Below are 70,117 nucleotides of genomic sequence, written 5' to 3'. Positions count from 1 at the left end.
AACGGTGTAACACTTACCAGATATTCTATAGTTTCACTGTGTTTGCATCTCACTATGACTTCATAGTCATAGGACTTAAAGTTCTTACATAATGTAAAAATGTATCCAGAGATATTTTCCCCATTTGAAGAAATACTTTGATAAAGATATTTTTTTTTACTTCTCTTCCATGAGATGTGGATGGGTAGGCGTTGTATGTATTTATTCATTTTTTGGTCATAATTATAGTTTTTAAAATTGGAAAATGTTTTTACGTGAAGAAAAGTGCTCTGAGAATAAAGTTGGATTTGATTTAAAAACCTGTTGTGTCCCATTGGCTTTATTGAGACAATTATATGACTTTTGCTTCATCTTTAAATTTTCAATGTTTCAATGTTTTACACAGTCATAATGCAGAGAGGAGGTTTTCATTAGGGACAATTTGTAATATATATATTTTTTAACAAATCCCCATGCAGCATTGTACTCCCTAATCTTGCATGTCCACAGCCATGATGAAGTAAATAGATGACTGTAGTCATTTCGATCAATGTTGGGGGGCTTGTTCACTTCTATATAAAGTTGTCCACCTCCCAACCAAACCAGTTTTAGGTTGGAGTATCTTTTAGACTATGTTGGTCTTATTTTTTAAAGCTGTGCAGCAGCAAACATCATAAATGAGACATAGTTTGTCCACTTTGTCTTACTGTTATGACCCTTTTTAATGGATGAAGGTATGAATAAAAAATAACTTTCAATCTTCTATTAAGTATTTTTTTCCTTTTACATTAACAGGGTCCATTTTCGTAAAAAAACACAGGTGCTAAAATTTGCAGCTGTCACTTCTTGTGCATTTATCCTGGCATTTCTAATTCCTTTAAAAATGTTGCTATTGCAATAAGAATCAATATTTGGATTTTTTTTATCTTGTGATCATTTACACGTGTTTTCTAAGAACTCTCTTCTCTAAAACCTTTGTTCCAGTTGTTTGTTTCCTCGTGGATTGTATTTTGATCAGTAACAGGCCAACATACCAAACTTTAAGGATGCACCCTAGTCTGAGATTACAAATATACTGTGGCTTTTCTATTTTTCTTTAAAATATTTCAGTTTTTGTATCTTTTACTTTTGTATGTCCCATAATAAACCTGTTTGTAAAAATAATTACCCCCCACTAGTTTAATTTAACACCTAAAAATCCACAAAGACTCTATATGGCTATCTGATTTTTTTTCAGAATTTCCGTTTTTTTTGTCCAATAACCATTAAAATTATTATTATAGTAATAACAAACTACTAATAATCAATTTAATTGTCAGCTATATATTTTTAAAAGTGTCAATCATATTGAAAAGTTGCCAAAAAACAGGTGTGATGACGATGATCTCAGAAAATAAGGTTTTAGTTTCATCTTCCTATGACACATAAAGACTCCCTGTCAAAACCCTGTGCATATTTATTGTTATTCATCTGATGATAAGATGAGCTTTTTTCTGAACTTTGAGTTTTTGCATCATTTCTAAATTGAATTTCATACAAATGATGCAGTCATGCTCACTTCTTAGATTACTGAGGAATCGGTCCACTTTTGTTCGGTACGACGTTTCTGCTAGGAATGGATCAATGAAAAAGTTTAGTCCAAAACATATTTAAAGTTTATATCTCTTATTGTATAATTATCTTGAGATTACCCAAAAAGAAATGCAGGAATGAACTTTCTATTAAACTGCTTTGAAACAAAACTCACCGTTTAGCACCTCCTATGTATGAGAGTCAGAATTCATACATCAAAAGAGAAGAATCTTTATTATGAAAAAATGATTATGCCTTTCAGTAGATAAAACAGGTTTTATTTAATAAGTATCATAAAAAAAACAGCAATATTGTTGCTAAAAATCGGATTGAATAATGTTTATACAATGGAAAAGCAAAACCAAATTTGATTGTAAATTTACAAGCACTTTTTTTCTTCAAAAGAACATCACACAACTCCCCCCAGATTTGAGTTTCCTAAAAGATACTATTCTTTGCCAAAGGGAGTGACGGGTAACCTGAGAGCATCTTTGGGGGAATTGTATCATGATGACTTCCCAAAGATTAAAACATGACACTCTTTTTTTCTGTTTTAAAAACCCGTCCTCAAAGGCTCACCTTTGACAAAACAACATGAAGCAGCAGCATCAAAAAGAGAAGATACTGTAAGAAAATCACATTGTTGTAGCTTGATCCCCGTGGGTTTGAATTGCAATAATAACAAAAACAAATATCATAATCGGCGTGTACTGTTTTTAAAAAAAAGTTGGGAAATTACAACTGAAATATTTTTAACAAATATGATCAGAGTCATTAAACTGATAGTGTGAGTGTGCTTTTTTTTCAAAATATGAATTTGGTGAAAAATAATTAGAAAAAAAAACGTATAAGTCCTTTTTCTTTTTTTCCTTTTGTTTCAAGAACTGAAAACTTTTCTTAATAAAGGTTAGTGGGAACTGAGTCTTAACGAGAAACTCTTTACCCCCACCTGGTGGTGACAACTGGGAAACATGGACGCACTTTAATATTAACTTAATTTATTTATTAGTTTATAGGTACTGGAATTAGACAAAACTTTTTGAAATCAACAACAAAAATACAACATAAACATAAATGAGGATAAAATGTTAAAAATTCAATATGCATATCAAGGTGCAATGGGAACAAAAATGATGTGTAAAAACTTAATGTAAATATAACAGAACAGTAGTAAACTAATTAACTGTTAAACTGATTTAGTTTTTTGTGGGATATGTACAGTACAGGATGTGGACGCACATTCTTATTCAATGAGTTTCTTTATTTTTGTGACTCTTTACATTGTAGATTCTCACTGAAGGCTGTGTAAGGGCTATTTGACCAATGTGATGGAGTTCTGTGGCAGATGATCCGGCCTCCACAGTCACCTGGACCTGAACCCAATTCAGATGTTTTGGGGCGAGGTGAACCGCAGAGTTAAGACAAAGGCGACAACAGGGCTAAACACCTCTGGGAACTAATTCATTCATGTTTGGTTCAGTGAGAATCTACAAAAAATAAAATAAAATAAGATGAAATAAAATAAAATAAAATAAAGGTAAAAAATAAAATAAAATAAAGGTAAAAAAGAAAAGAAAATAAATGCATTGAATGAGAAGGTATTTCCAAACTTTTGGCCATGTCGGGTTATTATTATTATTATTATTATTATTTTTTCATTTTCCTTTTGTTATTATTATTATTTTAACTACTAATTTTTTACTATTATTTAATCAATCATGCAAAGTGCTTTGTGGTGCTCTTAAGCAGGAATTTCTATAAAAATTAAGTTGAATTCAAACAAACAAACGAATGAATGAATGATGTAATTTGAGTCGGTCAGATTTAAAAAGTGATGCAGCAAACTAAAGTAAAGGGCGTAAGTGGTCACAAGTTAAGTCAGCTGACAGTCTGAATATAATGAAGGAACAGGCAAATTTTAAGAGGTGTCAAAAAAAATTGGTTGCATTCGCTGATATCAGACTTAAAAAAACAGGATCTCAGGAAATCAATTTTGTTTAGAACAACCTCAAAATAGATTTCAGCAGAAAAAAATAAATTAATTACTTCCTCCTCGTTCATTAGATACATAACACCATGGAGGTTAATATTCTTTGTAATGCATTGAAATGTAATTAACAATCAGAATACTACGTTTGTTAATTTAATTTAATTTTAATTTTAATATATGCATTTATATCTATTACTATTTTAATGGCTTGTCTTATAAGTGCATTTTCATATATCCTTTTAGATATTTTAATTGCCTAATTCTGGCTCATTGTGGGGATGCTTTCAATGTTCACTGTCTCTGATAAATAAACAATACATTCAATTAAATACATTTAATCTGTACTTTTTAGGAAAAAATATCAAAACTAAATTGTAAAAACAAGAAGACCACATTTTATTCAGGCAAGTTAAACAAAACAGAAATAGTGCAGGAAGTGTTGTCCTGTGTGGTTGGACGATTACACGTCTACTTTCTCTAATCCGAGCAAGCAGGGCGGATGAGACTACGCACTGACAGACGGCCTCACTAAACACTTGTGAGTGGGTTTTATACTGTAACTCTGCAAACTGGGCTAATCAGGAGAGGAGAGCACGGAAAGAGGACTCAAGAAAGTGAGCGGACAAAGATGTTTCGATCATGAATCCACATCAAATGGACTAACTATAACCAGCTACTGAAGATTGCTCAGATTAACTGAGATTGTCTGGATGTAGAAGGAGTATCTGCACAGAAATCAGATGGATCTGTGGGACAGCCTTCTAGGAGACTTAACAGGATCCTTGGACATTTTTGGATCAGCTTGGATGGAGGCACTGGGTCAGCGCAGCGTTGTGGAAGACTGGACAGTTTGTCTGAATCTTGTAGAGAATCTGTGTTTGGATTTTTTTGGACACACAGACTTTTTGCTGGAGCATGAAGCAGTGTGCTTCCATGTGCTTGGTCCACTTTGTGCTGATGACCCATATTTATGGTTGCTCCTTCAAACATAATAAGAAATCCTATTTTCTTAATACTTTCCAAGCATTTCTTTTTACAGCATTTTACGGACTATTGTTTTTGGAATGAATCCTCATACAGCCGACGTGTGCGGTGTGGTCTCATGGATTTATAAATCAGTGACTCAGTATCTTGTGATTTTTCTGATTTTTCTGAATTACTTTACATTCCTTTTTTCCGTTTCTCTTTATGAAAACTTTTTAGATTTGAGCTCGTTCCATCACATCAATTGTTCCTTAGCCCTACTGCAGCTAAACGTCTGAAATTGTTGTAGCTGTTCCATTTCTCTCAAATAACTCAGCATGATATTCAACACAACGGCCTCCTTTGTTTTCTTCATAGAACTATAGTCTTTATTTTTTGTTTTCTTCTTTTTTTCATCTTTGCTTAAGAAAACAGTGGGAAATAGTACAAAAGTTTAAGTGTTTTGATTTATTCACTTATCCATCATCCTGTCACTTGATGCTCGCATTGGTAAAAACTGGATAAAAAATGGTTGCTTGACATTAAACTCTCTCTTTTATTTTAAATAAATATACATATATATGTCCCTGTTGTTTTTGGTGTTCAAAGACTGAGGTCATCCTAATCTTTATCAGAACCAGGGTCATACTTGTGAGCTTGAAGGCATGTGCTCCTCCTCCAGATTGTGGCACAAGGTCATCGATTAGATGTGCTATTTATTATATTTTGATTAAACTGCAAAAAATACTTATAGTTTTTTCCACCCAATTTCTTAGAACGATCATCTTTTCAGGTTTTATCTAATAAGTTTTGCCAAATAAAGACAGTACTGTGATCATTATCCTGTTTGTGTTTGTAATTTCTTTAGGCCTTTTTATCTTCATTTTGCTTACCGCATTAAATTAGACATTTTTTCATTAAACTAGTGTAAAATTTCTGTTTCTGTGACATGTTAGTACAAAAAAACGATTTAAAAGCACATTTCTGCCTTAAATGTACATGTTTGTTATTATTATTATTATTATTATTATTATTATTATTATTATTATTATTATTATTATTATTACTGTACATTGCTATACAAGTATACAGAATTGATTATTCTTCGGAAATGACGTCATATTAAAAATAAACTGTTCTTTAGTCCTTGGGATATGATAGGCTGGCTGATCTGAAGCTTTTTTTCTAGGCCATCTCTGACAGGAAGCGCGTCCGCGTGAGTGAGCGGCGGGGGCGCGCAGTCCTCCAGCAGTCAGAGCAGCAGAGGTGGAGCGCCTCCTCAGCCGCTACGCTGCCATTTCAGGTCTGTCAAGATTCAACTTTCGTAAATATTCTGAAAAGTAAGACAGTTCTTCTCCTTAAATGTGTGTTGTTTGGTCAGTAGGCCTAATATTAGTACATTATTATAGTTTTACATATCGAGCCAGACAGGGGGCGTTTGGTTTGCTAATGTTGGCTAAAGCTAACGGCAGCTAAAGAGCTTTGTTGCTAGCGATGCGATGCTCGGCCTGCTTTGCTGAGATTTTGATTTCTAGAGTGTTACAATTTTATCAAATACTTTCGCTGTTCGCTTGGTATTAAAAAAAATAATATGTACTTAATATAATACAGCTCTAGCTTAATGTATTCAAGTTTTCATTTGAATTGCGTTCACGCCTAATAATAAACTATTGATGTTAAGTACAAAAAAAAAGGGCAAAAAACATAATTAGTCGTAAACATTGCATTTTACTTTGGCTTGTATCTTTTTTTATTTATATTTTTTATTACATCCGGTTAGCTTTTCCTGTTCAGCCCTTGCTTGACAATCTTCCTTCATTTTCCTTCACAGCACACTTACTATGGCTTTCTTTCTTTTTTTTTTTATTTATTTATTTATTTATTTATTTTGCATTAATTTAATGTCTTTTGTGCTTAAGTAGAGTTTGCTAGGATTGTAGTCTCTGTGGTGAAATATGTTCAAAGTTTCCAAGTTTTTGCTTTGTATAAATCAACTGTCACTGACATTTAGAAAGAACCACAAACGTGGAAGTTATGTTTTCACAAACAGCACGTGTTCTCTCACTGTCGGGTGATTTATCAAATTCACTATTTCTGTTTCGTACTTGTAAATTAGTTTATGTCCAGAATTCCTCAAAGTCACCACCTGGAAATGACTTTTACTCTTGCGTTCTCTGTAGTATTTTCCATCAGTGCTTCCTGTATGTTAACACACTTAAAACTGCCTCACTTTGATTTTGTACATTTGAATTTACTCTACTTTATACATCACCACTTTTTAGAAAATTTGCTGTGATAGTTCTTATAGTTTAAGACTGAGTATTAAATTGTTGGTCAAATCTAATGTTTTTATTTATTTATTTTTTTCCTTCAGTTTGTAGATGGCGATGGGTGGACTAGGGAATGGACGACGTGGAGGGAGATCTCCTCCTCTGATGATCGCTGCTCTAATTGCTTGTATCTTGGTTCTGGGTTTTAACTACTGGGTATCCAGTTCACGGAACTTGGAGCTCCAGGTAGGCTGGTATGCATTTGTGTGTTGTTGTGTCATGTATCCAATTACCAGGAAATATTTCCGTATTGTTGTAAAATTTGAATAGTTTTGGGGTTTCAGTAGTAACAGCTTCTTACTCAAAGTGATGAATTTAAAGTTCAAATTCTCTGTGTATGCATTCAAACTTTAGCTAATGAGTTGGATAAGGATTTTCAGCAGTTTTTCTTTCGTGCATCCCTGTTTTGTGAAGAAGTTGCTGAAAAAAATAATCACAGTTTTGTATTTTGTAATAAACTCCTCCCTTCACAGTTCTATATATAAAAAAGGAAAAGCCTGGTAAAACTAGTTAAACAAGCTTGTAGATGCCAAGCCTATACTATGTGGAAAGGGTTATAGAATTTCAGAGGATCGGCTTTCCACGAACCGAAATTTGTTTACGCCCCAGAAACAAGTACAAAAAAAACCAACAACGACCTGAATAAAGATTATGTGTAGCTCATTTTAGTAATTTAAAAAAGAATAAGTCTGTAAATAAGTAAAATTATGTTATTTTCTATAGTCACGAAGATGAGTTGCTTGAAATTATGTCAGGTAGCTACAAAATGTAGAATGGGATGCCAGCAATACACTTTCAAAAAGATTTTTGAGTAACAAAACAGGGAATTTTACAGCAATATTTACAAAGTTCACACAGGAAATATTAATTTATGACATTTGGTTTGAAAGGGTATACATTTAATATTCATCCATATATAGGTTTTATTGCCAGACTCAAACAGAAGGTTCTTGCTTATAAATATGTCCAATTTCACATTAAAAGTTCTTGGATAGCTGATGTATCTGGCTGGCAATTTTTTATTTTTTTTTTCAAAAATGTTTGCACTTTGATTTTTTTTTTTCCATGTCTTCCTGTTATTAAATGCTACTTTGCTCATTAAGGAATGGTGTAAATGTTGCAGGTAACTCAAGATAATCTTATCTTGTCTTTCCACAGAACAAGGTGTATGAGTTGGAGGGTCATGTGCGGCGTGGAGCAGCTGAGCGAGGAGCTGCAGAGATCAAGCAGAATGAGTTCCAGGGGGAGATCCAGAGACAGAAGGACCAGATTGTTCAAATCGAAAACTTTTACAAGAAAAAGCTGGAAGATGTTCAGTCCACCTGCAGCCAAGAGAAGGTGAACACCAGCATCGTTTTGAGATGAAACTATTTAAGAATTCTTGGAAAATATTTAGAATCCAAAACTAGAATCCTGAACAGTAAAACGTTTGAACCGCTGTAATGTTGCTCTGTTATGTCTTGTAGGCCACAATGCAGCAGAATATTTCCCTCGGTACCAAAACGATAGATGAGCTCAAAGGTAACTTTAAAACGTTTTTTGTTTGTTTCATTCTTCTATTCCACTCAGTTTTTTTCTCACACTTTGTGCTTTTTTTCTGTCCTACAGTTCAACTGAATCAGATAAATGACGACTTGGGGAAGCTCCAGAAGGAGTTGCAGAGCTGCAAAGACAATGTTGAAACGCTCAACAACAAACTCACATTTGACATGTAAGTGGAAGATTTCTTCATAGAAAATGTTTCCCTTTCCATTTATTTTATTTTTAGTTCTTATGATTCAGTCTGACGACATTCATACACTCGACAAACCATAAAATTGCAGCCGGATAGATATTTTTACTATGTTTTATTTTTTAAACATAACTTTATTAACACCGTTAATCTAAAAAACAAACAATAAACTGTTTCATGTTTAAAAATTTGGGTTCATTTTCTCCAGAAAAACTGCTCAATTGTTTTTCTTGGGTGCTAGTAATTGCTTACCCTTTTACATGTCAGTCCAGGTTAACACAGGTGTATCCGTTCATGTGTGCAGGGCTCACTGTCAGTCCCAGGTCCTTTCGCAGAAGGAGCTGTGTGACGACCGAGTGGCCAAAGCGACGCTTGAAATCCAGAAGAAAAAGGAGAAGCTCGTCTCACCTCAAGCAGTCATTTCATTGGTGAGTTGGTTTACACAAGTGACAATACAACAAAGGTTAAGACTGTATCCACTCAGGATTGGAAATTTATCTTCCCTTTGTCCTTTTAAGGCCACATTATAATGTTGGCACCAAAAACATGTAAGAAACCTTGTCTAAAAGATTAGGTTTAGATATGGTGCATTTCTCAGAACAACATAAAAATAGCAGTTTTACAAAATGTTTCATGCCATTAAACTGCAATAACCAGTCTTTGTTTATACATTTGTCACATCTAAACTCTGGGTTTCAGTATAGATTTCCACAGATTTTCTTGTTTGTTTTACCTGCTTTAACTATCTATCTTTAACTTCGGAGGACATAATGTTTTATTTTTCTTCCAATGCAGGATAACAAAGATAAAGGAGCAGTGCCAGAAAACTCAACTATTGCATCTGTGCCAGAAGCTGGAAGCCACCAACCAAGCATCTCTCAGCCTAAACTCAATGCAACTTCGGAGCTGCAAACCAATGATATTATTACGGACAGAGGTATACAAAGACAAATACTTTCAATTTAAGTAACTTTTCTGTATCTTTTGCTAGACTCACTCCATGAGGTTCAGTGAAAACTTTGACATTCCACATTTTTTCCCTCTTCTTTTTTAGGCTCTGATATCTCACTAAACCAACAGCAGGCCACAAACGTCCTGAAAACAGCTTCACAGTCTCTTCCGTCTGCTGCTGCAGTCAAGGAAGTAGTTCTGTCAGAAAATGAAGACATCACAAAGGACAAGCCTGAGCCAGCCGAGGACATACCTGTTAAAAACAGCCTGTCTGACAATAACAAAATCGAGGTTATGAACGTTCATGAAGAGGAATCCCAGATAGAAGGTATAACACTTCTGAGATGTACTTGGATTTCACTTGCTGTACAGTTCCAACAAAACGTTGATTTTTGCTTTTTAGAAGTCGACCCCATGCTGGAGAGCGTCCTGATAAGTCAGGAGAAGACAGATGATCATCCTGTTGATCAGAAGCCTGAGGAGCCGGATGAGTACGATGCAGAGGAGCAAGAAGTGGATGGAGTGGATATGGAGAAGGAAAACCAGAGTATGCTGACTGAAAACATTGGTATCTTTTTATTTTACTATGTTATGTTAAAGCAAAGAGAAAGAACCTGACTGCAGCTTTAATCCCCAATGCCATGTACACATCAGGCACACATCAATAACACGCCTAATGTAGGTTTTTGTATATACTTTTAGCATAAATTGTTCACACAGGTCTGTCGCTACCACATACTAGCTTATGTACTCAAAGCTGGAAGAGGCTTGGTACAATTTCATTAGTCTCCGCGCTTTTTCTTCCAAAGCTTTATTTTAAAATGTGCATAGCAAGGTGTGAATGCTAGAATTTTGAAACATTGTACTACAGTTGGAAGCCTCTCAGATGAAAAGGATTTTTTTGTTGAAAAATGGTTATCTGAAACGTTAACATTTGTCTAATGCTTGTGACCCACTTTGCACTGTGTGTTAGACAAGGATATGGACGAAGATCCGGCCGACTACAACGGAGACGATGAAAATGAGGGAGAGTTTGAAGCAGACAAACAAGCTGCACTTGCACAAATCTGAGGTATGCACCGAAACACGTCGGGAAGTTTGATTGTTTTGTCTGCCGCTTTTTGCTTTCTTAGTCTTCCATTTACCTTTGCTGACACCTATTCATTGTGACATTCAGGTCATTTTTCAGGAAGACTTAAATGTGACCAGGACTAATTTTAACCCATCATAGACCCTCCTCATAGCTCTGAAAAATTAAACATTCCCATGGAAAAAAAGTCATGGATATTATGTCTAAAGAGCATAAAAAAAACTCCATGATAAGAAGAATAGAATGTATTTTTCACACTAAGAGGTTAACCAGATTATAAGGCGCAATATCAGTAAATAGAGAAAAAACAAAAGGTTTTCATTGATAAAGCTAAGTTTAGGAGATATTACACAAAACACTCATAAAATGTGATATGAATACACTACCCAGAATGCCCAGAGTGGCCAAAAGGCAGATAGAGGTTTGTTAGAGGGCTTGATGAGAAGTTCTCTGTATTTTGTAACCAGCTGTGTTTTTTAATGTGCTTTTATTGGCAATAAGCAGCCTTTGCAGAGAGGACAACACAACAAATTAGTCAAACTTTATTCATCATAGCTACAATAATACAAGCAAACATTTTTTTCACTTCATTATGTTGGAATGGTACTCTGTCAGGCTTGTGACTACGGTACCCATAATGCTCTGTATAACTACAAAGCTAGACAGCTTGATGAACTGTCGGAGACATTCAAATAGATTTAGACAGACTTCTGATCACCTTGTATCACAGAAAATGAATTTAGAACTCAACATATTCATACATAGGCGGAAACAGGCCTTTTCTAAGATGGACTCTTCATTCTTGAAAATCTTTTGGAAAAATTTGAGACCCACTCCAATGAAAATCCTATTTTTGGTGTTCTTAACATTTTCTTGTGACATTTTTCTGATGATGGAGGACATTTATTAACAAAATTAAGCTAAAAATTGCATTTCGGAGTATTTATTTATTCATTCAAGTCATTATGAATCTTTAGCAAACAGAAAATGCTGTTTGAAAAAGACTTTAGCATTGATGTTGGTGCTTGTCAGCAGGCCTCATTTCCCATCATCCACTGGTTTATTCAATCTCCCGCTAGCTCACACTCCCCCAACCTAACATTACCAGTGCAAAAAAAAACATGGAAAACAATATTGGAGCTGTCAAGCTGCGCAGTTTTGATCCAGATGCCCGCTCGCACAAGGAATATGAAGACTTTCATGGATGTACTGTATTGGTTTACATTAATGGAGTGGAGCAAGGAGCTTGTGGCTGCCAATTGTAGCTTCTACGTCATAACTGTAGGCTTTTTCAAACAGCATTTTTCGTCTCCTCTTGATTTACAGCGATTTAAATAAAAAAATACTCAAAAGTTTTCTTTAAATATATCCCCCATCATAGAGAAATGTCACAAGAACATGCTGAAAACACCAAAAAACACAACTTTCATTGGACTTTAAATCTACTAAAGTCAGACATTGGTTGAAAAAGAAAAACAATTCCATCAGCAGGTAAAGTCTCTTTCACTGTTGGACATTCCGTATTAACGCAATACTTTTTTTTAAATTCGCAGAGCTGGAGCTGAAAAATGCTTCATATCACAGCAGAAAAAGAACAAACGGAAGACCACAACCTTACAGGACGATGCAGCAGCAAAGAACCTGGGAGTCAAACTGTCTGGTTGAATGAACTCCTGTTGGTGAAATACAATTTTCATTGCTCTCTGGAATGTCTTATCTATCAACGGGTTATTTTCTCACCAAGTATCTTTAGTATGAGCTGCATAAAGATGACTGAAGACATCTGAAAACGTGATACGATTTGGCTTGAGGAATACATCGCTCAGCATGCCTGAAAACCTGAAGATTTTTTGTTGACATTTGTTATGTTTACTTGATAACAGCTGCACTTTACGTTATGTGCAGACCCTCGTAGAGTTACAGGGTGTGAAATTCTGTCCCGATTCCAAAGATTTAAGGTATTCAGCCGACACAAGTCTACCAGCAGAGGGCACTGCAGTGCCGGTCGTTTCCAAAACTCATCAACATCCTCGAGGGTCAAGTTTTCCCCTTGGGTTGGAAATGTATCACCTGCCCAAGCTAATGAGAGAATGTATTCCAATTTGATTCGTTGAATATAATCCTTTCAGTGTTAGTTTATTTGTCACAAATGTCAATAACATTTCCCCAGTGGGTGTACTCGTCTGGCTTTAAGCAATAACATCAAGCTTTTAAATGTGTCTATTCTAGTCAATTTTCAGGGTATTATGACTCCCCTTATCTGTTTTTCACACCACAAAGTTGCAGAAACATTTGCAGGTTTTCTGTAGACAGGGATCATGTTTTGAATGTATTTAACGGAACTGCTGAGAACACACATCTCAAACACTTCCATGTTCCTGTATGCCTTAGCAGTTCGGTCTTTGTTTGTGTTTAGCTGTTGTTAAATAATTAAAAAGTCAACGTTAGCGGTTTGATGTTGTCTCTCATCTACTTTAAAGTTCAAATATGAGGCTGAGATGATGACAGAGGTTTCAGAGATGGGATGAGCAATATTTTCACAAACTAGAACACAATATTGGGCATTCCATCATGCTTAAAGCCAGTAAGCTGTACAGTAGCTTCGCACTGTAGTAATCAAAGCTGCATTCATCACAGATTATTTTGTAAGTGAAAAAAAGCAGTCTTTTTTACAAAAAGAAAACACGTGCTTCTCTTGCCTTTTTAGGCACTTTGCTTTAACAACTCACAAATGCATTAACCACATGATTTCCATAATACTTCAAATTGATAATCTTTTACTTTCCCTAGAATAATCATTTGCATATCTAAAGGTTTACTCAGCAGTTGGTTCAGGCTGTAACTCATCGCAGGAGTACGCCTTTGTCTTAAATATCTGTTTTTTTTTTTTTAATATTGTTGCCGTTTTTCATTCTGATTAGCAGGAAGTCAACTCGTTTTTTTTATTTATAGTGTAATTTAAAATAATTTAAAATCCAGAATGCTGTTGAAGGAATAATTATAGTTCATGAGAATTATTGTTTGTCAGAACTGCAGGACTGATGAAGGGTGAATCGACTGTCAGCATTATTTTTGATCTGAGCAACGTTGTTCGTCTGCCTCTTTTTTATTGATTTTTACAGTGATGGTTTAATAAAATGTATCTTCATTTTGTTCTTGTCTTTCACAGTAAAGTCTTTGTGTCTGACTATAAAAAGCCAATTTTTAAAACAGAATTTTTGTGTTTGAAAAAACTTTAATGGTTGTTAATTTGTTACAAATGCTGTCTTTATTCTAAACTGTACTATTAAAGAATTCATTGCCTTTGTTGACAATGGATAATAAAACTTGTTTTTATTCGTACTGGATTTAGTGTGGTATTTACGGTGGGACAGTACATGTGACGGCCTGTCTAAAGTTTGCTAGAGAGCATTTGGATGATCCAGAAGAGGATTAGGAGAATGTTCTATGGTTAGAGGAAACCAAAGTGGAAATTTTTGGTAAGAAAAAATGTTTCATCCAAAGAACATTATACCTACTGTAAGCATGGAGGTGGAAACATCATGTTTTGAGGCTGTTTTTCCCCAAGGGGGCCAGGATGACTGATCTGTGTAAAGGAAAGAATGAACGTATGGTCAGATTTTGAGTGAAAACCTCCCTCCATCAGCAAGGGAATTGACGATGAAACATGGCTGGGTCTTTCAGCATGACAATGATCACAAACACACTGCCCGGGTAATGAAGGAGTGGCTTCAGAAGTATTTCAAGGTCCAAGAGTGGCACATAGTCTCCAGATCTCAATCCCATGGAATTCTCTGGAGAGAGTTGAAAGTCTGTGTTGCCCAGCAACAGCCCCATAACATCACTGCTCTAGAGGAGATCTGCATGGAGGAATGGACCAAAATACCAGCAACAGTTTGTGAAAACCTTGTGAAGAAAATGTATTACTGCCGTCATTGTCAACTAAGTTGAACCTTTTGTACTTAGTCTTTCGCCATAATTTACAAATGAATTCTTTAAAAACGGACAACAGGATTTTCTAGTTCTTATTAATCTCATTTTGTCTGTCCTAACTGATGTATACCAGATGAAAATGATGAAGATTCCAGGCCTCTCTCATCTTGTAAAGTGGAGAACTTGCATAGTTGGTGGCTGATTAAAAACTTTATTGCCTCACTATATGTAATAATTGTAGTAATTACAACAGGTAGCATTATTAAATAAAACTTGTATTTTTTATTTCTAATTTTTACACGAATTTTTTCTCAATTTTTTTTAAACATGCTCTTTTTCATAAGTTTGCTTTGTTATCAGATAAACTTTGAAAATTACTCACGGTTTTTATTATAGTATACAAATAAATTAAGTAAAAAAAAAAACAAAACACAAAATCCAGTGAAAACACTATTTCATAATGCTTTACAAATGTATTCAAAGATTTCACTTTAATAGTTTGTGCACTACTCACACATTTTAACAAGCAGATCATAACAAAAAAATTATTTGGCTTTCAAGCACCCTCTCACAATGGACGTCCTTTGACCTTCAGTTGACCTCTAAAAAAGCCAGCAGCAACAGTTTTATGGGTTCTTGCTGCAAGAAAACAAAAATAAGACAAATAAGACATCATAGTGAGTCTAGAGGGAAAAGTGTGAGCTCATTCACAGCTGTCTTGTGTGTGAGACTACTATGCTATAATAAAAAAGTCTTACAGAAACCATAAAGACAGCACCTTCTTAATATCTTTAATGCAAATGTTTTAACATTTAGTCAAATGAGGAACGACTCCCAACGAGTAACAATAACTCCCCACTAAAAATTTGCAAATTTATCTCTGAATTTGATAATTTATCGAAACTATTGTCTGAGTATTCAAAACGTTAGGCTTATCTTGAAAAAAATAAAAAAATAAAAAAAGAAAAGGAAAAAGAGCACCTTCAGTTGAACGAAGAGGGCTTTAAAATAAACTGTGATTTATACATAACAGCTATAAAATTAGGTATAGGGTAATTTAAAAAAAATGAACTTTAGGATATAAATGGAAGACTTTTTATGATGATTTTTTTTCTTTGTTTATCTTGGACACAATTTAAGTTATTTTTGTCCAACTACATTTGTAGCTAACATAAATACATTCTGACGGTCAACAACACAAATAAAAAAAGTTCAATTTGTTGTGTGGTAAGATGTCTTTTTAACAACAAGACCAGTAATAAAAAACATTTTAAAAGATGCAGGTTGTCACAGTCTTTTTTTTATTTTTTAAATACCAACTCTGCTACATTTATGTCCTGACTTGTTCTTTCTATTTTAAGTGATTCTCATTTTTTAAAATGTTATTATCTCAATCTTGCTGCTTATTTCCCCCATGAAATGCAAATGTAGCCTCAAAGCTCAGCCAATGAAATAAATCCTCCTAACTCTGATGATCACTATAAAAAGGTGAGGCATCATGAGTTTAGGAGACCCACATTGGAGGGAGCCACCATGACGCCTTACTTTGTTCTCGTTCTGCTGCTCTCAGGTGGGTGTTTGTTCTGATCCACCTGCAATATGCAGGTATGTTTAACAGGTGTGCTGTTTTAACTTTGTTTTTTGTCAATTAGCATCGGTTGTGGTATCAGGAAGCATCGAAAAGAGGATTGTTGGGAGTAAATCTTGTGATAAGGACAGGCAGTACCACGTCCAGATAAATGTTGTTGCGGGGGGGAAGACATGTGGAGGGGCTCTGCTGAACACCCGCTGGCTCATCACTGCTTCTCACTGTGCAGAACAGTAAGACACACAATTTAGAGCTTTATACTTCTAAATAATAAGAAGTTTCTTAATGCTTGGCATTTTAATCATTTTATTTATTCCTATTTCTCTAGGAAAGTCAAAGTGCAGCTTGGGTTAAACAACGATGTGTCATTCTTTACAAAAGCCAAATCTTTCTTTAAAGGAAACTCCAAAAAACACGAGCAGGAAATCAACACCAACCAACAGTTTACCTTCAAAGATGAAAGCGGTAATTCTCATGACATTATGCTGATAAAACTGAACGAGGACATGTCAGCCAAACTTCCAGCCATCGGCCTTCCTCCGCTGGGCTGTAAAAGGCCAGAGCTGAAAAGCAAAGTTGAGATTGGAGGCATGGGATCCAAGAAAGCAGGTGGGACTGCAACACAACAGTAACAATAAGTTGTTTTTACTCTATGTTTCTGAATTATTCTAATTTACAGGTGCAAAGCCTGAAAGTAGTGTGAGGTGTGCAAGCACAGAGATCTCTGAATGTGGAGAGAATGATAAACCTGCCAGTAAATACCACAGTGATGAGTCCACCACAATGTGTGCTTTCAAGCCTGGAGTGGAGGCCTGTTATGTAAGTAATCCGTTCACTTGCATCAGTATCTTCATGTTTCTCCATGTAAATGACCACATCTCTGATGCTTGTCGTCCAGGGAGATTCAGGCTCAGCTGTGGAGTTTGACGGAGTGTTACACGGAATCATCGTGAGCGACCCTACGGATAAATGTGCCAACACCATCGTGATGTTGGATATCTGCCACTACAGACAGTGGATTGAAGACACCATGAAAAAATAGTCAACCTAAGAAATCCCTGATAATCATTACAATCAGCCAAACTGGAAAATTTGATGATTTCAGAATCCAGCAAACCAGTTTAAACCTGCTTTTGGCATAATTATTCAATTCCTCACTGAATAAAAAGATTTGGTTCATCAGAGTTGATGTTTTTTCTTGTTATGGGGTGAATCTGTCTACATTTGCATAACTGTATATTGAAAAAGGAATGTTTTGACTTCCACATGGCAGAAAAGGCCCACACGCAGGGCTGGAGCTACAGGGGACATGGGGGGACATCTTCCCTGCAGGGGAAAAAAAAAAAAAACTCTGCTCACTTTTTGAGTCAATGTTATTGACAAAACATAAGAAATCACAAAACCAAGCTACTTTAACCGTTTGGAAATGATTTACATTTGAAGGTGTCCTGCCAGCATAAAAAACTATGTCTAAAATAAACTTCAACTTACTTTAATAGTTTTTGATTTAGATTTCATTGGATGACAGAAAGAATATGGTTTTATTTATAGTTTCTGGACAAAAGCAATCTTTTAAATTAATAAATGAGACAAAATCAGACGGTTCCAGCATGGAGTTGAGGACCAGCTGTGGGAGGCGGAGTTATCTGTTTATGAGTTTTTGTATAAAGCTTTTCATATTGGGCTACATGAAGGTTTTGAATACTTTCATGGTATTTTTCACTTTTACATTTTGTTATGAACACATTGATGAAAGCATTGTTACATTGACCCACATGGAGCTGCAGTTAGGTGGGTGCTTCAAGGAACCTAATCAGTACTTTTCAAGTGAAAAACAAGGACATCGATTCCCTTGCAGGACCATGGACACTCACCACTTAAAATGTGCGTTTGGTAAAGATGACCACATAAGAAGTAAAGGCTTTTGGGAGTTCTTCCTCCCTGGTTTGAAGCCAAATGAAGCCCGCCTTCATCCATCTATCCATCATATTTTTGGCCTGTATGGGGATGGAACCCACGACCTTGGCGTTATTAGCACCACGCTCTGACAAGCTGAACTAACCGGCCGTTGAGCCCGCCTTCAATGAGTCTTATTTTATAAACCTTTGTCTTTGCATGTCCCGAGACCGGGAGTACTCAGTTCGAGTCTGATCCAACTTTTTATTAAAAGAACTACATTTTAATTGAGTTTCCTGGTCACTTTCTTCCTCATCAGCAAACATGCAAATGTTAGCAGGGGCTTCCTCACACCAACAGTGCTCTCTAAAATTTGCGAAAACTTAGTTTCCTGTGCACTGCAAAAGTCCCGCCCACACAAGGTGAGCTGTTCACCCTGAATACAGAGGGAGGAGTCAGACACACCCACACCTGTGAGCAGATTCCAGCCAAGCAGATCACCTGAAATCTAGCTGGATCAAACTGTACTCTAAAAGTCCTTTTTCTTTTATTCTTTACCACTAACAGGATTAGGGAAAAAATAAGAAAAAATAATCAAAAAAAATTTAAATGGACCCAGAAGGCAATTTCTAACTTTTGGGGCTTCCTGGAACCTCAAGCCAAACAGGCAGACAGGAATCTAAACATTCTGTATGACATCAGAAATGTAACAGCATGAAGGCGTCTCTGCTGTGATGTCCCACTGTGTGTTCAACTGAACAGAAACTGTTAATATGCAGTATGTGGCACAAAGAAAAGTATGAATTTCACTTTTATTTCCCATAAAAAAAGGTGAATTGGTTTGTTGAAAACAGTTGTTCTTGTCATTTTTTTAATACACTTAAAACTTTCATTCTGTTATAAAATGGTTGGGGTTTCCATAACAAATTTAAGCATTTTCTTCGTGATGGGATGTTTTGTTTTTGAACGATTTTATGTAAAGTGTGTGAATACAGTACAGAAAAATGACCAAATAAATTTAGTGCCGCATTAGTGAGGTTGTGTTGATTAAAATTATACCAGATAAACAAGCAAATTGAAAATGCAGAGGTAAATTCAATATTTTTTTTTAAAGTCTGAATTTAATTAGCATCAGGATTTCCATCCACATATTTAAAAGGTTAATGTTAGATTAAGGCGTGGCAGACATAATAAAACAGGAAATAATTTAACATAAAACAGAAACGTTTAGCTAACTGAAGGTGTCCCTTCTCATTTGTATTTTTTGTAACATGTGTGGAACACAAAATAGGTTAATTAGGCTCTATTGCAAGAAGTATCATCCTTTTTTGTTTTCTTTTACTGTTTTGTCTTTTTAAGCAACAAAAGAAGTAATAAATGCACTGTATATATGCGCTTGCTTTAACTGGTGTTCAGAATTTTCTATATTCGTATCTTTTCAATGGGAATTTCTTTGAGTACTATCATAAATATACAGTTTAAAGGACCATAAATGAAGTAAGTAGCAGCAAAGTTTGGTTTGATTATTTGTCATCGAAAACATAGTTATTTTTCTAGACCTCTAAAAGTATTTCTTAATTTCTCGTACAATATGATTAGAAAATAAATGAATCAATCAAATGAATGGGCAGGTTTGTTCAAATTTTTGACAGTGTTTTTATTAGATTGTAATGTTGCTATCGAAGATAGATAATTTAATTTCTGATAAACAGGTTGTATGGCATTGTTTTTTGAACACACATAATAATAAAAATAAAAAAGATTAAAAAAAAAACAAGCAAAAACATTGAAAATTCCGTCTCCATCACCATGTTGCCATTCTCAAAACACATTGCACAGTTTTAAATCATAGATTAACGACAAAATGGCAAAATGTAGATTTTTTTGTACATTTGCCACATTTTAAAGGCTGGATAGTAATAATAATAACTGGATAAAACTGGAATCTCTCACAAGTATGATAACTGTTCATTCAAAAACAGTCATTTAATTCAGCTACTCTGCTGACTAACGGCTCTCCACTTCCTTATTCAGATAATTTCCATGATTCTACATCAGCGTGCCAACATCAACTCAAAGACAGTATGTTTTCTCAACACTCATGCTTGTTTTAGTGGCCATTTTGGATCATCTAATGCATAATCAAGATGATTAGAAAGAAACGACAGATGTCATTTTTTACTCCATGCAGATGTAGAGAAATAGCTCAACCTGCTGACCAAAAACAGGAAGTGAAGCAGCAGTTTTTCCACTTTCCACCCACATGTAACACCTGAGACTTAAAGGTTCATGAAACATTTGTTTTGTAAAAGAAAAGGACGCTTAAAAAAATCTTGAAAGAGAATAATAAATCTTGTTCTTAACTTTGTTCTTTATCCATTATTCTTATTATTGTTTATATTTATGTTATTTATTGCAAACTGCTTTTCTTCTTCAGAATCTGCTGGAATTATATGTTGATCATGTTAATGGTTGAAAAGTTACAGTAAATCAAAGGACAGGAATACAGGAGCTCCAGTGTTAAAGGGTTAAAGCATCATAATTTAGATTTTTTTTTAATGAAATACATTTTGTAAATTTTCTACTCAGTGTCCTTAGAACTATTTACTGTTCTGCTCCTGTGAGTCAAGATATGATACTTGTAGAAAATAGAATAATAGGTAAATAAATTAGACTGACAGGAAAGATGAGAGAATTAAATGAGCAAGCTGCCCTTTCTGACACCTGAAGATATGAACTTACGCACCTTTTTTATTTGTTTACTGCTTTTTTCTCTAATTTATCTGTATACCAGTATATTGAGAATGTAATTAATATCTCAAAAGTAGAGTTGACCTCATATAGGTCGTTGAGGGAGACCAGCTGGAGTTTAAAGCTAGATGTGTCAATAAAATAAATGCATGTAGATCCCTTTAACACTATTGCCAGGTTATTTTCATGATTTTCAATATGTTGCATTTTTTTTGAGTGTCATGGATCCCTGGGTGAAGTCTTACATGTCCCAGGAATGGATGGACTAAAGACCAAGTCTCCATTATTATTTATTTTTTAGGATTTTTTTTCTACTCAAATTCCAAATTTTTCAATAATTTTCATTTTTTTTTTTTTTTTAGAATGAAGCTATGTTTTTATTTTCCATTTTGTCACATAAACCACAGTTGAAAATAAAAGAAAACTACTCTAATTTATCAAGTATTGTCACATTTTGGTCTATTTTTTATGAAAAATGCTTTTTCTTGGGTATATTGTATTGGGTAAAAATTACCTGGCAAAAGTGATGTAATAACTTTTGATGGCAAAAGTGTTTTACGGTTAAACACCATTTGTTCATGCATCAGAAGCTCCTGCATTTACTATGTTATGTCAGTAGGTGGGATAATAGTACTTTTGAAGAATGACCAAATAGGTTATAACCCCATATGGAAAATGTTAATTTATAATTCTGTGTTCTCATCTAAATGAGGTAAATCGAAGGTAAATGAGGTAAATTCTTTAGAAATGTCAATAAACTTGTGTTAAAAAGTGCATTTAACAGGATGTTCTATAATCACTGTCATGTATATATAATATATATTTCTATATGTGTATATTGTTTATGCATTTTTTAATAAATACTTGCAGAATTCTTGTACATTTGTTTTTACATATTTTATATAATTTTACATAATCTTTTTACACTGTAACGGTTGGTCGAATTATTTTTCTTATTAGTATATTATATTTTAACCTGTAATTTCTGTCACAATATTGTTTCAATATGCCAGCTGACTGTCGAGTACTGGTATGAAAGTCATCTGTGTCTAGTTTAAAAATTGAGCTAAAGTTGCCCAAATAAGAAACTTGAAAATGTTGTTTACCCTCAAACCATGGTGGTTTCAGGGATGTTCACACACATTTGCTATTATAGTCCAATAAAAAGACCTAACGTTACGTTTCACAATTGTTTTCTTTCAAATAACTGACTTTAACTTAACTTTTTATGGTAGCTACTTACAATTTTACTATCATAGCCATTTGTTTATCATCTTCGTCCATTCATCAACGTCCATCCTCCCTCTGGCGATTTGGTTATTAACGTTTCTTTGAAACTGTATGAAGCATATTCTTGATCCAAAAGAATATTTTGATGTTTTACTTTTAAGTTCCACAAAACAACTTTTAAAAATCTTCCATTAAACCTTAAGCTGTATTTATTTTAAGACTTTTTCCATAGAAATAAGTCATTTATTGGAGTCAGAGTCTAAAAAAATGAACATGAGTGACAGTGAAACAAAAAGGGAGTCCTTAAATAACACGTTATTTTATCTGGGTTTTGACAGAAGGGCAGCCTTGTACCTCTGAAATGAAGGATGTGAGGAACACTTCTCCTGAACTGGTGGGAAAAAACAGCAATTATATTAAAGCAGACATGCCTTAAAAGGAGCAAACACTAAGAAAGCAGAGAAGATGAATGGGGTTGGTGCAGGTCATCATCACCATCTAAAAACAACTGAAAAAAGAGAAAAAGTCCAATTCAACCAAAAAAAAAGATGAAAAGAAAGACTTTTTTGGAAAAAAATGTTTACAGATTTTACAAACTTTCAAGCTGATTTTCTAAAACATCCTGTTTTAAAGTTCATGCGAACAAAAAATGTGCAGTTAAATGAGAAGAAGCGTACGCATGATTATATTTGGTTAATAAATAGACTTCACATGGGAGTGTAGATCAAAAAATTTGATCTATTTTTGACTATCATCTTTTCTCTTCTTTTGTACCTTACCAGGTGTAAAGTCTTTTGCTGTCCAACCATTAAAAAAACATTCAAAAATATAATCCAGTTGGATTCTTTATACTTTTAAAGCTGTACTTTTATTTAAATGTCGAGTTTTTTTTCCTTAAAAAGATTAATTTAATTTTCCATTATAAAAGTAGTTATAGAAAAGTCACTGCAATCTTCTATAACTTGACTGTTTAAACCAATTTTCCTTGAAATAAGTGACTTTCTCTCCTAAAGAACGGATCCGATGTGGCATAAACTGTAATCTCAATCCTGCAGCCCTCCTCCTCCCCCATGCCAGCAGTAGGTGTGACTGCAATAAAATGTACATCCACCTAAAAGACCAAAATCCCTCCTCGAGTTTCTCACAAAGCATCCATCCTTCAACAAGAGTGCAGAGGAGATCCACATCCGGAGAAGTTATCATGAAGCTTTGCCTGGTCCTTGTTCTGTTGCTTGCTGGTAAGTGTTTGTTTTAATTCAACTACTAAGTCCAAAGTGTGCAGTTTGGAAACACATTTTTAGTCCTTTTATTCAGCATCTGCTACTTCTCTTCTTTGGAACAGATGCTGTTTCTGGAAGCATCGAAAAGAGGATTGTTGGAAGCCAACCTTGTAAGAAGGACAGGCAGTACCACGTCCAGATAAAGAGTGTTCAAGGGGACAAAGTATGTGGAGGGGCTCTGCTGAACACCCGCTGGATCCTCACTGCTTCACACTGTGCAGAACAGTAAGACGGCTGAAGACAGTGGTCGTCTTAATCCAAATGCACAAAAAAGAGAGTAACCTCTTCCATTATTCTTTCTTTCTTAGGCTCGTCGAAGTGGAGCTTGGAAAACAACTGCCCTGGTACAAAATAAACAAGTTGTCAAGTATTCTCAAGCAAAAAATCCCCAAAGAACAGCAATTTACTTTCACTGAAGACAATCCGCATGATATTATGCTCATGAAATTAAATAAAGATGCACCCGCTCAGTTTCCAACTATTAGCTACCCCAAACTGGAATGTGAGAGACCTCAAATGAAACAGGTCGTTTACATTGGAGGCATGGGATCCAAGAAAGCAGGTGGGACTGCAACACAAATGCAGAAATAGGTTTGTTGTTCCATCATTTTTCTGAATGAGTGTAATTCACAGGTGGAAAGCCTGAAAGTAGTGTGAAGTGTGCGAGCACAGAGATCTCTGAATGTGGTGAGAATGATAAACCTGCCAGTAAATACCAAAGTGATGAGTCCACCACAATGTGTGCTTTTAAACCTGGAGTGGAGGCCTGTTATGTAAGTAAACCGTTCACATGCATCAGTATCTTCATGTTTCTCCATGTAAATGACCACATCTCTGATGCTTGTCGTCCAGGGAGATTCAGGCTCAGCTGTGGAGTTTGACGGACTGTTACACGGAATCATCGTGAGCGACACTCGGGATAATTGTGCCAACACCATCGTGATGCTGGATATCTGCCACTACAAACAGTGGATTGAAGACACCATGAAAAAAGAGTCAACCTGATGATCATTATAATTGGACAAATTTGATCATTTTGTGAATTCAGAATCCTGTTGGGCTGTAAACGGCATTAGGGACAATTAAAAAGAGGGAAAAATCTGCTAAAAACTATTCAAGTAAAAAATAAAAATATAAACCCATTTTATTCTGAAATTTAAGTGACCATAAAGGTCCATGAAACAACTGTCTCTTGTTCATTTGTTGTTGTTTTTTTACTCAGAAATGTCAATAGAAATGTAAAGTATTCCAGGTCAGCGGCTCTGTGGAGGAGTGTCTGACCTGAGACTGGAAGATTGAGGGTTCAAATCCTGACAGAGCCAATGCATTTTACATCAAAGCAATGTGGAGGGGTTCATTCCTATAGAATCTACTGGATTTTTAAAGCAGCATCACAAAACCTTTTAAAATTCTAACTTTTTTTCTTTTTTTGTCAGAGGGAGCTCAAAAGAAAGCTTTGTCATTATCGCTTTATTTTTGCTTCATCTCACGACAGAGGAAGTTTGCAATTATCACTTTTTCGATAACAAAAACTTCACTGTCACTTTTGGAGCAGAAAATTTGTGATTTAGGTGACTAAAATTAGAGTTGGAAGTTGGGAAGCACATTTTATTGACCTTTAAAAACAAAAAATTGTACAAATCAGTACATATGCAAGTATTTGTAGTCAAAAATGTTCAGATTTTGTTAGAAAATGTTAATGTTTTTAAGCAAATGTATAAACAGGGGGTTTAAAAACATGCACAATTGTGACTTTTGCCAGTTAAAGAATTCAAAGTGTTGCACTGACAGATCAAAATGTATCTAAAATGTTACATGTGGGCTTTTGGTCATCAAAACAAGGACTTCTTTTGACAAAAAGGACACACTGTGGATCCCCGATCAACAGCACTGCAAATTAAAAATAAAAAAAGCCAGAAACAAAGACAATGACAGATTCAGAAAGAGTTTCAACATGTTTGCCTTTTTCTCCCTGAATCCGTTTTGCTTAATATTAATCTATGTAGTAAAACTATTCCCTTCTTTTTAAAGCATTGACAAAAATGACGTCTCAATACTTCAGAATATAATTTGGCTTGAAAAATGGATCATTTCAGCACGCCTGAAAATGAGAAGATTTACACGCTGTGTTGACATTTGTTATGTTCACTGGATAACAGCTGAGAGTTAAGGTATGTGCAGACCCTTGTCGGGTTACAAGGTGTGAAATTCTATGACGGGCCCTTGAGAAACCAACCATTCTGTTGACACGAGTCTGCCAGCAGAGAACACTGCAGCACTGGCTATCCTCCACACATTTAGCTGTCTTCAAAGAAGGAGGACACTGAGGTGACCAATTAAAAATATCCCTAAAATTAATACTTTATGCTCTTGATAGCATATAAGTGCATTGATTCAAAGCCAAATTTGTCAGTTTTACCTAAAAATGAACAACAATCACATAATAATCTCTAAATGTAAAGATCAAACGTAATATCATCATAAATTCATCATAAAAATAAAAAAATACAGTTAAGGTTAAATCGTTTTTGTATAATACCCCTATTTTTTCTCACCTTGTAGTTTGCTTATATGGTTGTGTAGAGTTCCACTTGTAATGTGGATTGGTCACAAAATCTTAAACATAAAAATGGAAAAAAAAGGTTAAACTAAACAGAACAGGTGAGCAAATCAAGATGAAAAACACATTCCAATTCGTACAGATTGAAATACCACTTTGTGCACAAAAACGGGTTGTCCTGTTACATTTAGGAGAAACTGCTTTAGTCTATTTTAATACGGAAAATTACAGTTAAATGCAGCGATGGGGTAATAGTATCTGCTTTTCGTGCACAATGTTGACAAATATACTGGTACAGTAAAACTACTTTTCAACAAACAAAGACTTGTCTGAATGTGCACACAGCTGCACATAAACAAGAACAAATAAGTTCATATAAAAATATTATATAACCATATTTTCTACGTCTAGGAACTATGAAAGTACCTGATTTTAATACCTTACAGCCACTTTTGCACAAAAAATAATATATATATATATTTATATATATATATTCTTTTCAACCAATTAATTCATTATTTAAATCACCTTGAAGCTACAAATCATCTGATTTATAATTGTGTTCCTCTCAATTTTGCAGCGGCTCTTCATCCAACATTTATCATACTTTTGTTTAAAAAATGTCTATTTTACCTGTTGCAACAGAAGCAGACATTTGTGGTACTGTTTGCTAAAAATCCCCTACGTTTTAAAAAAAACAAAAACAAATAAAATCTGAAAAATGTTCAGCTTTCATCACAAGGCCATTTCTGTTCACTTGTTTACTGCAGCAACTTTACACATACTTATATAAACACTTACAAATTTAACCTTGACTTGCAATGTGATATTAAATTAGTGCAGCTGGATAGATGTTTCCTGAACAGGTGGTTAGCAGCTGATTAGCAGCAGTAAAGCAGGAGTCTCTGGAGAGGTCAGTGTTTCCAAAACCAGAAGTGACTTGAACATAGTATCACAACTCTTTGAATGTTAATGAAGGACCATAAAGTACAGACGATAAATATTATTTGTACCTCCACAGCAATTAGAAAAAAAAGATTGAAAATTGTTTTTAACTATTACACATTCAAAACAGTAAAGTTAGAACTTTATTTATAACTAGTAAATTCATAGTATGAATTAGTAATGTATAAAAAATAAAAGTAAAACTAAAAATGTTGGTAGAAAAAATGAAACAAAACAAGTCCGATCAATACATTTTAACCCATTTATTTTAAGTTTTGGTAAACAGCCCAAAGTTGAGACTAAAATGTGATATTCTATATAAAAATAGTTGATTTGCAAAAGGGAAAATGAACTACATGTTAATGAAAAAGTAACTTAATGGTTTTTGTTAATTAAAAGTTTCTGTTGCATAAACATAGCTTTTATGTGATTTATCTCTTTCAAAAATGTCCTTTTTTAGATACATTTTCATCTATTTTTCTCAAATCAAAAAATGATAAACACACATTTTCTTTTTTAATACATTTTTGTTTTACAAATGAACATTATCTGTATTATGTGAATTTCAGAATTGATCATCAAAAGGCTACATTACTACTTTAGAGACACTTTTGATTCTTCATAGTTTAAGCAATTCTAATTTAGATAAACTAATACATTTTTAAAAAATATGCTCACAATAAACCTGATAGGTGATATTCATATTTCATGTGTTTGACAGACCAAAGCAAAAGCTTTTACAGTTGCTTTAAAATATTAAAATAGAAGTGGCACAAGTCTCAGATTGAAGATTTCTTTACAATGTTTTGTGTAACTATTGGAATTTTGTTAGATGAGTTTTGCCCTTATAACAGAATTATTCAGATATAAGTAAAATTTCCATCTTTGTTAATTGATTTTCATTTTTTAGGATAAATTTGTGAAACTTATTGTATATTTTTAGACATTTTGCTTAAACTACACAAACATTTTTTTCAGATATTTCTGTAATCACGTTTATGCATCCTAATCACATTTCTGCACTTTACCTTGAACTGCCTTATATTGATGCAACCAGATTGTGTATTCTAACACACTCCTTCTGCCTGAGCACTGCTGCCGTGTTAAAAAAAAAAGAAGGAAACCAAATTTTCATATCACATTTAATGACAAACATCCATTTTCATCATATTCTTTTCAAGCCTTCACAAGACTGTTCTGAGAGCAGCTTTCATCTGTTCCTCTTCCAGACGACAGCAGCCCGGTTTGTCCTGACACACACTCACACGCACACACTTCCATACAAGTTCTTATTGATGTATATGTGGATATTGATACTTGTTTAGGTCCAGTTTTGATCTCACTCAGTCACTACATGACATTTTAGTTGAGTATCACACCCCTTGGACTGGTTCAGGACCTCTGTACACAAACTCAAGTGAGGAGCAACTTTTCTCGTGGAGCTGGAAGGAATCAGATGATCTTTACAATAGGGAAGTACTTGTGAGCTGAGAAGTCGAACTCTGGAAGCACCTGAGTACAGAGAAATGCATGAAAGTAATGAGAGTACTGGACAAATCTGTAAATGTATTATCACCAGTAGTCATGTAGGAAATGCGTGACTTAAAATCACACTGTGGGATAGAGCAGACACTCTACTACTACTACACCACTGAGCCTTTATTTATGTATTTTTTAAGCAAAGTGTGTGTCATCCATCTGAAAAAACCAAAACAAATAAACAGTATAAGTGAGTTACCTTCGTTTCTTTCTTGTGCCCCCCAGCCAGAAGTTTCATAACTACAATGTTGGGCTTGGCTACCTTCAGTATACGATTCACCTGAGGGGAAGTGGTGCGAAATGTTAAAGATTTTATTTTATTTGCTTATTACTCACACTACAGCAAAAAGCAATGAAAACACCAAGATTAAATGCTGTAATAATTGTTTACTAATGAGCTTAATGTCATAGCAAGGATCAGAAATATGTTATCTAAAAGTGATTTTTGAAGCCCAATGAGGCAATTTTCTTTGTGATTTTGGGCTATATAAATAAAATTGAATTGAATTGGATGTTTTAAATACAGCGATTCCTTACTATATCACAGTTCACCTCGTGCAATTTTTTTTTTCAATCATGTTTCTTTTATCTTTTAGCAGCACACTGTGCCGTGTTCTGATTGGCTGTTCACGTTGTCAATCAACCTCCTCTGTGCCATGTCTCCTGTACAGAAAGCGTCCAGTTTACTTAAATCTTTGATTGTGATCAGATCTTTGTTTTTATTCTATAATACTAGACTTATTTTCTACAAAAGTAACTAACTTTGAGTTTAAATGAGAGAAAAGTGTGAAAATGTTCATTTCTGTTAGAGAAAAGTGTACAGTGAGGAGTTTTACAGCTTTAAAATATCTGTAACCCTACTTCGGGGATTTTATTTTATAATGTAACTACAATAAACAAGGGAACAAAATAGTCATTTTCATTTTTCTTTTAACTATTTATCTGGGTTTGCTTTTTAAAGTAATCTCACTCCGAATAAGGCTAAAATAATCATTTTATTGACATAAATACTGTTCAGACCCATTGAGTTCATAAAGAGGCAGTGAGAGTAAATGTGATTCAACAGTAGTTTGGTTTCCTGACCTCGGGGTCCGGGTTCAGCACATTTTCTAGAATGAGTTTGGCCTGTTGAAAGTGTTTGCTAGCTGCCAGGTAGAGATCTGCAGATCCTGGAGGAGGATTGTACTTCTTCAGATCAGACATCTCCTGGAAAAAGGGCAAAGAAGAAACAAAACGAAAGTGAGGAAAAGCTTTAAAAAATGAAGTAAGAAAAGAATAGGAACAAGAGGGGGGTACCTTGAACTGGATGTAGTGCACAGGCGGGGGGGTGACCACACTGTTGAAAGGAGCAAAGCGATGCTCGTAGCGAACTTGCTCACTGTCCAGTTCGAACTGAGGCTTGCGTACTTTACCATCCATATCCAAGGCTACCATGGTCTTAAAGGAGAGAAGGAGGCGGGAGACAGAAGTCACACAATGATTTGAATTTAAAAAAATACCCAGAAATACAGTTTTCAGCTTAATTTTCTTAATATATGTCCGCCATTGTCAGAAATATGCCACAAGAGGATGCTAAAAACACCAAAAAGAGAGTTTTCATCAGAGAGGGAGGGGTGATCATTCAGGTTCTTTCCTACCTTGTACATGCCCGCACACATATTCTGGTATGCCTGACTCATGGTGATCTCCTTACTGAGAGGCCGAACTGTAAAACAAACAAAAGGAGAATTTATCCTCCTTTCTGTATGTTCCTGCTGCATGTTTGTCGATGTTTACATAGCTTTTGGCACACCTTTCTTCTTCTTTTTGCTCTTTTTACTGCTGCGTCCTTTCAGCTGCTCCTCCAGGATCCGTTCCTCTGCCATCTGAGAAGAATCGGCTCTGCTCAGAGTGGACATCAGCCATGCGTAAAGAAACTCGGAAAGGTACCTACAAGTGCAAAAAAAAGAGAGCGGATATAACATCGGGAGAGTTTGCATCTTCTTTGTGCCAGCAGCAGTTTTCTTAAAGCAACGCACGGCCCTTACCAGTAGATGTAATAATACTCATGCATGCTGTAAAGCTCCAGTTCAAAGCCACTCAGCAGATACTGGATCATGATCCTTAAGTTATGATAGAGGATCCAAGTGCCAAGACAGGCTAGGTGTTGGCGCTGAGGCTCAAGTTTCATTAGTAAGCTGTGCAATGCGGCGTCCACCTTCTCAGCCTGCAAGCAAAAACCAACTTCAGTGCAAAAAAATGACAGAGTGATACAAAGGACATATTTGCTCTTTGTTTGGTTTTTTTCACCAATTTGAGATTGTATTTAAGCAACAAAACGGGAAACTGTGTGGTGTTATGTAATAAAGGAAGCAGCTGAGGCTCACTTCATCCTGCAGAGTGGCAAACTCCTCCAGTATGTGGCCCAGCTTGTCTCGCTGCCGAGCTCGGTTGTGTCCATGGATCTGAATGAGGCTGCAAAAAGGCTGCTTGGACAAACATAAAGAAACACTCCGTTACACTCTCAGAAATCTGACAATATTCATCCTCAAAACACAAAAATGAATGATTCTGAGTGAAATGTCCAAGAGCATTTAAGGTCAAAAAAGAACATACCCTGGAACAGTGTGTGACAAAGGAGTCGATGTAGTCCTTGGCCTGGTGGTTGTTGAACAAACAACATCTGCAGATGAAACACAGAAAAGCATTTTCAAAAAAATCCACAACTTCCAGCTGTGAGCCCCCAAAACAGGGCGAGATTCATCTGAGGCTCAGCTAAACCCGCTCTCTGAGCTGCACAGAACAGGTGTGCCACCCAGCCTCATTATCACGACCCATAATAGCACAGTGGCTTTAAGCTGGTCTGCTGGCTCCCCAGCACACCGCGGGGCAGTGACATTACCACTAAAGCTGTGTGTGTTGCCGTTGTCTTACTAGTCTCTTTGTGTTCTGCGATGTTTCACATGTTTGCAGTGCTGCGCGCAGTGATCTAATGTTTATTTAAGTTCCACAGTCGTCGAATGAAGTGGAAGCGTCACCGTTAAACTGCTCCAACATTGAAATCCTCGTCTTTGCACCTGGAATAGCTCCCTGGGTGTACAATACATCAATCTAAATGTTACAGTCGGCTCTGAAAGAAAAACAATATTATCTTACTTGGCTACAGTTGTTGTATTTCTCTGACATTTCTTCTGCCTGTGTCTATTCTGAGCAAGGTTAAAGAGATCCATTCTGAAGAAGGTTACCGAGACATGGACAGCGCACTCTTAAATGTTCTTGTAACATTTTCTGTTGATGGAGGACATGTATTACAAAAAATTATCTTAAACTGTATTATTTTATTTAAATTGTGAATCAGGAGTAGATAAAAAAATGTTGTTGAAAAGGGCTAATTTTGAGACGTAGAAAACACAATGGGCCGAGCTCCTTACAAAAAAGGGAATGAGGGGGCCAGCAGTCCCACCTAGGTAGGGCCGAAAGCATTTTTTTCCAGCCGATACCGATAACCGATATTTCCCCTGCAACTGTGGCCGACAGCAGATATTTGCTGATACCGATATTTATCGATATTATAGGAAATGCACAACTTTTCTTTTTCTATGCAAGCACATTATACTTGATCCTTTTAACATACAGCAAGGGATTTCATAGGAACAAGTCTCACTTTAAAACTTTGAAAATATATAAGAAAACATTCAGACCATTTACTGACTACATGTAACTGTAAATCAGAGGTCCCCAAACTTTTCCTTGTGAGGGCCACATAACTGTTTTCCTCTCTGATGGGGTCAGTTTGCAGACTAACAGACAAAGTGTAACAATCACAGACTAACCATAAACAATTATGGTTTTCCAGAAAGCCACACATAGCCAAATTTAAATAATTAATTCTGTCAGAAAAAATTATGCTAAAACATTTAAAAAATTAAACCAATAGTCTATGCTCTCCTGTCATAGTTCAGACTGTGGAAGAGTGGAATAAAAATTCACTTTCTATGTGGGTTTCGATCTGCTAGATCAAGAAAAAAAAAATCCTGTGTCTCTGATAATGTTTGGGGCTGGATCAAATGTGGAGGTGGGCCGGATCCGGCCCGTGGGCCGTAGTTTGGGGACCTTTGATGTAAAGGTCCCACGAGGGCGGCCGTGGTGCAGTGCCCGCCCATGTGTCGAAGTGTCCTTGGGCAAGACACTGAACCCCGAATTGCCTCTGGTGGTGTGTATGAATGTGTGTGTGAATGGGTGAATGGGTCTGTGACTGTGAAGCGCTTTGGGCCCTCGAAGGAGGGTAGAAAGCGATATACAAGTATACGCCATTTACCATTTAAATCATAAGCTTTTCATTGCCAGGGATCTATTAGGAACAAAATGTATCTCTATCAAATATAAAATATAGTCAGAATAATTACTGACGGGCTTCTCAGTGCCAAGGATCTATAGGAACAAGTATCCATGTCAAAAATAAAGCGCATCTGAAAACAATCAACAATATCTGTGGATTTTTTTTTTAGTATTGATACGATAAACCCACATTTTGCCGATATTGGTTGGAATCTGCAAAATGTATAGTCCCACCCGCAACTCAGAGGGAAACTTCTAATAAAACTCAGGCACTTTGTGGAAACTATGTCCGAGAAAATTTTTTTTTTTCTAAGTTTTGGCTAAAAACTGCATCATCATAATTAAAAGACCACTGGGAATAAATTTAAAATAGATCAAAATATGATCACAGTGGAACTTTAAGGTTGATACCAGATCAAACAGTGAAATACATTGTTAAATCCTGAAACAGACAGAGGACTTACTTGTTTGATAGGACAGGAGGGCTGACAAAGTATCTTAGAGCATCTTTAATCATGTCCTGCATGAGGTGGGTTCCAAACACTTTCTTATTATCGATGAGGAACGTCGTCTGAATTTGTTTTAAACAAGAGAGGAGGGAAACAAATGACCTTTTATAGCTAGTATTGTGAGATTACACAGCATGAAGCTTGACCACTTTCTTAAAACAAATAATGCATATGAATAATTTGTGATTGTTGGTGTCAGATACCAACGATAATTTGTCAGATTCATGGGTAGCAAACTAAATATTTACCTGGAGAAGGGATCTGGAGAGCACACAGGGGGACTGCTCACTGAATTCACAAAAGAAATCCTGGTAAACACAGACCTGAGTCAGCATGAGCCAAGAATATGAAGAAAACATATTTGGGATTGCTTCTTTTGGGTTACTGTATTCACCAGTATTCCGTGCAAGTTTGTGGTGTTGATGACGTCACACACAGTCTTAATACGCTCGATGAGTTTACTGAAGTAGGCCACCATGTCTTCCCTCTTTATGATCTTGGCGTAGCGAGGAAAGGTGGGTGGCAGCAGTCGCTGGTTGACCAAGGGCTCAAAGCCCATCATGATAGGGTGATCTGCAGTAAGAACGGACAACAAAACCAAAATATAAACAGAATTAAAATGTAAAAGGTCAGTTTTTCTGAAACAAATACTTTCCAAGTAAGAAAGTAAGAAGACATATGCTATCATTCTGACTTCATTCAGTGTTTTAGTTCTTTTTTACCGCCTTTGGTGGTGTCGTTTTGGGACTGGATGCCATGTTGAATACTGGAATGGATGAGGGACAGCAGGTCAGCAGCCTGAGTCACGAGCTTCTGAGCCTCGTTTACCGAGCTGGTCTGATGAGGACAGGAAATAGGAAATAAGTGTGGAAAATATGCAAGCATTTTAAAGGTAATATAAAATTTGAAAAGAACAAATAGCTGAATGCTTCAAATTGAAAGCATTACCTCTTTTTTGGTAAAGGCGATCAGAGCCGACAGCAGGAGGCGTGTAAACTTGATTCGGTTGAAAAGCGCCAGACAGTGTTGGTGCTGCACACAAAAAAACAGTGGTGAGTTATTAATACGGGGCATGTTTCAAAGCTCCACAAGGAAGAAGGAGTTTTATTTTGGGGTTGACCACCCAGAGAAATCTATTTCAGGGTCTATTTTTTTTTGCCCTGTTAATACCATTGGGACTGTGAAACAGCTGGAATTTCCCAGAGCAGAATCCCTAAAGGTCATCCGAATCCCACACTCTGGACAGGAACGTCAGTAAACAAAACCCAGTTGACAGAGACTGAGAGGACTAGCTAAACTTTTGAACTTTAGTGCTACTTCTAAAAACAAAATATTATTTGCAAAATAAACATGTATCAAATATTACTTCAACTATTAAAATCTTACAAAAAAACCCAACACACATGGAGGATTCATCAACTTACCTCCAGCTCAACCTCTGGATTTCGCTGCTCACCCTGCCGACTCCGAGTGCTCTGAAATATATGTAAACAGGGTACTTTGAAGTACTGGAATACACAAACAGCATGTATTTTGCAGAAATTGTGATGTAAGTAAATACCTTCACTTTCCTCTGTAGCTCATCCTCCACATCTTTTAGCATACCTGTTAAAAATAAGTTACATAATCAAAACGATATTTATTCATATTCCCCCTCATCAACTGTTCCATACTAAGCAGGACTTGTACCTGTCACACGCAAGTCCGTCACATTATTGGCCATTTTGAAACCATACGTCATCGCCTGGAAATCCTCCTGAAGAATCAAACATGTCGGTATCACAAACAACAGTAAGATTCTGTTTAACCATATAATGTTCATTTTTTGTGAATTTGTACAAGTAATTTTCCTCAAATATTAAAGTTCAATGTAGTTGCATGCTAAAACCACCTGCTTACCTCCTCAAACACAGCTGCCTTGTTGATTTTTTCTCGTGCAATGTCGCAGACCTTCAGGATGCCCAGAGCGAAGGCTTTAAGGGCCGGCTCCTCGATCAGGTCAGGGTTATGGACGTATAAACAAGTGAACACCGTCTGAGCCAAAGAGTGACCCTCAAGCCATGTTATCTGGTGTGTGAATATAAAAACACACGAACACATCAGTACAGTTTGCTGCAGCTGGTTCAGTGGAAACACAAACGACTTTTGAATTTAAACATTTTTATGTCATTTATTATTGTATTTTTTTTTTAGCCAACTTGTAGTATTATGTACCTACTGATATTTTCTAAATCCAGAAGACACAACATGCTCTCGTGGCCTTTTTTCTCATGATGGAGGACATATATATAAAGAAAATTAAGCTTAAAATTGTGTTTCAGAGTATTTCATTGTTCTAATTGTGGTTAATCTGGAGCAGACAAAAAATGCTGTTGGAAAAGCTCGTAGAAGTGATGTAGAAGCTAAAATTAGCTCCCTGCTCCACTCCATTCTGATGCATCCATTAGCAGACAACTAGATCCATGTACGTCTTCGTTTTCCTCATTTGAGCTGACATCTGGCTCAAAGCTGTAAGGCTGAATAGCTCCGATATTACTCGTTGAACCAGTAATGTTAAGTTGGGGTTGTAAACTAGCAGGAGAGTGTACAAACAGAGGAATGATGGGAAATGGAGGCAGGTTTACTCTGCGGCAACAATTTTTCCAACAACTCAGAGGCAAATTTCTAATGACCTCCTGCTGCTCTGCAGAGACTATGCCCTAGAAAACAACACGTTTTTATTATTTTGGCTAAAAACTGAATAGTTATGATTAAAAACCAATGGGAATGCTTTTAAAAAATATTTTTCTAGTGGGACTTTAACTAAAGATATATAACAATTCTTATTTAATAAGCACTCATACACAATGACGTAACCGAAAGAGACGATTTATTCAAACAAAACTTACCAAGCAACAGAAACACGTGTCAATAATACCAATGAGTTCCGGAAGACTAAGGTCCTTCACCTTAATGGCACCTTCCTGGAATAAAAACAGACACGTAACTTCAGAGTTTGTTTGCTAATTATGTTAGCTCATGAATAAAAAGCAATAAAATTAATGCTTTTTTACCTTAATAGCTTGTTCAAAGTTAAGCACTTTTCTGTTGACCTGGTTTCCAATCATTCCAGCATCCATCTTGGGGTCCATCATCTCTATAGCCGACATGGCCTCAAACAGGCCAAAGCTGGAGCGAAACAGAAAAGTTATTCGTGAAAGTGATGCTAAATGTGCAAACCTACCAAAAAAGGAAAACCTTTTTAGACCTAAGCTAATATTTGAGCAAACCCTCTACACATGTCGTCACAGGACCACAGAATAGTGGAATTAACTACTGTCGTAATATAAGCCGTAATATAATATAAGCCAAATATATGTCTAGTATTTAAACCACAGTGTTAGGAGTAAAATGACTTTTGACAGAATTTTCTTCATCAGGAAGCACTCACAGTTTGTCATGAAGTAACTCTCCCAGATTGAGCTCTGCAGGAAAAGAGAGAGAGCAATAAAAACACATTAGTCCCTTTTTAAATACACAACAATGCAGTCATGAAGAAAACCAAAATATTTTACCTTTGCAGGAGTTCTTAAACTCGTGTGTAATATCAACCCAGTTGGCATTGTTCTTCATCTTTTCTGGGATGCCAAGACCCCAGCCAGAATCATCATCCTCGACTGCGGACTTCATCACCATGGTGATTACCAACTGGAAAGAAATATAATAAAGTAAAAAGGATGATAGATGTAATTTTTTTTGTGCAAATTTCAGATCCTGAGAACAAAAAAAAAGTCATGTTTAGCAAGCATTTAATGTAAACATACCTAATAAAACTATTGGAATGTAAAAGAAGAAAAAAAAAGCAATCTTTGCTATTTCCTTTTTGGCATTCTCTCTTTATTTTATAAAATACCTTGTAGATTTTTGGTGATACGAGCTTTGCTCTAAATGCAATTTCTCCCTAGCATAAATACAGTACTTGGATTCCAAAATTTTTATACTACCAAGTTAGTTTAATCAGTTTTTGCACTAGTCTGTTGTCTTTTATTAAACAAAAAGATTGGAAGGATTTATTTCTCTGCTCTTTCTGCAGCGTTTTTTTAGTTTTAAGTAACACACAGGGTCAGTAAGCCTCACTGACCCGGGGCTGGACTTTGTCAAAATTCTAGCCCTGAAAAAGGATAAAATGAAACTAACACCTCACACAAAACACATCCAAACTAGATTTTTGTTTGTGCTGTCATGGTTCTTTTTAAAATTTTGTTGTGATGCTACACAGTTCCTCCCTCCAGGCTGAGATGGCGCTTCACCTCCAGAGGAGGTATTTCTGGAGCAGTGTTTATGGTTTAACGCCGTTCTGTTTGGTATCTTCTTTTATAGTCATCCTTCCTTCCCGTAAAGCTTTTATCCTGTTATCCAACCTAAGTTGTTTATCCATTTCCTACTGTCTGACGTATTTTTCATGCAGTTTGCGTATATCTGAGTATATCTTAAGAATTCTGCTAAAGAAGTTGTCAAAAAGCTGCTTTCAAAACTAATGTAAGTTTGAGCTAAAACAAAGACATTTGAATAATTATTTTTTTACTGAATGAAGATACTGCCATTAAAACTGAATTTCATGGAAAATACTTTAAATTCTTCAACATCACAAAATATTGTATTAGTTTATGACAAAAGAAACTTTTCAAAGCATATCTTTCTTTTTTTTTCCTTCAAAGGGTTTAATGCCACTTCTGGAAGATTTTAATTTAACATCTATAATTACAACGGCTTAATATCCAGGTTTTAGCAACAACTGTTATAAATCTGCCAAAACAATTTCAAAAGGTCAAAAAAACGCACACAAAATGTGTAAAAGTTTAAAACAAACAAACAAACAGGAGGATCTGAGATTTCAATTCCTGGATAACAAACACTAAATTCTTCTATAAAGACAAAAAAAAAACCACACACACACATTTTGGATCAAATTTGCTAGTATGAAACTGAGACAAAACAAATGTAACCTGCCTTGTATTTCGTTGTTTCACATCCTTGCCACTACAATTATTGAAGGCAATAAGTAAGTTAAGCTTGGAGTGCAGGAAATGAAACAGAAAGCCTGTTTTAAAATAGTCTTGAATTGATCTCAATGTCTTGATGATGAATTGATCTCAGTGTCTTGACATTTTTCTACAGTAATGATTTCTGACATTTGAAAAGTTCTATGTTTTCAAAGCAGTGGGATAATTTTAACTTGTGAGTCAATAAGTCATTTATAAACCTGACCAAGCCACCCATTATAATGATTTTTAAGATTATTTTTAATTATTGTCATGGTGTGTGTCGTTGTCACAGGAATCCACTTATAAACTATTTTTAAACTTTCTGGTGCTGAAAATGTTTCTGATCAAGGCAGCTTTTTTCGCATTGTCTTATCATAACTAGAATTATTCAGATTTTAAATAAACACATTGAACAATTTAATTTTTAACAAGTAAACAAACATGCACTGTAACCATTGACTGTATGCGACTGACACAAAGGTAGTCGTTAAAGCCTAATTTCTACGGCAGATAAGTTCATTGTGTTATCAGAAAATAGATATTAATTTCATAATACTTAAATGGATAGTGTAACAATTCATATGACTTAATACCGATCAAAGTAAGTTGACTTAAAAACCATTTTTTCTTAGGGAACTTGCATAAGAATTCTCAAGACAATGCGTTTTAGTGTTTTCTGTTGTCATTAACACTTCCGTGATATCGCTTCACTTGTGTACGGCTAAATAAACGCAAGACAAAATTACAGCCGAATGTCAGATGTTAAAAGACGTAACATGATGTTAGCTATGCATCAGCATAAATAAATCTGTTAGCTTAACATTCGTGTGCAAACAAGCTAATGTTGACCACATTAAGACTTACCTGCTAAACAGCCTAATAACAGGTAACATACTATATTAAAACACTGTAGTTAAAATAAAAAACACAAAACATATCTGAAATAAATCACGAAATCTTTGTAAACACATACATACCTTAAATTATACGGCTAATGAAGATCACTCCGAAGACCATTGAGTGGCGCATGCATTATGCGTCATAGGGTTGCGTCAGTCTGGGAAATGTAGTTGCTGATGGAAATGACAAGCAAAGTTTAGTAAACTTGTCTAAAGACGTTCTCAATAATAATACTAATAATACTAATACTAATACTAATAATAATAATAATAATAATAATAATAATGATGATAATGATAATGATAATGATTATTATTATTATTATTATGTAGATATTTAATGTTTAGAGTGGTCTGTTACTTGGGTATTACAGCAAATCTGTGGCATGAGATATAACAAAAATGCATGTGTGGTTACAAAACTGTGATAAGCTTTACTGCCAGAAATTTTTGGAGTTGCAAAAACATGTATCTATTAAGAGAAGGTGATTATAAATATTTGGTCATGTTGGTTTCTCAGAAGGGAGGGTGACAGGGACAGATATTAAAGAAGTACAAAAAGCTGGAGGAAGATTTATAACATTTTTGGATGATACACAAAAGCAGGATAATGATGGTATTCTTGGACATCTTTAGGAACAATAGCAAAGCTGCAGAAAACGTTTAAGCAATGAAGAAAGAAATCAATAAGTGCATCAATTTTCAGTGTCAGTAAAATGTCTTTATATAAAAAAGCAAAACATCTGTCAAAAAGTTTTCAATGTTTTCTTTCTCATTTTCAGCTGATGCCCTTACTGAAAAATACTTTAGAGATCACTCTAAACAAACAAAAAAGACTAATCACTCAAAAGAAATTTGGTTTAGACATACACAATAGAAACAAAATGTCAAAATGCTGAGGTACATTTTAAGGCTCTGGAATATGCTTTTGTGTCCTTTGTATATGGTTTGGATCAAGTCATTTTTAATTGTATTTTAACTGTTTTACATTAAATTTCCCTCACTCTGTCTATTGAGATAATATAAACTCTGAGTTGTTTGTCATTAACCAAGCTGCACATGTAACTATAACAATCCAGCTGATAAAAATGGAAATATATGTCTAATTGTGTACTTAATTCACAACTTATTTTGTGTTGTTTAAAGAAAAATGAATGCTATTTCAAGGTCTATTTTAAAATGCCTTTTGTCAAGGTTGTGATGTATAAATAAAGTTAGAAAAACTGTTGACAGCACTTTACCGGAAGTGGCCTGGTACTGCTCATGCGCTTTACAGATCGCTACAGATCCGGATAATGACGAGCCAGCCTGACAGTTTACTCATCACAACATTACCAACAGGGCGTTTCGAGCAATGTTCAGAAGCAGTAGCTGCTTCACTTATCTTGGAATGGGTCCACCCTGATCGTAACAGCCTTTCCCTTTCATTCAGGTTCGTTCCGTTGTGATATTTTGAAGCACAGTGTTGCGTAGAAGATACATTTCTTTGGCTAGGGTTGCTTTGTGCTCTATATTTAGCCTTAGTGTTAGCGTACAGACCTGTTAGCCTGCGGCCGTTAATGAGTGACTAGTCCAGCAGGTGCAGTGTCCACTAGCTTGTTCTATATCGCCTGATTTAAAAATATAACACAAATAATAATAATAAACAACAATAAAGTACATATCCGAGTTTCCTTTAGTTGTAGTGGTACATTTGATAGCAGTTATGCTATGTAGCAGGGATGTTTTGAAAATGCATTTTGGGATGTGTAAAAAGAGCTGCAATTCTATAGATACTAGCTAGTGGTCAAATCTGTCCAGTGAAAGCCTCATAACTGATTTTACGACAGTATGGCCTTTCTTGTGGCAGTACCCCACTAACATGAATCAGGGCGTGACCTGTCTAGTCTATCATACTCGGCTAAATTCAGAAAAGTTAGATTAGCTTAAGCTATAACCTTAAAGTACTCTCTAGTTAAATATATATTTATACTATGTTTATGACACTTGTGTGTGAAAGTTATAAACAACAGGGTCACAAAAAGAAGATATAAACCGGTTTGTCTGTCTCTTAATCTTATCTCTCCTGATTGTTGCTCCTGTTTTGCTCTAATCTTAATGGCTTTAATACTATAAACCACTGACATCATTTGGTGGCTAAATGACAAGATGTTTATTTATGCATGCATTCTATTCAAAACTTGATCTTAAGTTATAGCTCATTTTCATGTGGACATCTGAGACCTTGGACAACCTCATTGTTATCTGTAAAGTCAGTCATGAAGCACTCTTTGTGTGAGATTAGTTCCTTTCCTGCACAGTCAACATTAGCCATCTGGCGGGTGCAGCTTCCACACTGGTCTCATACTTTGAGACTGCGTACAGACAGTAATCTAGCAGGGGAGAAAAAAAAAATCTTTTGTGTCTGTATTGTGTCTTTATCACTTACCCATCCAATTCAGCACAATTAAATAATGGTTGTTTAACCACAATGAAAATGTTCCCATTAAATGGTAAATAAATGATTGAAAATGTTGCTTTTGCAAAGCAAATACACACAGGTCACCAAATGTCTGAAGCATATTTATAGATCGGTGCATTCAAAGCTTGGGACAGTTAAGCTTTATTGTCAGCAGGTTTTGGCTTAGTTGTGAGTCTGGCTATGGCTGGAGTGCAGTTGGAACTCATTTAACAACTGGAAAAAAGGTTAACAAGGCTTGTTTGTGAATGTTAAAGATTATTGTACTCACCCATCTGCTGTCTTTCTCCTGCAGGCAACATGACATTTTAAGCTGCTGAAAATGAACAAACCCAAAATGGCCTCAGAAAAAGGGTGAGTTGATATATATACACACATGGAGGAATGTTTGTGTAAATTTGTTTTTCCGTTGCAAGAACATTTTTTTTTTAACTTAAAACCTTTCTTTTCTATATAAGGGCTTGTTCCTTTCTGCTCTGCTGAGTTCTGTCGGTATTCTCTGTCTACCACTTGCCCTTGTTGTAACAACTGACCCGTAATCTCCTGTTTCCACTGGACTGTCAGGAAGCTAATATTATTAGCAAAGGATGGGTCACTGAACCAGAAATAGTGAAGCCCTGAGGCCATAGCCTTAGCACTCAGTTTAAAGGGGAAAAAAGAAGCTTTTAAGTTAGACTTCATTTGTTTTTACATAAAAATTGTCCATTTTAATTGTTGTTGGCCTTCCACTCACTGTGTCTGAATATGAGAGAACACGTTTTGTTCTTTGGCATCAGTTAGTGCTGTCTGCCACTCATCAACTAAAAACAATCTGTCCTTCTCTGGACACGAAGTTCATTCAGTCTCTAGCTATGCTATTATGTAACTTCTCATAAAGATAACAGTGTTTATGCTCATTCCTCCAGTGTTCCCAGTAACTCCAGTCTACTCATGCTTCTGGACCAAATAGAGAGAATGAACGGGGAGGCCATGCTCAGGGATGCTGAACTGGCCAGACATGTCACTGCAAAAATCCTTCATCTCATACAGACACAAGGTGAGAACACAAGCAGAAATGTTAATGTGCATTTGAGGTGATTAACAACAAAAATGCTCCTATTCTTTGGATTGATTAGTTTATTTTTGTCTCATCTTAAGATGATCAGAAGACTTTATTTAGCAGTAATTAAAAGCATTTACAGTATTAAAAGTTCACTGTAAATATTTTTGTCATTGTTTTTTTCTCTCGTTTCCTGTCAATAATTTAATTGCAGGTTTACATTAAATACTGAAAAATAATAATAAAAAATCTCTGTAGAAGTGTTAAAAATATAGATGTTTAGCTGTTTTTTACTAAAAATGAAATGAAGATTGGGTCAACTGGCAGGATTTCTGATTTCTAGCTTAAGAAATAACTTCGAAACACCCCTTTTTTTCTTCTTATAAGTGAATTTATAGTTTGTTTTTTAAGAAATGTTTCAAGTGATATTTTTTTAGTTTTTTCACTGTAAAAATAAAAGCTGACCAAAGGTGTGTTTCTAAGGCAGAAAAATGTGTTTTTGTAAAAACTTTCATTACACCTGATTTATATTTTTTCTACTTATTCCACTAGAAAGGGAACATATTTATGAGGGCAAACAGACGATTAAGAAAAAATGTAAAAATGCTGTCTTTTATACGTTGTAGAATGCTTTTATAAGTTTTGTGGTTGTTAAATGGTAACCTTTAAAAAAATGACAAGTGATTTTTCTTTTTTTTTTTCTCTCAAACAACTTTAATGTTTATTTCCATGTGTCTTCCGGACATGAGCACATAATTGAACTCTAAATTTTACTTGTAGTCCAAATAAAAAAAATTAACATAAAGAGCCGCTATAACTCTATAAATAATGGTTTGTATATAGCTTAGTTTTGTTAGAAGCAACTTTTTCTCATGCAGCATAACTTGCCTTATTTTTTTTTTTTACTGTGCATTATAATTGTTTTAACTAATATAAATACTTAGCTTTAAAATTGTGTTTTGTCTGTGAAACAGTAAATGGATACAGCTTGGTGTAACATTAGCCAAGGTATGGATATCCTAAGTTACTTTTCAGGACTAGTTTGGTGAAGATGATCTGATAGTGCGGGAAGACACAGTGTCTAACAAGTGCTTAACACTCTGAAGCAGCAGTGTGTTCCTGTAAGTAAGACAAGTTTGATATTTAATCCTGAGGTCTTTATTGTAGAAGGAAATTGCTTTACCTTAGACTCTCTCAGATGAAAGTTGTGTTTTTAATGTGTTCTCGTAGCATTTTTCTCATGATGGAGGACTTATATGAAGTATTTAAGATTAAACCTGTGTTTATGAGTTTTTCTTTATTTAAATCAATAGGAGAAGATGAAAATGTGCTTTTTGAAAAGGCTCATGTTTGTGATGCAGCAACTGCTATGGGAGGGCCAAAGTCTCTCTTCTCCGCACCTGCATCCACTTACAGACATTAACGTCTTGATTTTCCGTGTCCGGTCTGCCATCTGGATCAAAAATGTACAGCTGGATAGATCTGATCTATCCAGATCTGATCTTGCTGTTTTTTTTTTTTTGTTTTTTTTTTTGCTATGCTAATGTTAGCCTGGGCTTGCGAGGTGCTTTTAGGTTGCGGGAAAGAGTGTAAACAAAGGAATGCTGGGAAATTAGTGAGGCTAACTCCCACGCCAACAGTCTACAACCCAGAGGCGAATTTCTTATCAACTATTGCTGCTCTGCAGACGATATGTCTAAACATGATACAACCTTTTTAACTTTGTCTAATAACTTCATTATTATAATTAAAGATCACTGGGAACGATTTTACAATAGAAATATAGTTAGTGTTGAACTTTAAACTTGGATTACCAAACAAATAAGATGTAAATTATTCTAATGTGAGCTATTTTGGAAATCAGTACCATAATTTACTGAAGTGGTGAAATTAAAAAAAATATATATTTTTCTGCTTCTGGAAGTTTCACATTTTGCACTTTTCTTAGTTTAAAAACTGAATAAAATACAAGTTACTGTTGCTCTGTGGTTTACAATTTTTTGTTTTTTCCTTTGATTCTAATAGTTAAAGAACCACATTAAAAACCAATTAAGAAGATTCAGGGCACAGATGTGTTTTTTCTTAGTGTAACCTATTTTTAAATTGACGTCTTATTTTAATGAATTAATCCACCTGTACACTGGTCCTTGTGGGAACTTTGGAATTTTCTCAGTCATTCTTTTTCCACTTGCGTGCATGTATTGAATTACCTTTGAACTTCCTCTCATGTAAACTGTCTGGATCCTCATCTTCCCCTCTGTCCGTAATTCGGTTCTTCCCCTGTCTTCAAAGTGAAGTTAATCTGTTATGACTGATGAGGACAGTGGAAAAGCTGCTGTCTGTAACTCTATCAATCATGATAAACAGCTGTTCCTCTCTCATCTACTGCTCAGCTGTCTGTCAGAGCCCTGCCTGCAGCCTCAACTTGAAATGTGCATGAGTATGACGCTGGTTAGGGAGCGGGGAGGGCTGGCTGACCCTGGTCACAGTAACTATACACTCCTGGAGGATTTCGCTGTACTCGTGTCTCAAGTTCAGAGCGGAGGGGCTTATGAGGCAGTAAAGTGATACCTCAAGGAAGAACAAGGGAAAGCCAGCACTTGTAAGCAGAGAGGTCATAAACCCAGATCAGGTGAACACACACAGATGGATAAATAAATAAAGTTGTGCCACTGTTTTGTGCAGGATGAGTGAAATTGTAAAATCTTATCTTACCTTATTTGTCCACTCTTACATGAGTTGTGTATCCCTTTATATTCCCATCCACATAAAGATATGGATCAGTTGCCAGTGTTCTGTCTGTGGTTGTGTTTTTGGAAGTGTGCAAGGGGAGGAGCTTAACGCCAGGATCAGCGTGCTGGCACATGGTGGAAGAGTGGGCGTATTGGGTTTGAGCAGTTGACGAGATTGCTTCTTTCCTTACAGGGATGGAGACATACTAGTGAAGTTTTGAAAGTGATTTACCTTTTGGCCGCACATACTCTAGCTGGTCAAAGTGAAGGCTTTTGATTTATAGCAGAAACTTAAGTTTCCAGACTGAAAGTAAAGGTGACATTTCGGAAAACAAGATATCTCTTTAGTCAAAGACTTTTGTTTTGAGATGGAGTATCGCTACAGCAGGAGATATTATCGATCTGAGTTCTCCTCAGACCCTCCAGGTAGGATGAAGAAAGGATTCAATAGTTGCATGAAGCTATGCCATACCTGGCTGTAAAAGGTTTGCACTGCATAGACGTTTGAGCCGCATTTGTCTGTAAGACTTTCTTGATTTTCAAATATTAAAGATTGAAGAAGCTGAGGGTATATATATATATATAAGGAAAATAGTTCAAATGCAATGCAGCCTTCAGAGTGCATATGTCAAAAAAGTTAAATTAACTTATAAATCTGCACAGTTCTATTATTTTTTATAATGTTTAATTTTTATGAGCGGAAGTATCATTACATTTTATGCGGGTCAAAAAAGTGCCATGATCTGAATGTTGTAAGAGATTACTGCTACTCAACAAATGCCCTCCCGCAAGTGTTTATATGGGTTTCATGGTCATTTTCTCCAACTTGCATAGTGTTTAGTGCAAAAAGACTGCACACACACACACTCTATTAGATTTGATCTATAATTTACTTCTGGCAACATTTTGGGTGACAGATCAGAAGTCGTAAGAGCTGCTCATTTGACACTTTTCATCCTTCACACGCAGCTGCTAATGACGCATGAAGCACTAAACACAAAGTCTGCAAATAGTATAAGATCTCCTTTGAGTAATATCATCTTCTAGGTGGATTTTTTTTTATTAGGTTACAATTTCAAAAGTTTGTTTTAACAACTTTTCTCCATCTTTTGGGATTTGCCATGGCTTCTAAATAGTCAAAAAGTTGCATATAAAGTATTTGATCTGCTTCTTTTTTTTTTTTTTTTGCTTGGTATACAATTTGTCAGGAATCGGTTGTCTTTTAATTTAAAATTAAAATATTTGGTTAAAAAGTGGTCAAATTTGAAAGAAAAAATAAATCAGTTTTTCTCCTCCATATTATTTAGGTCTTGTTTGGAATGCTTTCAAAAGCTGCAACACATTTTAGCATGATCTTTGAAATCAATAAAGCATTGAAAAACAGATTTCTGCATAAAGAGACAATGGATTAATGATGTTCTTAACCGGGAATGAAGTCAGACTCTCTCTTTGTCTGCTGTAACACGAGCTTCTATCTCTCTGTTTTGTGTTGTGGCAACTGACATGGTTGCAGCGCATGTTGTTGCAAATCCAAGTTCTCCCCAGGCAGTTAGAAGCATTTATGTAGAGGCTTACTTCACAGCTTCATCCTTCAAAAGCAACCAAACAAGACAGATGATACAAGAATCAATAATGTACTTTGGTGTGAAATAGAAGGACTGACAAACGCCTGCAGGACCGTAGTTTCCGTATTTCCTCAGTTTGATTTATTCTCCTAGATGCAGCCGCAAACCAGATACTTCTTGGATCTATTGCAAATCGTAAAAATCTTGCAGTTTTGGTTTGATGATTTCCAGAAAAATAAAACTAACAGCTCACTGTTGCTAAAATATTTGCATTATTTATGTTTCTGATCAGATTTACTTTGTGGTGTGTTGCAGAGAAGAGTGGACGGGAGATTATGTCCAAGGGCAGCGGAATGGAGGTCATCCTGGCTTCACTGGAGGTAAACTCATGCATCAAAATAACTTCTTACAGTAGATCATTAAAAGTCGGTGTAGAATATAATAACACAGTCATTCCCAAATGTTGGTATAAGAAGCTGTTGAGGTACATGGGAAGTGAGTCCTCACTTTTTATTGTGTGTGTACTCCCCTCTAATGTTCTGCCAAAAAACTGCACTGGAAATACATGGGCGTGACCTTCCCAAGTGGCAGACACTTGACTGTCAGATCTGCCTTCAAACATGCAGAGCAAGACGAGAACTATAAAAGAAAAATCCCTACCACCATCCATGGTTGTTTTACTATGAGTTTGTGGAACTGGGATGTTAACAGAAATGGAGAGATTCCACATGTCAACATTTGATGATTTTTGGGACCAAAAACTGACCAAAAAGTAGATTTGTTAACATTTTGGTTTGACAAAATTGAAAACAAATACAGAGGAAGACTTTTTTTGTCTGAAATAACTTTTCTATTACTATCAAGAAAGCTAATCTAATGTTCATGTTTGCCACACAACAGATATTTATTATCAATCTTTTGCTAGTATTTAAAAAAGCAAATCCGATATTAAAAATTGTAATTATTAAAATAAATTAAATGAATAATTTAGTGGTATGGAATAGTCAACAGTGCAGCTTTTAGTTTCTTATTTATAGACACTAACGAAGAGTCTTGGTAACAGGAGGTATGTGGTTGAGACCGACATGTCCCGGGGGGGTACGCGGCTTGAAAACGCTTTTGGAACCGCTGTAATGCAGCACCGTCAGAAAGAACTATGGCAGGAAATAGTCAGCGTTGCTTCATAAAAGACTTTTTCTGCTTTTCTATCTGAAGATGAGAGGAGAAAATAGGTTTTTTTTCATTTTTATACTCCTTTTACCAAGAAGAAAAATATATTTTTGAAATACTATTAAGGTTTATCTCTCATTGAGCTGACAAAAAATCTTCAGAGGAATTTTGTTTCTGAACAAAATTTAAATATATTGTTTTAAAAATCAAATTGTACTTTTAATATGAATCAAATAATGCCTCAAGATTTCACCTTTAGACATAAGAGAGTCCATCCTTTTTTCCTTTAGTATAAATGATAGATTATATGATAGCTATATTTATTAGTAAGTTGAAGAAAGAAAGTTTTTCTTAACCAGTATATTGTTTTTGACTTTGACAGAACTGCAGGGACGTTCAGACCACCTTAAACATCCTCTACATTCTAACTGAGTTGCTGTCTGTGGGTAAGTGGACTTTTCCTTCATTTTTCAAAGTATAACCTCCTACCTAAAATCTATCAGTTTATTGATTTGATTTAAACATCTCTAATAGTTATCTCTTTATCTGTCTCTCTTTTATATTATTCCCATCAGAATGTATTGGTGCCTAAATGATTAGAATGTGATTGTTTTAAGTCATTCTGTCCCATTTATGCTGTAAATGTCATTGTTTTTTGTCATAGGCAGAGGCCACAGGGTGGAAGTGTTTATTTCCAAAGGAGGAACAGGAATTTTATTCCAGATTCTGATTTCTGCTAGTAAAGAGTCGCCTCCCAGCGTAGAGCTCATGCTTCAGCTTCATTCCCTTCTGGCAAAGGTTGGACCTAAAGGTATGGTTATTGGAAGGAGTTTTTTTTTTATCAGATTGAATATATGCAGCAGATAGCTAATTAAGCTAATTTTATTTGTAAAGACTATCAGATAAAATCCGAGGTTCAGGATATAATGGATATTAAAAATCTGTTCTATTCTCTCTGTAAATCACCTCTTCTGTAAAAGTAAATGTTTGGCTGAGGTTTTTATATTGATAACACTGACCTGATTTAAAAGAATAAATAATTTCTATAGAGTTGAACATGCTCACACAGCCTTCCAGCACCTGTTTTCACAGTTGCACATAAAAGAAGCAAACAGTCATGTGAAAAAATTAGGAAAGCCTGTACATTTCCTCACATATTTGGATACAAACACATTTCATATCACTTACTGATTGATCCAAGTGATTTAACTTGACTTATTTAAAACTTTTTATGAAATGCAATTTCAAAAGAATGTAGCATCTGCTTATGTTTAACTTTAGACACTTCACTTTTACGGGACTGGTAAATGCCACACAAAAGTGTCTCATTTCAGACAAAGGAGCTAAAATAGCTAACAGGAGGTCCAAACTTTGACCTCCATTAAAATAGGAATTTTTGTCAGGATCTTTTTTTCTATTAGTAGAATAATATTATTGTTTTAGTCCAATTTTTTTTTTATAAATCACTTTCTCTTTTATACATTTTTCAGAATAAGATTGAACATTGATATCTGATTTTTTTTAAGACAGTTGATTATTTAATGTGGATGTTCTAATTTCTTCACACAACTGTACTTTCTTAATCAATTATGATGCTAATCATTTGTTTTTGTTGTATCTCAGATTTTATAAAATCAGCTTAAAGTTGTCTGTATACACAAGAAACTATAGTTAAAGTTTGGTAAAGTTCACATCTTTCGTACTATCTCAGATTTGACTGCAGAACACATATATTGTAAGAGCTTAACATGACTGTGTAGTAAAGGCCACTTGCTGTCACAGTAGAAACTGGTAATGATAGTTCAATCTGTGAGATAAGACAAAAAATCCAGTCAGCTCCTGTTCTGTGGTCAATTATTTTGTGGCGATGTTAGAAGTTTAAACTTAATGAAGTTAATATTTAAAGTGATTGAATGCAATAAATTATCATTATATGGCAGGTTTAATTTATATTTAAGTCAACAAGCAGTTTATCTCATCTCACAGTTGATTTTATATATACTATATATAGTTATTATACCACTTTATAACAGTATCAAAGTCCAAAGTTCTTTACATTAAATGAAGAAAATGAAAAATAAATTGAGCAAAATAAGAGCAGAAATTAAAAATCATATAAATGGCAAGATAAAAATACAATGTTATAAAATGAGAGTGCCTTTTAATACTTAGTAGTTTGTAACATATTATTTTTGCATATATTTCATAAAATTGTTTTTTTTTAGGAAAATCCAGTCAAAACACAAATACATGGAGCACATGTTTGTATTATTTTGCTTCGCACTCATTTGCAGTATTCTTGTTTTCAGACCGGAGGTTTGGAGTGAAGGCTCGCTTGAGTGGAGCGCTGAACGTCACTGTCAACCTGATAAAACAAAATCTGCAAAACACCAAACTGCTTCTGCCCTGTCTGCACGTTCTTAGGGTTTACTCTTCCAACTGTAAGTTGCAATGCATGCTTCAAAGTGCTGCAGCAGATTCAATTTAAAATCCATGAAATATTTTCAAGTTTTAAGTATTAAAGTTGTTTTGTTTTTTTTTAATTCTGACATTTTATCCTTTTTCTTTTTGTAAAGTGGTAAACGCCATGTCATTGGGCAAGATTGAAGGAGTAGAACTCATGTTCAAGATTATTGGACCGTACAGCAAGAAAAATACCAGTCTACTCAAGTGAGTGTCCTCTATTTATTCCAGTGATTTTTATGAGCAGCGCATTAACCGATGCTGTCCACAGGTGGCCTCTCCATGGGCTTTTTTGATAGGCTGCTTTAGCACCTGTCATCAGCTCTTGTTTGACAGACCATATAACCTGTTTGCCTTGTTTTAAAATCAACAGGGTAGCTCTGGACGCACTGGGAGCTCTGCTCAAATCCAGTGAGTAATTTGCCTATTAGCTCTAAGTTATTTATTTCTTTTTTTAGCCCATAGTGGTCCTTTGTTAGTGAAGCTTGCGTGCAATATTGCTCACCTCTTCCTCTTCTCATCCTCATCTTTAAAATCAACATTTCTGCTCTGAGGCAAAAGCTATTCTTGACTTTTTTTTTGCAAGAATTTTTACGTTTTTAAACCTCCATCTGTCCAGTAAATGCTGTCAAAGCTTTTACTGCTTTCATCTTCATACACTATTCCTTTTGTTTTCCCCCATCTCACAGCCGTGAAGTTTTTATTTTTTGCCCAATTTATCTGCTTCTTTGTTCCTCTTTCTAGAAACGAATGCTCGCCGTGCAGTGGACGGTGGCTATGTGGCTGTCCTGCTGGCTCTGTACCAGGATTGGCATCGCAACGACACGCGATGTCGTCACATTTTGATTCGGAAGGGGCTCCTGGTCTGCCTTCGGAACGTTACTAACATCAAACTGGGTAGGAAGGCTTTCATAGATGCTGACGGCATGAGGATTCTGCTCAACTCGTCTACCGTAAGTGTGAAACCTGCATTGAGCTGAGAAGAATCTCGCAGAGACATCAACCACTGTTTGTGGTTATGTTGGTAGGAGTGTCTCCCAGTGCGGACTCTGGATCCTCTTGTTAACACGTCGAGTCTCATCATGAGGAAGTGCTTTCCTAAGAACCGTTTGCCTCTGCCGACCATCAAGTCCGCCTTCCACTTCCAGCTCCCTCACATACCTGCCGGAGGTCCCGTGGCGCAGCTGTACAGCCATCCTCCCGGGGGTTAGAGCACCAAACGCATTTATTAACATACACACACCGTTTCAGACAGTGTTCCCAATATATTGCAGTTCATATTAGCACAGTAAAGACACTCTGCTATCAGCATCAATGCCATGTAAACACAGAAAGTATAGCTTATATATATTCCTGGACCAATTCAGCGGTTAATGACATCACTGTTGACGCTGCTGCACACAATGTGCCTTTCAGGAAAAACAAGTCATCAGCTCAGCAACAAGGTCTTAAAGAAGGGTAAGACGTACGTAATCCTCAGACTACAGATTCACTCATTTTTCTTTCTCATTCCCTTTACTTCATTTGGTAACGTCACTAAACCAACAGTACTAAAGTTTTGCTTTATAGTACTTTTTGTGTTTATCATTAAGCACACAAATATATACATTCATTTATTTAATCTCTATCTTTTTATGAAAAAAACATTCCCTTTATGTAAAACTTTATTCATACTTGAATTTTGAACAAACATTTCTTGTCTTTCGTAGCTTTAAGAGTTACTTTGGAGTTCAGAGCTAAACAGAAGCTTTATAACAGTAGTTTAGTACCAGTCTCAATCAGTTGAAGACTGCTTCCATTGACATGATGTTGTCTTGTCCATATTGTAATGTCTTCAGTTCTTTTTACATTTTTACGTCTTAATTTTGCACAAAATGTCTATTTTCTTCAGCATCATCCATCTGAGTCGTGCTTGCATCTTTTCGTTACATTTCTTCTTCTTTACTCAAGTTGGGTTTGATGAGGTTCGTCAGGGATGTATTTGTCTAGTTATCTCCCAGATCCTCACACACTTTGAATAATGTCCAGACTGTCGTCGGGGTGAGGGGAGGTCAGTAACATTTGCATTTCTTTTTCTTGTGTGTCCAGTTGATGATGTGGTGGATGACAGCGATGATAATGAGGAGGCGGAGGCTGATACAGACACTGAGAATGACGAAGATGAGAAGGACAACTGTATGCTGGTACATACTCTCACACGACCCATTCCAAAACGATGTGATAGTATTCTTAATCCTACTCTTAATTGCACTTTATTTAATTGCCATCACAGCATACCAGTCCACATTTAGCATGCTCTTGTTACAGTGGTAATCAGTTTAGTAGGTTAAGCTCCGTTTGTTCACACACAGAAAGGGCAGCTGATGTTACACTTCCTCTGTGGTTTCTCTTTCAGAATGACGACATAGAAACAGACCTTAACAAGCTTTATCCCAAAAGGAGCCTTTGCCGTCCTTTCGAGGATCTAAAGGTCTATGAGAGATTCTTCTTAGAGCTGTCCGAAGACTTTCAGGTAATAATTTCTGATGTGGTTCTGTTTTCTCATGCAGTTTAAGACCCATTATGTTCTTGTAACATTTTTCTGATAATGGAGGACATATAACAAGAAAATTAATCTTGAAATCTCATCGTTGAGTATTTCTTCATTCAAATTGTGGTGAACCGGGACCAGGCAAAAAAATGCAGTTTGAAAAAGCTTGTTGGTGTGACGTAGATGCTACAGAAACTCTAGAGAAACAATGTCCTAGGAAATGACACAGAATTCAGTAAATCTCTGAAGGATTTTTTTTCCAACCGTAGATCTTTTTAAACTAAAGGTAATCTGTAGATCTTTTGGTGTTGCACAGCATTTTAGGGAATTAAATTGGCTGATCCCACTGACTGAACTGTGACACAGCCGATTCAGTAGGAGGATCGACTAATCTGTACTTTCTTGGCTACATTTTTCCAGAGGGTCAATTTGGTTAATGCAGGGTTGTGAACCTCCAATCCCTTAGTGTTCTGCAGATTTTCTTTAAATATCCCTGTCCTATGTTGTGCTCACGACTTTGATCACCCCAGAATCTGCATGGGGTGGTTAGTTAAAAAACAAACAAGACATTGGTCTTTTGCGATTTACGTTTTACACCAGCACCTTAAAATTACTCTTTTATTCAAATTAGAATGCTAAAGGATAACTTCGAAAGAATATCCATATAGTGAGCCACTGTTATTGCTTTATCTTGTATTTTGATTCTGATAAAAAATACATTTGCTTTCATTGGTTTAAGTTTGTTTTTTCAGCCTAAGAGCAATATTACAATCGTACAGCAGTCCAAAACTATCAACACATTCTTCTCATAATGCAGTATCTCACAATTACCTACTGTTGATTGTGTTGATCCCACAGGGATACACCCTTAAGGGCCCAAAGAGTACTAATTCCATGCCTTCATCGGCTTCCCCATCATCCTTGTCAGCATCAGCTCGCTCCCCTCGACCAGTCACAGTGCCCTCTGCTCAAACTCAGCCACCAAATGACATTCCCATACCAAGTTCTCAGGAGGATCGCAGCTCTACCAAAGGTCATGGAACCCAGCCGTCTTCATCTGCTCTCACGTCGACCCCCTCTCCTCCTTTAACCCCTCTAGACCTGGACAACATCCACCTGAGCAAAGGTAAAAAAGAGGAGGCCAGTAGTCCTTCTGATGGGGATAGAGTGATAGAAAAGGAACTAGTTAGTCCATTTGAGTGTGTCTCTTTGGAGGAGAAGGAAGATCTCAATGCGGATGCCTCTGAAAGAGTCAGACAGGAAGGGTCTCCAATCAATGCCACCAGACACATACAGTCCCCTTTGCTTTTGGGGGGTATCCCTACTCTTCGGGTCGGAAGTGGAGGCAGTAACTTAGGTTCAGATTGTGGCTCAGAGGGGGCTGACGAAGAAGGAGGGGAGGGGGCCGTGCTGGAAGTGCCAGACACTGCTCGCCTTCTCCCACTGCACAATCCAGACTTGTATGTGGAGATGGTGAAGGAGACCTGCTCAGTCCCGCAGTACGCAGAAGTGGCTTACCCAGACTACTTTGGTCACGTGGCACCAACATTCAAGGAGCCTCTTCTGGAGAGACTTTACGGGGTGCAGAGGTAAGACCATTTTTATGTCAATGATGATGGTTAATCCATGATGATGGTTAGATATGTTATATGTGGGTCTGATTTTATAGGTCCAAGATTTTCCAGGACATTGAGAGGTTGATTCATCCAAATGACATCTTGGATAAAGTGGTTTATGATCTTGATATTCCCAAGTAAGTCTTTTCACTCAAACCTTTTATTGTCCTTTTATTGTATAGATGTTAATAGTTGGTTTTGCTGCCGTTGCTTTAATATTGTTTTTATTCTTAGTAGTACTTCCTGAACCCTTTATTTATTTATTGTTCTATTTTTTTTAGTTGTCCTTTGGTTAAAGACGAAGGGGAATCGCTGAAGTTCAACTCTCAGTTTGAATCTGGCAACCTCAGAAAGGCAATTCGAGTTAGGAAGTAAGTAAGAAGGATCGCCTGTTCTAGTAATTCAATGAGTTTTCCAAATAGACATCATGCATAATCCAATCGACTTTATTACAGCAACTGACATCTAAAAGTTATAATCAATTTTCACTTTGTTCTGCACATGTCTTACCATAATTATAACCAACAGAGTTTATAAGTCAGTATGGATTACAAGGAATTAATTAACGTAATTCTATCCTCTGATATTTCTCCAGGTATGAGTACGATCTCGTCCTGAATGCCGATATAAACAGCAATCACTACCATCAGTGGTTTTATTTTGAAGTGAGCGGCATGCGAGTTGGAGTTACTTACCGCTTCAACATCATCAACTGTGAGAAGTCAAACAGCCAGTTCAACTACGGTGAGATAAAGTAACTACCTGACAGGAGCAGACTAATGAGTTCCCGACAGAGGAAGTCATTGTCTGTCTCCATGATAATTTATTCAAAGTGAGAAATAATGAATTGCAACAGGTTTCATGTGACAGAACACTGCATAATTTTAGTACGTCTTTTGTGTTTGTGTGCAGGCATGCAGGTGCTGATGTACTCTGTGCAAGAGGCCATCAGTGGCCGGCCTTGTTGGGTCAGAACAGGAACCGACATCTGCTACTACAAGTAAGTTTTTACATTTGTTAAAGGGAAGAAGTCTTAAAAAGATTATAATTAATCCTGTAGAATAAAATAGAAGCTCTATTAATCCAGAAGGAAATGTAAGAGCGGCCTGCTGCTTGCAATCACCACTCAAACATAACAACAAATAAAATAATAAAAACCTAAAAACTATAAAAATCTATTTAAAAAGTAAAAATATTAATTAAAATTATAAATCCATAATATATCCAGAAATCAAAACCCAATACAATAAAAACCATAAATATTCAAACATTAAAATTCAATAAGGTTGTCTTGATGTTTAGTCAGGGAGTTGTACTGTCTTATTACACGAGGGACAAAAGACCTCCTCAGTCTGTCTGTGCTGAGCTGCAGAGCTTTGGGTCAGGAAGGACATCTGTTCCAAAATTGAAACCAAATCATATGCAAATTTTTGGGTGATTCACTGTGGCAGCAGTACCTGAAGGAAAGAAGGTTCATTTCTGTAATCCTGCAGAATGAGGGGCCAGCATAAATGAAATCTACTCCCTACTTGGAAAGACTTTTTAGACATATAGAAATATTAAAAGTAGGGCTGTCAACAATTACGCATGCGACTAATTAAAAACAATTAACGCGTCAAAATGTATTAATGCTGATTAATTACACACCACGAAGCAACAGTCTTCCACCACTTCAGGCTTTCAACAGCGTGCATTAATTTCTGATAATGCTTACTTTGTCGGGCATTATCCCACTTATAACATGGTTCTTTACAAAAATAATAAATATTCAATACATTTTTTGGTACATTATTCTTTTTCACAAAAGGCAGGCTATTTGATAGGTAATGTGGCCCGTTATCATGGTAATACGGCAATGCGTCGCTAAGTTGTAGTGATATTGACTGCAGCAGTAAAGCTAAGCGATACAAATGCTGATCGCCCCGATACGTTCAATAAAGCTTCAGTTCAGAAAGTTCACCTCTTACCGTTTGTTTTTGTCCAGATCATGAAGGATAAGTTTGTTTTGAAGAAGTCTGCACATAAAGAACATTGTGACCCTTTTTTAGACGTGCATCCACACCCAGCAGCCAATCAGAATGGAGTATTCACCCGGACTATTTAAAGTGCAAAAACACAATGTTTGTTTCTTATGGCTGTATGTCAGCATCTTTGCAGACATAAAAGTCTTTAGAGTTCTGCTTATCTTACTGTTGATGTTTTGTACACACAAGTTACACTTCTGAGTTAACACTTTATAAATGTAAACATTTTAAACAATAAAAATAGGAAACATTTTCTCTCTGGCCTGTTTTTGTACAAAAGCTGCATATTGTTGTCATATAACATTTGCCTAGTAAAACATTGCAATTAATTGTGATTAATCACAACCCAAAAGTGATTTATCTGATTATTTTTTTTAATTGATTGACAGCACTAATTAAAAGCAACTTTTTTGTTTCCAACCTGTGTTGTAATATAAGAGCTACAACTTAATATTTTTTAAAAAACACCACTCTTTGGTCATTTAGTGTAATTAAAAATGTGCTTTAATGTTACTATAATGTATAACAAGTATTTTCTCTTGTTTTAACTAGAATATTTAATAAAAGTAAATGAATCAGCTATTAAAAGTGTCTTTTACTTCATTAGGAATTACTTTGCAAGGAGTTCCATTGCAGCTGGTGGACAGAAAGGAAAGTCTTATTACACGCTGACCTTCAGCACGAGCTTCAGCCACAAGGATGACGTCTGCTACTTTGCCTATCACTACCCTTACACGTTCTCCACTCTTAAGGTACTAGTGTTTACATTTTGAATTTTGAGTTTTTGTAGTCTGATAACTTCACTATTTTGCTTCCCAAAAAATCTCATAGTCTGAATGAAAAATGTGGATTACACAATGATTAGTTGTATAAAAACATTATTGTAAAGAGTGAAAAGAGAGGCTACAACAAATGCATGTTGCTCATTAGCCTTTGTAGCAGAGAGCTAATCAGTTGCTGTTTGCATCCAGATGCACCTTTCCAAACTGGAGGATTTGAGGACACCTCAGATTTACCTGAGACAGGATGTACTGTGTGAAACGCTGGGAGGAAACCACTGCCCGCTCCTCACAATCACTGCCATGCCCGAGTCCAAGTCCAGTAACCACATCTATCAGTTTCGTAAGGAAATTGCATCTACACACATATCAGTCTCACACACTTTTTAATCTCTGCAGGCTTTTCATTTTTTTGTACAAAAATCTTAAAAAATAATGCACTTTTGTAGAAACGTGTATACAAACAAGAAAAGAATTAAAATACTTTATGGATTTATCTGAACTTTTGGCATGTAGAGACTTTTTAATTGTTTTATCCAATCTGAATTTAATGGAAAGTAATATTGATTGCGCAGGGTAAAAGTTAAGAAAATAAATTGAAGCACATATCATTAAAAAAAATTACAGCAAAATGATTTATCCAAAGATGTGAAACAAAAACAAAATAGCTCCAGGTTTAGATAGCAACACAATGAATAACATCTAAACCTGTGATTTTTAGTTATTTTAAAGAGAAATCAAAACTACAGAATAATAATGTATTATTAGATTCAGTATGTTGTCTAAAACATGTAAAAGTTCACTTAATGCTTAATTTAATTCTTCGGGTGTGTTTATGTTCTACGTCTTTTTCTGCCGGCCTTTCAGGGAATCGCCCATTGATCTTCTTGTCAGCCAGAGTACACCCTGGAGAGACTAATGCCAGCTGGGTGATGAAAGGCACGCTGGAGTTTCTGATGGGCACTAGCACTCTGGCAGCCAGCCTGAGAGAGGCGTACATCTTCAAGATCGTCCCCATGCTCAACCCCGATGGAGTTATTAACGGAAAGTGAGTCGCAAATGTTCAAGGAAACCTTAACAAGCTCTAGCTATTTCCAGTACTTTACATGGAGTTATATTTATTGCATGAAATGTTGTCGTGATAAGTTCTTCAGTTGAAGTTTCTGCAACCCTTTCTTCATCTTCTGTTTTCCTCCAGTCATCGTTGCTCTCTGAGTGGAGAGGATTTGAATCGCCAATGGCAGAGCCCCAACCCTGAGCTCCACCCCACCATCTACCATACTAAGAGCCTGCTGCAGTATCTTGCACACATACAAAGGGCACCGCTGGTAGGACTTCTAATTACCTGAACTGAAATTACTTTAGACCATTTTTCACTTTGGTACATCGTTTTCCATTAACCTTTTGCTAACGACAGTGCCATTTCTTTCGCTTAGCTGGGCAATTTTTTCCGCTGCATGCCCATGTTATTTAACATCTATTACAGCCTCATGACATTAATGCTTCCACAGCTAAACATAACCCTCTGATAGCCACTGTTGTACATTCTAAGTTGTATATTACTTTAATAGATTTCTTCATGAAAGATGGAGAATACACAACAGACGTATAATGATGCCTTTGTCTTAAAGCAATTACAACAATTGCTGTTTTATACTCTTGATATTGCAGTCCTTAACTTGATTTCAAGTCTTTTACTTTAACTGCTGAAACTCTAGTTGCTGTATAACACCTTGTAAAATACACAAAAAACAGGCTCATGAAAAACAAGAAAAGGTTTAATATATTTTGTCAGTCAATTCAAAAATCGAATTTGTATTTCATATAAAATCATGACACAAAATCTGAAACTTTCCAAGGCGATATTTCTTGAGCGTTTCATGAATATAGGTTACAAGCAATGAAAGTCTGAATGTCGGTGTCTCAAATATTAAAAAATTGTAACTGAGAGGACCTACTCCAATCATTCCCAGTGGTCTTTTAATTATGATTATGCCGTTTTTAGCCAAAATAAAAAAAACTGTCATTTTTTAGGACATAGTTTCTTCAGAGTGGCAGGAGCTCTTTGGAAATTCGCCTCTGAGTTGTAGGGTTGGGCACTGAAATTCTGTTCCAAGTAGGAAACGTTATGATTTATGTGGTTTTACCGAAACCGAAAGAAGCTGCTGCAATCAGCTCCTCATTTTGGTGCCGAGTTTCAGTTAAGGTCTATTCGTCTCAACCAGGACATGTCAACCACTTCTACTTTGTTCAGTACATTGAAGTTCTAGCCTAATCTTTTGCCTTTCCTGTAATAGTGGGCGGGCTCATATAAGACCGACGACGGGCCGAGCGTCAGATGTCTGGATGCATTTCACAGCAGGTCACAGAAGTTTGAAAAGTCGCTGCATCGCATCAGCCAATCGGGAACTCTGCCTTGGGCATGTGACGTTTTCAGTGACCAGCGGGTATACTAATCCAAAACGAGCCTTTTGTCCAGAACTTCCATCCATTTCCTTAACACACTAGAGCCACGGGGGTTTGTTAGAGCTCATCTCCGGCAACTGTTGGGTGAAGGCGGGATGCACTCGGGATAGATCGCCAGACTGTCGGAGCGCGGGGTTCTCTGGCTGTAGCCAGCCTCCCGGACTTCAGCGGGGCTCGCTCGCTCAACACACCGCCAAACAGTGGAGCCGGGTCTACCTGCTCGTGTCTCCTGATCTGTGACGTCTTTCTTATTTTTCTAATTTTTATAAATTCGCTGCGTGGCAACAGAGGGGCGGGCCACTGCTTTGCGGCTCGGAAGTTAGGGAGCCCTTCAGTTTTGAGACAGATGTCAATGGATCTAGTTGTCATCTACAAGAAGATGTATTGGAATGGAGCGAAGCAGGGAGGGTATGGCTTCTATGTCACAGCTACAAGCTTTTACAAACTGAATTTTTGTCTGCTCCTGAATAAAAAAAATAATCAGAAATGCACTTTTAAGATTCATTTTCTTTATGTCCCTCATCATGAGAAAAATACCACAAGAAATGTTACATTTTCTTTGGAGTGGGTCTTCAATAAAGAATCAAGTGTAAGAAAAAGGTGTGATTAAAGAAAGACTGGCAACAAAGCTGCAGCCAGTAATTCATGCAAAAGGAGGCCTAACCAGTTGATGAATGCAAAGCAGTCAACATACATTTTGGAAGCCTGACATTTGTGCTCCTTTTCTCATGGGTCTGATGTGACTTTCTATTTTATGTTTTAGGCTTTATTATCTATTAACAAACATCATAGTTTTAAGAAAAAAATATTTATACATATGTATAATGTGAAAAAGAATATTTTTTCTCATTCTAATGATGTTTTTGAGATGTACTTGTGACCTCTGCTTCTCTTGTTTGTGTTAATGTGTTGTGTTCATGGATTTGCAGGTGTTCTGCGATTACCACGGTCATTCTAGAAAGAAGAATGTCTTCATGTACGGCTGCAGTCTGAAGGAGACCGTCTGGCAGTCCAACATCAGCGCTACCTCCAGTGACTTACAGGAGGATCTCGGGTACAGGGTGAGCTACGAACACATTTTCTTACACGTGAACACAAAAAAAGCAACTCAAATGTGGCGTCTTCTGTTCAAAATGTTTCTGGAAAACTGTGCAGCCAGTTAGCTTGTATTGTATAGATGTTATTATTATTTCAGCTATGGGAAAGAGTTTCCAACTGTACGTCTAACTTGTCAGGCTGGCTATACCTGACATTTGCATTTTTTGTTGGTAATCCGATCTCATGCAAACACATCCAAGAGAGAAGCTTCACACCTTGTGTTAAACATTGTTATCACTTCAAGACTTTAGTGTCTCAATAAGTGTTTAAAGCTCCAGGTTTTTTATAACCAGATCTGCAAAAATGTAGAGGAAAAAAACTCACCAGTAAAGCAATAACCACCGTACCAACTTTTAAAACATATTTTTCAGTCACTTCCTAAGATCCTGTCTGAGATTGCTCCAGCCTTCAGCATGGCCAGCAGCAGTTTTGTCGTGGAGCGCTCCAAAGAGTCAACCGCCCGTGTGGTTGTTTGGAGAGAGATTGGAGTGCAGCGCAGCTATACCATGGAGAGCACGCTGTGCGGCTGTGACCAAGGGAAATATAAGGTAAGAGTATCTAGCATTGGGTTATTTCAGTAACTTATACGTAAGTCTGTTTTCTGTAATCACTTTCTTTTAGCTCTAAATCTTGTAGAAGATGAAACTAAATCTGCTGTTTGTCATTAGGTTGTTAACCACTTTTCCACTAGGTGGAGCTCTAAGGCTTTCTATTTTCTAACCAAAATTTTAATTAAAGCTCTTTCTGCTGGTTGCTCTTAGCTAAATTGTCTTTCTTTCTTCTATATGTCTGTAATTCTTAGTCCTTGTTGATTTTATTTTATATTACTGAATTCTTTTAGTTTTACTATTTAATAAATCTGGAAATCTTTGCTCAGAATGTTAGTCTATATGTTCAAATTGTTCCTAAATCTGCTCTGGAGAAAATGTGACATAAAAGTTTGTTGTGTTAACATGTAAGTTTATTCAGTTTAATGTTTTTTTGACATCACTAATTGTATTTTTATGTCACCAGTTGTTGATTTGTCTTTAAAAGAGTTTATGATTGTTTTTCTTGCAAAAGAAATATCTTTACTTTTGGAAATGATCAACAGTTATTAAAAACTGACTAGCTTTTAACAATCGTTAAACTTTGCAGAAGCAAAAGAAAATCATCATTTCCAAAACCAATATTTGTTTAGAATAATTTTTGCCAAAAAATATCTACTTTACTTAAAAGCTCAGATTTAATTCATACAAGTTTGCTTAGTTTTTCCTTTTAAATCTAAATTTGATTTAAGGAATCAAAATAACACTTTTAAAACATTTTTTTTGTTTAGCTGCATTATGTCTATTATGTTGTCTTGAAATGTGGAATACAAGACAGTGGGTCTGTGGTGTCAGAGATTAAGCGACCGTTTTCTTTCTTTTTTCCTTTTGCTCATCACACCATTTAATTTTAGACTGGACTTTCATTAAAAAAAAGTAATGAATGCTTTAAACTTTTTTTCATTTGTTATCAAATATTTTTACTCTATTATTTGGGTGGTATAATCCCGAGATTAAATGGAAGTGGCAATTCTGTGATCAATTAAGATAAGTTTCCATCCCCCGCGGGATTTCACAGTCAATTATTTTGCTAGTATGAAAGCCTAAACGATATTTATATAAAAATTTGGTGAAGTTTAAAATCATTTGAGCTTGTTTTTTTCCTATATTTTCCTTCCCCAATAGCCCTCTCACAGCATTTAAGACTTTGGGTGATTTTCAGATAATTTGTGGTGATTAGTGATCCTGGTTCACACAATTTGCATAGATTGGAATTTACCCTTAAAGATACAACTTCTGCTTAGTTATGCTTTTATTAAGAGCTTTTTTCCCCTTGGAAATGTGTTAACCCTTAAAGGTGTTGCCAAGATGAGCAAACTTTTAGAACATTTGCTTTTTTGTTTAGTGTGTTAATGCAAAACACTTAAATCAAAACTTAAAGTAGGTTAGCAACTCCTGTCTCCTATTTTATTTTATTAATAATAATGCTTCTACTAAACAAAAACGAGATGTTAATAGAGCTAAATATGTCAGGTTTAACTTTTTATCTAAAGTTTTATTGACTAACATTGTAGATCTCATAAAAAACTAGAATATTAGCAGCAGATGGAGTTTGAACAGTTTGCTGTTGTGTTTTACATGTTCTCTGTAGGGTTACCAGATCGGTACCAGAGAGCTGGAAGAGATGGGCGCTCAGTTCTGTGTGGCCCTCCTGAGGCTGAAGAGGTTGATCGGGTTTCGCAATCACCAACATGGGTGGGATTTGGACAACGACGTGATAACCATCCCAGCAAAAACCGTGAGGTATGCTTCAATACGAACCACATCTCATCTGAAGAGTTACTTCTTATTAACAAAAAACAACTTATCTTTAAAGATATATATTGTATTGTAATTGACTTTTTTTCATATTAAAATTCTGATTATTGTTGGTGACTTCACAGCAAAACTTGTTTATTTAAAGGTTCACTTGCTACACAAAATGTTTTGTCTATAAATCAAACCAGAGTTTATAAGGCACATGTTATTCTGTTCTTCTTCTAAACTATAATGTTGTCCAAACACAAAGTGAGCACCTATACTCATGGTCTCACATCTCAAGATCCAAGTTTAATGTCAGAAGCTGGCCTCATACTTAAATCCACTTAATGCAAGCAAATCTCTTTCTGCCTTCATCTCTCCCTCCTCTTCTTACTAACCTACTGTACTCTCATCCTGATATATTCATTTATTTTTTATGTGTCTGATCATTAGGGAACTCCAAAAGTGTTTGTATGAGTACCTTCTGGGATTGGCTGCTCTCATCCTGGATTTATGGTTTTATGCTTTTGGCTCTCTATTGTAGCACTTACCATTTAAAAGGTCATACACACAATGATTATGGCCCTGGGGAGGCTTCTCTCAGTGTTTGTAAATGGGTAGATTCAAGCATGAGTTTGTTTTTTGTGTTGGATTGAGAAAAAGGGAGAAAAGAGGCGATGTTTTTTGTTTAGATGTGAATGAGGGTAGTTGAGCACATGTACTACTGGACGTCAAAGTGGCTGGCTGCAGCTGGTGAAGTGTGACGGTTTAAACCGGTCTGATATTGCCTTAATGGCCGGTAATAATCGTCGTATGACTTCCACAAGTGCATCAGACGACACTCTGTTCACTCATGTCATCGCACACAAACACACGCTTTACTGTACACATACTGACGGACAATTTCTGATAATCTGCAGATCTTTCTGGTGCGCACACACCGCGGGGAGCTCATTGTCTGACCCCCCTGATCAACTGTCTCCCTAGGATCACATTTCAGACCATTAACACCATTAAAAACCCACTAAAGCCACTAAAACCTCAAAGAACCAGCAACCATTTAACCATTAAGACCCATAGGGAAAAAAAAGTCTCTCTGGTGAGAGCTTAAAAGCTCTGTTTAATATTCTTGTGATCACAAAATAAACAATATTTTTGTCATTTTTAACAAATAAAATCATTTCTGATATTTACCAGTAGGCAACAAATAGGCAAACAACTAATTGACTATAAAAAATTGTCTTTGCGTTTTTTTGTCATTTTAAATGACTATAATAATGATTTTAATAACCACCAGCTACGAAGTCATTTGTATCTCGGAGCACAACAGGAAGTCTTGGAGGCGTTATTGCCCTTCCTCAACCATAGAAGAAGAGTGATACAAAGTTACATTTCACGGCAGCTCCGCAGTCATGCACTAGCACACGTGTTAAAGTGTATTTTATTGTTATGAATGGTCCGATGTTATTTCTGACTTGTATAATTTTGACACAATATGTATTTTATTGAAATTAAAATATTGAAAGTTCTTTATGGTTGAAGTTAATTTGTTCTGGAATAATATTCCTGTCTTTTTATTATTCATAGTTGTGTTAAAAAGTTACATTTATAAAGTTTTCTAAACTTAGTTTGATAAATGTTTATCCCGTTCGACCTGTGAACTAAGGTGTGTTTTGTGATTGAGTTTGACACCCCTCCACTAGCACCTGAAACGGATGCATCCCACAGTATTGGCATCTTCCTCACTGTCCTCGACATCTTCATCGAGGTCGTCTTTACTCACATTTTATTATTACAGAATGGATGTTCTCTCCATCATCGTGCTATAATTAGAGCGATCAGCTACCACAAAATTTGAGTATGAATATTTTCAACATCCAACATCTCTGGTTTTTAATTTTTATAAATATAGTGGAGTCAAATAAAACCAAACCAATAAAAAAAAAGTAGTTTTTAGCTCTAAAATGCAGAATAATGGTGGATTTTAAGTTTATAAACTGAAAATAATTTGAATGTGCAGTCCTACATTCACCGGAAGTACATATATCTTCAAAATAGTGTTGGTGAAGTCACCGTTTTTAAAGTAAAACTAACTAGTTTGTTTTTTTAGCTGAAGAAAATAAGACTAAAGTTCTGTTTACTGACAGAAGGTCTGAGAAAACTAATTTGCTTTGACACTCCAGTGTTTTCATATTTCTGTAATTCTTTCTTATACATTCTTTAAATAAAAATTGTACATCAACTAATGTACACAATAATTATTGACTAATCAAAAAAAAATACTAGGTGAATAATCAACTAGTAAAATAATCATTGGTGGCAGCCCTATTTACCAGTCTACTGAAGCGTGTTTGATGAACAGAAGGATAACCAAGACTGATTTTTAGCTGTTAGCGTAACCCCTCGTCCACCACCACGGTAAAGATAACATGATCCTAATCTGTGACCGTTCTTTCAGATTGTCCCTTCGTTTTGTTCTCTCAGCAGTAGCCCAACCACCTATGTGATGGAAGAAGACGAGCCGTCCTTCCTGGAGGCCATCGACTACAGCGCTGAAAGCAACGACGAAGACGCCGAGCCTGAAAACGAGCTTGCTGACGAAGCTCAGGAGAATCTCGACCAGCTATCCGACTAGCGCGGACCTTAAGCTCACAGCTAGCCAGTGCCTGTTCCAAGTTGATAACAAAGCATTGGAGTTCACAGCAGGAGTTGTGAGAACCTTCACCTCTCACTTTTGTCTGGTGACTGAATAGTCTCCCACACTGTTTGCTCTTTTCCCACTTCTTCTGTAGGCCGGCTCAGTGGCCCACTGCTTTTCCTGAATGTGCAAACTCCACTTGCCTTTTTCTTCACCCAAATTCACAACTGTAAGAATCGGGGTGTTTCAGTGAATGTTTTCACCTTTCACTATCACGCTTCACAGACCCCCACTTCTCATATATAAGGACAGACTTTCAAGTAACTGAAGGAATGTAGTTTTCCTCACTTAAACTACACAAAACCAACTTTCTTTGGTTCTTGGTAGAACATTACTGATATGAATATTATGTAGTCGTGCTGTTTTGCACTTTTGAGCAGTCCTCCTCGCCTCCTCTAAAATATCTCCATCCTTTACCACGGTGCAATCACTCGCTATTTGCCTTTGTCCGTCTATGAATGAAACTGTAGATCACACGAATGTAAAACCTTCACGTCTTTTTCAGCTCTTCAAATACAGATGCAAACCTTTGTTACAAACTTCTGCCTTCACAAGCAGCGGTTCCATATTTAGATGGGGTTTCTCGTATCCACGTATCGTATCGTCAGTGTTACCACACAGTATTCTAAAGCTATGAACAAAACGCATGAGCTGCTGAAAGCAGAAAACACCTTTACACCTCTACTGATAGCAACCAGAGTGTTGGTAAAATTCACTTTACATGTCAAAAAAATGTCACCTGATTGCTGTTCAATAATGATACTGGAATTTTCCTTTGCTCCTCTGTGTACATTTGTGGACTTGCTTTAAGCAGATGGCGCCTTGTATGATAAGAACGACATAATTTGGATTTTTCTTTTTATGAACATTTGTTTGTGGAGCATATGGATTTCTTTTTTTAGTTCAGGGTGGATCTTTAATGTTTGTATTTGAACCATTCTCCGTATGTTTGAGCAAAACGCTCACAAAAGTCTATTCCATTATTCGGCTAAACTGAACCTCTCAGAATTTCTTCTTTCAATTTGATTATCCTGCCTTGCTCTTCAGTCTTTCCAATCATTTTCCCTCCTCTTCCTCTGTCCTTTCGTTTTATTTTTTTTTCCCTATTTTGCTTTTAAACATCTCACAAAACCAAGGTGATCACTGTTACAAATGCACATGCAAGTCTGGTAGAGATGTAAAATGTTTATGAGAGTCATGTCGACACATAATTTTAATATTTGATGTGCATATTTATGTTTGTGAAGCCGTTTGTGTTGCAACCTTGTGCTTGAAAAGTTTTTATTTTGCTTTTGGTTTTAATCTTGTTTTAGGTTGTTGGTGTGGCTACCAAAATGTGAGGCTACATGGAGGAGTGAAGCTTTAGGAAATAAAATGTGAACAAAGAAAACTGCCACTTGGTTTCCCTTTTTTCTTTCCTAAATTTGTAGTGTTGAACATGATGTGTTTTTTTTAAGGTAGCACTAAAGGTTTTGTAAAGCCTCTGTTGAATGAAAGTTAGATCCAGACGTTTTATTTAACTTTATTCAGCAGTTTTTTCGCTCAAAAGTCCAAAGTATTTGACAAAGACTATTATTAAAAAAAGTGAGTATCTGTAATGCTGTCGGTTCCTAAAACATGCATGACTTGCAAAAATGTGAAAGTGTTTAATAAAGACGTTTAGATCTGGATTTGAAATTTCATTTGTTGGCAAAAGTGCCAGAAATGTCATTCTTTTAGAAAATTTTTGTTTTTTTTGTTAATTCCCCATTAGCACATACAGAGATGGACAAAACGAGGCCGTGATGTCACACATAAAAAACGCCATACCTCAGGTTCCATCGCAATGAAGTCATTTCAGTCACCATTTTTCTTCAGTATTGATTTCGTCATTTTGAGACTAGACGATCTCAGTAAGCAGTGATTGGTCCGATTCGGTCTGAGTCATCGTTTCTATGGTAACCACTGTGGCTAATCAGGAGTGAGTTTGTTTGAAAGCCACACCTCTTCCACTGACAGTGGGCTCAGGGAGAATCTGTCAATCAAAGGTTTCAAGGTGGGGGCCAGCGGGGACCACATACTCCTATTGAGACATCTGATTGTCTAGTTTATAACTATAACTTGTGATAAAGAACATGATAAAAAGAGACATCAGAGCAAAAATGGTTATTCTGACAAACAGAATGACTGAGTAATGGCGGTTTATGTTTCTATAGTCTGTTGGATTTTGGCTTTTTGTGACCAGCAGGTACTTCTTATCGGGAACAAGAGGGGGAAGGGATGATCTGTCCAGTTCTCTCTATACTGTCTATTAGTTTGTCTGACACTGAGCTGCATAATGATCAGAAACACAATGGGCCTCAGTAGTTTAGAATATCAAAACTGCTTACAGCCACACTCATAAACACATTATTAAACAAATGAATACATGCATAATATCAGCTAAAAACTTCACTGGGGAACTTTTTTTCTTGGATTTCTTTTTTTTTGTCCTTGTGCAATAGGTTTTGGGATGGCTTGAATTTATTTGCTGAACAATATATAGAATATTTAGTCTTATACATATTTAAAATTGATGTTTTCTGGGTTAAAAAAAAGTTTTAAGAAGTTTATTTTCTAAAAGGCCACTTTAATTTGTTGCATTCTTTTAAAAGTTTGTAAAATGTAAAGATACCACATTTAAAATTGACGTTAATTTTTTATCTTTTGACTCCATCCTATTCGCACTGATTTAATATCATAAAGCTTTAATGAAATGATGGGCAGCAGCTACACTAATAATATCATTATGTGTGCTAAAACTACAAGTCAGCTAAGCTTAGTCTTGGTTAAACTGATTTATGTCTTGAATAAAAAGTTTAAATCACTCTGTCAGTGAGAAGTTTTTCAGATATATAAATCAGATTGCTAAATGAAATATCTGCACTTTACAAAACGAAAGGTGTTGAGGAACAAATTTCCCGAATATAGCTACCCCATGATGAGCACTGCATTTGGCTGAAAAGAGGACAGGAAGGGGTGAAGACGAGAGACAGTCTTAGCGATGAGAGAGTGAAAGGAGTGATGGGGATGAGAGGAATTTGGAGAGCTCATGAAGAATGTTAAGCTGCGGAAGGCAGCATGAGGACAAGGGCTCCCTCCACTCTAAGCTCCACACCCTCACTTCCTGTCCCTGCTGTCAGTCAGAGCGACTGAAGAGCAGTAAACAAAAGACCACTTTATTCTTTCAGGAGCTGCAGCACCATGCTAACCACTTACACCAACCGGCCTCGGTGTGCAGATAGTGTAAGTTGGTGTATATAATTCTTGCAGGGTGCAAAGTTTTTAAAATACTTCAGTGGATTTTGCATGTCCCTCTGAGATTCCTAATTAGAAATCTCCCTCCCTCTCCCGTTCTTTGTCTCATGCAGGCGCTTTGCCCAATCTCCATCCTCACACTGATGAGCTCATTTCTGTAGTCAAAGTGTGGCTCTGTGGGCGTCTAATAGTGTAGCCAATTAGTGCCAGAGTCTGACTTGGCAGCTCTGTAACTTACTGGTGGTCCCACAGAGGGACAGAATGGATCCCTGAAAAGGTACAAGCCCACAAAGAACAGCCGTACAAAGACGTGTGTACAGGCTGTGTGTCACAGCAGCGCACCAGGACAGGAGACGTTTGTGTGCACGTCTGTGTTTGAACTGTAAGGCAGTGGCGCAACAACTCCATGCAAACTGTCAGAAGCTGCACATGCATCATAACATGCATAGCTTTTTTTTTTTTTTACATGCTGGCTGTTCCCATTAAATCACTGGTCTCCAGCCCTCGGGATGGTACAGGACGCGGCACCAATACAGGTTTGGGTTTGGGTACCGGTATACCGGCCACAGATGCTTATCAGAGGTGGCCTTTGGACGGTTTGCAGCCCGGAGGTTGGGGACCCCTGATTTATTGGGAACAGCCAGTACGTCAAAAAAGATGGCGAGTCGGGGACACCCGAAATTTCAAAAAGAGACGTCCATATATGATGAGTTGGGAGTGGGAATGTGTTGATTTTTTATTTAAGGGACCCAAATACACCATATTAAATCAATCTCATATCTTTTTATTAGAAATGTG

At 36.1% G+C, this 70,117-nt stretch overlaps 5 protein-coding genes and 1 non-coding gene across 14 annotated transcripts; 4 read left to right on the top strand and 2 right to left on the bottom strand.

Annotated features, from left to right (window-relative positions):
- The first annotated feature begins 5,676 nt into the window (after positions 1-5,676).
- On the top strand, positions 5,677-13,949 carry golm1 (golgi membrane protein 1). 3 transcript variants are annotated; one of them, XM_024275811.2, is made up of 11 exons: positions 5,677-5,807; positions 6,879-7,020; positions 7,993-8,172; positions 8,301-8,355; positions 8,443-8,545; positions 8,871-8,994; positions 9,362-9,503; positions 9,621-9,845; positions 9,921-10,085; positions 10,491-10,589; positions 12,161-13,949. In XM_024275811.2, the coding sequence occupies exons 2-10, from the start codon at positions 6,886-6,888 to the stop codon at positions 10,586-10,588; spliced, it is 1,227 nt and encodes a 408-aa protein (XP_024131579.1). In that variant the 5' UTR covers positions 5,677-5,807; positions 6,879-6,885; the 3' UTR covers position 10,589; positions 12,161-13,949. The 3 variants fall into 3 exon arrangements, with proteins under 3 accessions (XP_024131579.1, XP_024131580.1, XP_024131578.1); XM_024275812.2 differs by having other exon boundaries at positions 5,688-5,844; positions 9,921-10,064; XM_024275810.2 differs by having other exon boundaries at positions 5,688-5,844.
- A 1,790-nt stretch (positions 13,950-15,739) lies between these two features.
- On the top strand, positions 15,740-17,477 carry LOC112148583 (kallikrein-2). Its single transcript, XM_024275815.2, has 5 exons — positions 15,740-16,110; positions 16,193-16,361; positions 16,457-16,737; positions 16,808-16,947; positions 17,027-17,477. The coding sequence occupies exons 1-5, from the start codon at positions 16,074-16,076 to the stop codon at positions 17,168-17,170; spliced, it is 771 nt and encodes a 256-aa protein (XP_024131583.1). The 5' UTR covers positions 15,740-16,073; the 3' UTR covers positions 17,171-17,477.
- Positions 17,478-18,121: 644 nt separating this feature from the next.
- On the bottom strand, positions 18,122-18,195 carry trnai-aau. Its single transcript has one exon. It is a non-coding gene; the product is annotated as a tRNA-Ile (tRNA).
- A 4,732-nt stretch (positions 18,196-22,927) lies between these two features.
- LOC112148584 (trypsin-1) lies at positions 22,928-24,881 on the top strand. The gene is made up of 5 exons (XM_024275816.2): positions 22,928-23,243; positions 23,348-23,510; positions 23,594-23,847; positions 23,919-24,058; positions 24,138-24,881. Exons 1-5 carry the CDS (start codon positions 23,105-23,107, stop codon positions 24,288-24,290), a joined length of 849 nt encoding a protein of 282 aa, XP_024131584.2. The 5' UTR covers positions 22,928-23,104; the 3' UTR covers positions 24,291-24,881.
- A 3,037-nt stretch (positions 24,882-27,918) lies between these two features.
- Positions 27,919-39,252, bottom strand: naa35 (N-alpha-acetyltransferase 35, NatC auxiliary subunit). 2 transcript variants are annotated; one of them, XM_024274923.2, is made up of 23 exons: positions 39,157-39,252; positions 36,710-36,842; positions 36,586-36,619; positions 36,209-36,323; positions 36,044-36,118; positions 35,055-35,222; positions 34,845-34,911; positions 34,717-34,760; positions 34,580-34,630; positions 34,104-34,187; positions 33,878-33,992; positions 33,550-33,728; positions 33,404-33,463; positions 33,111-33,217; positions 30,925-30,991; positions 30,696-30,794; positions 30,357-30,535; positions 30,122-30,258; positions 29,967-30,034; positions 29,626-29,766; positions 29,413-29,535; positions 28,529-28,609; positions 27,919-28,302 (listed from the first exon to the last, which is right to left on the bottom strand). In XM_024274923.2, the coding sequence occupies exons 2-23, from the start codon at positions 36,828-36,830 to the stop codon at positions 28,243-28,245; spliced, it is 2,175 nt and encodes a 724-aa protein (XP_024130691.1). In that variant the 5' UTR covers positions 36,831-36,842; positions 39,157-39,252; the 3' UTR covers positions 27,919-28,242. The 2 variants fall into 2 exon arrangements, with proteins under 2 accessions (XP_024130691.1, XP_036069399.1); XM_036213506.1 differs by lacking the exon at positions 39,157-39,252 and adding an exon at positions 39,044-39,126.
- A 1,090-nt stretch (positions 39,253-40,342) lies between these two features.
- On the top strand, positions 40,343-67,713 carry agtpbp1 (ATP/GTP binding protein 1). Of its 6 annotated transcripts, XR_002919581.2 has the most exons (28): positions 40,344-40,510; positions 41,832-41,890; positions 42,442-42,572; positions 47,188-47,252; positions 48,425-48,488; positions 48,707-48,853; positions 50,352-50,483; positions 50,619-50,712; positions 50,879-50,916; positions 51,250-51,458; positions 51,534-51,711; positions 51,922-51,963; positions 52,594-52,688; positions 52,901-53,017; positions 53,894-54,624; positions 54,705-54,788; positions 54,933-55,022; positions 55,247-55,395; positions 55,564-55,651; positions 57,283-57,427; positions 57,647-57,797; positions 58,322-58,502; positions 58,653-58,782; positions 60,850-60,981; positions 61,390-61,566; positions 63,197-63,348; positions 65,830-66,056; positions 67,357-67,713. XR_002919581.2 is itself a non-coding variant. In XM_024274919.2 (27 exons), the coding sequence occupies exons 2-27, from the start codon at positions 41,859-41,861 to the stop codon at positions 65,978-65,980; spliced, it is 3,702 nt and encodes a 1,233-aa protein (XP_024130687.1). In that variant the 5' UTR covers positions 40,343-40,510; positions 41,832-41,858; the 3' UTR covers positions 65,981-67,713. The 6 variants fall into 6 exon arrangements, 5 of the variants coding, with proteins under 5 accessions (XP_024130687.1, XP_024130690.1, XP_024130686.1 ...); XM_024274919.2 differs by having other exon boundaries at positions 40,343-40,510; positions 65,833-67,713; XM_024274918.2 differs by having other exon boundaries at positions 65,830-67,713.
- Positions 67,714-70,117: the final 2,404 nt, after the last annotated feature.

The sequence above is a fragment of the Oryzias melastigma genome, linkage group LG9, assembly GCF_002922805.2.
Source record: "Oryzias melastigma strain HK-1 linkage group LG9, ASM292280v2, whole genome shotgun sequence".
Taxonomy (NCBI): Eukaryota; Metazoa; Chordata; class Actinopteri; order Beloniformes; family Adrianichthyidae; genus Oryzias; species Oryzias melastigma.
This window is presented reverse-complemented; position numbering and strand designations above follow the sequence as displayed.

Excerpts from the sequence above, each read along its gene's own strand:
- LOC112148584 (XM_024275816.2), top strand. The coding sequence starts at position 23,105 with ATGTACATCCACCTAAAAGACCAAAATCCCTCCTCGAGTTTCTCACAA. Across the intron at positions 23,244-23,347 it reads CCTTGTTCTGTTGCTTGCTG|ATGCTGTTTCTGGAAGCATC; the intron begins GTAAGTGTTTGT and ends TCTTTGGAACAG. Across the intron at positions 23,848-23,918 it reads CATGGGATCCAAGAAAGCAG|GTGGAAAGCCTGAAAGTAGT; the intron begins GTGGGACTGCAA and ends TGTAATTCACAG.
- golm1 (XM_024275811.2), top strand. The coding sequence starts at position 6,886 with ATGGCGATGGGTGGACTAGGGAATGGACGACGTGGAGGGAGATCTCCT. Across the intron at positions 7,021-7,992 it reads CACGGAACTTGGAGCTCCAG|AACAAGGTGTATGAGTTGGA; the intron begins GTAGGCTGGTAT and ends GTCTTTCCACAG. Across the intron at positions 10,086-10,490 it reads TATGCTGACTGAAAACATTG|ACAAGGATATGGACGAAGAT; the intron begins GTATCTTTTTAT and ends ACTGTGTGTTAG.
- agtpbp1 (XM_024274918.2), top strand. The coding sequence starts at position 41,859 with ATGAACAAACCCAAAATGGCCTCAGAAAAAGG. Across the intron at positions 47,253-48,424 it reads TCATCCTGGCTTCACTGGAG|AACTGCAGGGACGTTCAGAC; the intron begins GTAAACTCATGC and ends TGACTTTGACAG. Across the intron at positions 53,018-53,893 it reads AGCTGTCCGAAGACTTTCAG|GGATACACCCTTAAGGGCCC; the intron begins GTAATAATTTCT and ends TTGATCCCACAG.
- LOC112148583 (XM_024275815.2), top strand. The coding sequence starts at position 16,074 with ATGACGCCTTACTTTGTTCTCGTTCTGCTGCTCTCAG. Across the intron at positions 16,111-16,192 it reads TCTCGTTCTGCTGCTCTCAG|CATCGGTTGTGGTATCAGGA; the intron begins GTGGGTGTTTGT and ends TTTGTCAATTAG. Across the intron at positions 16,362-16,456 it reads GCTTCTCACTGTGCAGAACA|GAAAGTCAAAGTGCAGCTTG; the intron begins GTAAGACACACA and ends CTATTTCTCTAG.
- naa35 (XM_024274923.2), bottom strand. The coding sequence starts at position 36,830 with ATGGTGATGAAGTCCGCAGTCGAGGATGATGATTCTGGCTGGGGTCTT. Across the intron at positions 33,218-33,403 it reads TCTCCAGATCCCTTCTCCAG|ACGACGTTCCTCATCGATAA; the intron begins GTAAATATTTAG and ends AAACAAATTCAG. Across the intron at positions 30,259-30,356 it reads GAGTATTATTACATCTACTG|GTACCTTTCCGAGTTTCTTT; the intron begins GTAAGGGCCGTG and ends TTGCACTTGTAG.